This window comes from Triticum dicoccoides, chromosome 4B (genome assembly GCF_002162155.2).
Source record: "Triticum dicoccoides isolate Atlit2015 ecotype Zavitan chromosome 4B, WEW_v2.0, whole genome shotgun sequence".
NCBI lineage: Eukaryota > Viridiplantae > Streptophyta > Magnoliopsida > Poales > Poaceae > Triticum > Triticum dicoccoides.
In genome coordinates this window covers 657,810,506-657,882,594 of record NC_041387.1, presented here as the reverse complement: position 1 = coordinate 657,882,594, position 72,089 = coordinate 657,810,506, and positions in this window count along the sequence as shown.

The window sequence follows — 72,089 nt, the reverse complement described above, 5'->3', positions numbered from 1 at the left end:
GGTTGATGGAGAAACAGATAAATAGAAAGATAAAGATGCTAGCTAGTGTGCGCTAGAGATAGGAGTCGAGTGGATCACAAGGCTGGGTTATGTGTGTGGGTGAGAGAGAGATAGAGAGAGGGTGCATGTGAGTCACATACAAACAAATATCAGAGAGAAATGAGATCCAGAGAGATGGAGTTTTGTGTCTGCAAGAGAGAAAGATATTTCACAACGAGAGTGATAGCTAGAGAGACATATGAGGGAACACAAGATATCTCTAGGGAGAGAGGGTGTGTTTGAGTGACATACAAGAGAACAATGGAGAAATATGAGACCCTGGGAGACAGAGTTTGTGTTTGTGTGTGAGAAAGAGATATTGAAGAGGAAGAGTCATAGGTTCTCATATCTAAGGAGCGAAAGACATCTCTGTATGAGGGGTGTGCGAGTGGCACACATGGGAATAGTTGAGAGAAATGAGACCCCGGGAGACAAAGTTTTGTGTTTGTGTGAGAGAAAGAGATTCCACATGGAGAATCATAGCTAGAGACACATAGCAGGGAGCGAGATATACTTAGAGAGAGATAGAGTGATGAAGGTCGATGGAGAGAGTACCGTCAGTGTGTTACGAAGATAAAAGATCATTGTCGACATACAGGTAGGACGAGAGATGCCTGAGAGACTATGAACGCGTATAGGTCCAGAGAGATAGTCCTATATAAGCATGAGTGATAGCTATATGAGACGAATATCTGGATTAAAGGAGATTCAAATATTTAAACTGGAGATCACGACATCGATAATATCATAACGCAAATTGGTGTATCAAACTTGCATATTCATTTGAATTTGGGCACACGTGTAATGTTATATAGTTTATCAATATTGGTGATCCATAGATTCTTCAATTACAAACAATGCATGGTTTATATGCAATTAGTGTCTAAACGGGATTACACTATATGTTGCGTGTGTGGAACACATTATACATGTTTGAGAAGTTAAAAAAAAACCGCATGAAACACACATTAATTGGAGACAGTTAGCGAGGAATGCATACATTGGATTTCAACATAAAGTAGTTTCAAATATTTAAAAATCCAAATTGATGGATACAATCTTATGAATCTGAGATCATGCCATTTGTAAACCATATTTATGTATAAATGGTGTTGTGCTTTTGAAAGTATATATGTAAAAAAATGATGTATATAGAATGTAATTCCAATTGAAAATGGATCCCGCCCGAAAAAAATAGTAGAATACAAACGGGATTCGAATTGAGTTGGCACGGTAAACATGCACTGTGCAAAATTTGAACGAAGCGGGGAAAGTCGCAGTAACCGCCCGAAACCAAAATCTGCGAGATGGAAATCACTACTGCCTATCCCTGCCGCGCAAAGCCTATCTGCTGGATTTCTATAGGTTTCGATAGGGGTAGGTTTGTAATTTCACCCAAACATGACGTAACCGCCTCTCACCCAGATTCATACACGGTGGGCGCCAAAACACAGTGTGCCCTCAGCCGAAATCGACTTCCTCCCCGATTCATATTCATACATGGTGGGCGCCAAAAACAAACTCTCGTCGGCAAATATTCAGTGTATGCGAGATTACCGTCCTATCCCCAACCTAATAATGTTGCTGTGATGTGCGTAGTAGAAATTTGAAATGGGGGCTAAGTTTGTAAATTTCCTCGCATTTGAGACAAGCGCGCCCTGACTACATGGTTCCCCCTTCCTCTCTACCTCCCTTTTCCCCATTCGTACTCCGTGGGCGCCAAAACACCCTCTCCAACCCACCCTCCTCCGTCCGCTGCCGTCCGCCACCCCATCCACCGCCGTCCTCCTCCACCATGCCGGAGCTTATACCCCGACGCGCCATCCATTACAAGAGATCGACCTCTCTCATCCACACCTTCAGACTGGGATCCTTGCATCCCATCCTCTCGCTTCATCCCTGCCGTCATCCACCTTGCCGGCGCCGCTCCTACGACCGTCTCGTGCACCGTGCCCCGCCGCCACCGTCTACCCTCCTAGATCTACTTCCATGCCACCGACAGCCATCGCTACCACAACACCGTCAAATTCTCACCAGATGCGTACACGGCGCCGCACCAGAGGCGGTACTCTTTCATATTTGCTCAACTTATTTATCGCAGCAAGAAAATAGATCACCACTGCTTTACACTGGTTTCTTGTCTTGGTTGCGAAGTTGCCTTTGTCCGGTTTGCATCTCCAGATCCGCCATGGCATGCTCTACACTATACTCCCAATGCTTATGGTTTTCCCCTTTTATATTCCACACTAGTTAAATCATAGTAGACTAAATTTCAAAATTGGGTCAGTCGATTTTTCCGAGCTCGCCGGTGCGATCCAAGGGGCTCGGGTGGTTGTGGAGCCTCGCTGAACAAAGAAAACTCGACGCGGGTGGGGGGTGGGGTGGGGGAGGAACACAGGCGGTGGGGGCCGGTGGTCCGGCCGGCGGCCCATGCGGTGTTCTGTATGGGAAGAATCACAGACGAGGAAGAAGAAGGGTTAGGAGACGTAGGATCTTCATCCAACCGCCTGAAATGGTCGAGAGACAGCTGGGAGTTGCATTCTTAATGCGCTCTGGTTCATCATGTGTGGGCACTGCGCAACCAACATTTTATTATCCAAAATTTGCTTGCTCTTCTTTACCATGTTCGATAGTGCTGGCCTGTATGCGATCGATAGGCTTTCAATTACTAGCGGCAATACAACACCGTATTTTCAAGCCAGTTCCACTTACCCGATTTATATATCGTGGTTATGGTGTACCCTTGTTATGTACACTATGATCTGCCTAGTTGCTGTGTGCTCTTGTTATCATGGTTTGGCAATAAACTATCTATACAGTATATTATGAACCTATCATCTGCCAGCTATCCTTACTTCTGGAGCCTATTTTTTGTGTACTTGTGCCAGATTATATAAATGCACGCACGATATTACAGCACACATGAGCTCTCTCATTAGAATCCAGTGATAGCACATAAGTGTTTACAGGGCCGCCCCTATATTAGAATATCATCTGCATTACAAAGATAATCTCACAACTATTTATGTTTTCATGGTTCTCAGATATTATACGCAATTACAGTGAATATCAGAATCCACGCATCAGAAGAATATTGTGGAACACTGCAATGACTTACAAAATTGGCACCAAGGCATTGAGTGCCATTTTGGAAGCAATGAAACTCGTACGCTCCCCACCTGTTGATTCTTGTTCAGAATATCATTCTAATGACTATTCTAACCTCGAGGAGTCAAAGGCAGATGGCCTGTCCTGTTCACCCGTCAAGGTGTCTGTTCTAATTTGGCAAGGTTTTATTGATTGCGCGTATCTTGCATATGTTGTCTTGCATTTCTTCTACTTTGTTGCACCACCATCTGCTTAGTTTACTCATCATATAACTCGAGATGCTATGCCCATCCATTATCAATACATATTCCATCTGTCGTCATACCATGTTTTTCCACTCAAATGTTGTTCTTGTGCATCAGACATCAAAAAGGAAGAGGGTGATTGACAAACCTGAAGGAGCACCAGCAAAGTACTTGAAAAACGTGGTGGTGCCGGAGAAATCAGACAGCGCCCCACTTATATTGGCTATACAACCAGTGACACAAAACATAGGACCGACTCCAGCAGACTGTACCCATACTTCACTGGACACACCACTAGCCCCACCACACAGGACCTGCACTCCAGCAAAAGGTATACCGATTTCATTTGCCATACCACCAGCCGTACCACAGAAAAATCCCACTCCAGCAAAAAGTACAACAAGTCCACCGGCCGAAGACCTATCCCAACTGCAGAGACGGCCAATTCCTGCAGATTGGAACCCCATTCCATTTATTCCCAGTTTAAAAGATAATGCTTTCAATGTTGTTAGGGACTACGTGCATATATTCCCATCATGGAAAGATTATAGTGAAGACAAACACCATTTTCACATCTTCCTGTCCAACCTACGTGTAAGTGCTATTATTCATGGTTATTATTTTCCTGTTTTCTGCTGATCGAACACATCAATGATTTACATTACATTGTTGTAACTAGGTGGGGGTCAATCTGGATAGTCATGACGAGCAAAGCTTGCTTGTCCTTTTCAAGGAAGCATTGCAGTAGTATCGGTGTTACCTGAGGAAATCACATTTTGATGGCAAGTCTATAAACGAATTTCCGGTGAAGTCTCCAGTGCTAAATTTAGAAGACATTGAATGGAAAAACCTTGTTATGCACTGGTCTCGTTCCCAGGATGAGGTACTGTCTATGAAATCACATGACAATTTGAACTTCTACTTTTCCGCATGTGCCTGATGGATCTTTTTTGCAGGAAATCAGCTCGAAGAAGAATTCCGGTTTGAAAAGAACGACAGGATATCGCAAATATGTTGCCCGCTGCTTTGCTCTTCTTAGTACCTGTTGTCTTGTATCACTGTACTTGCATACATACCTGGTTCATTATGTGACAGCAGTATGCATGATAGCTTACTTATCAATTGTTCGCTCCAAATTATCTGATCTGTATGAATGGTTACATTAGTGTAGAATATATCCAATGCCAACGATTTTTTTAGCTCTGCATTGTTCTCGTAAGTACATGCTGTCTTTTATCAGTGTACTTATATTGACAGGTAGTTGTTCATGTACCATCACTCTGCAGCTTATTTTCCTTTGCCCTCCATTTTCTACACATCAGATCTATATTTACTCTTACCATAAGGTTGGTACTGAAGAAGTTTAACTGTGCATTGCTCTTGGCTGTGCCTTTTGCCTGTATCGTTGCACATACATTTATAGTTACGTGGTTATGTAGCATCACTCTTCATCTTATCTTAAATATTCTCCATTTTTTCGTATATTATCACATCTATATTTACTCTTAACAAAATGTAGAATAAAGGCAATGCTCATGAAGAACATTCTGTGGTAAACTTCTTGAATTGCCCCCCCCCATCAGCATGGACAAGGGCTTTATAGAGCCTGTCTTCACCAGTAATGTAAGTTTGTCCTTCTCAAGCCTTCAAACTTTGTTGTGTATATTTGGTTAGGCATGAATGCAACAGCTGTTTATTTTTGGTGTTTGCATCAAATTGCATGTTTAAAGTTTATTATGTAGTTCATAAACAAAAGTTTGTCCTTCTCAATTTAAGTTTTCAGTTGTACAACCAAGTTCCTTCTTCATACCATGTAAATTAAACTATACAGAGCAAGTGATCTTCTTTTGCACTGCATGTATGCTTCTGTTCTTCATCCGTAATCCAGTGGTGTGGTGAACCTACCCACCACAGCACAATGTCATATTCTGCAATGTCTTAACTATGAACAATGTCATATCATTCTACTATTATTTAAACCGCCTCTTTATTTGCCAATCTGAAATGGGATAAATTGACAGCACACTAACCATTGATACTTATGAGTTCTTGATCTGTAATCCAGTGGTGTCGTGAAGCTGCCAACTCCTTCACAATGTCAATTCCTGCCATGTCTTGACCTGAACAATACCATATTGTGTTAATGCAATTTTAAACTGTGTCACTTTATTCGTTAGTAAGAAATGTGATGAATTGTCAGCAATGATACTTTTATGTGCAAAACCTGTCATCTGTCTGCTTGTTTATCTTTCAGAGTGAGGAAGATATAAGTGTTCAACAAGCACTGTCTCATCATCTTGCTCAGCTGCTTGCGCTGCAGCTCCCCAGCAGGGCTAACCTTTCTTGAACTCTATTGAAGTGCTATCGATTTTGTATATTATTTTGTTGGCGTGTTTATTTGCACTGGTGGCGATCTTTGATGCCCAGTGTATGTAATCTGCTGTCTGCTTGTGCTTTATTATCATAGTGGCGAACTTTGATGCCTAGTGGATGTAATATGCCGTAATTTCTTTATTGTATAGTCTAGGTTTTTTCTTATTCACGATGCTGCAGTTATTTTACTGTATATATATCCTGTCTTCGCAGTAAACTGGCCAAACCGTAAAATTATGATACATAATCGGGCCGTCATGCAATCACGATGTATGATCCGCATCATGGGCCCCGTCAAACTGGCCCACTAGTAGATTCAGGCCTTTAATAGGCCGAGTAACCCTCGGCCCTCTTTTCGCAAGAAAACTCAATGGGCTTTTCCGGCCTGAAACGTGCCGAATAGCTCACGGGCCGACGGCAGCCCGAAATGGACCCCGGCCCATGATTGTGCGAATCAATTCACGGGCTTTTAACAGGCCAAAGTTGTCTCGGTCCTTGTTTGGCCCAACCAGATATCGGCTGCGAGCAGGCCGGATGCAAACCGGGCCGTAGTTAGGCCCAACTATATGACGTGCTTTTAACAGGCCGAAATTAATATAGGGCTGAAATGTTAAATGGGCCCTTAACAGGCCGAAACTAATATCAGGTCGAATTACTAAATGGGCCTTTAGCAAGTGGGCCCAAAAGCATAGCGTCTAGTCAACGGGCTGAATCTGATATGGGCCATAATTGAGCCCAAAGCCTCTTAAAGGGCCGGACCTGATCTGGGCCGTGATTTGGCCCAGAAAGTGGGAGGCTTTTAACGGGCCGGATCTTATATGTGCCATTACTAGGCCCGGAACGTGGCAGGCCATTAATGGACCAGATCAATTATGGGCCGGCATTTGGCCCAAAACATGGCAGCCAGTTAATGGGCCGGCCTAGTAGGGTCCTCAAAATCTTGTGGGCCTACAGCTAGGCCGGCCCATTAATGTCGGCGAAATCTTGTGGGCCTTTAGCTGGGCCGGCCCAATATGATCCGCAAGAATTTTGTGGGCCTTTACCTGGGCCAGCCCATTATGGCACACAAAAATCTTGTGGGCCTTTACCTGAGCCGGCCTATTATGGCCCGCGAAATCTTGTGGGCCTTTAGCTGGGCCAGCCCATTATAGTCCGCAAAATCTCGTGGGCCTTTAACTGGGCCGGCCCATTATGGGCCGCCAAATCTTGTGGGCCTTTAGTTGGGCCGGCCCATTTAAACTTGATTGGCCGTGCCACGTATCGATGTATCATAGGCGCCTTCTGTCCAATGAGTGGATGACATCTGTCCCAACGATGAGCCGACACGTGTTTCCTCCAGCCAATGATGATTTTACACGTGGAAAATCCCCATTGGTCGGGGCTGTTAATGGGTTATCGGATCCAAAACCCGACCTGATAGCTTAACGGCGTTCTGTTACGGTGGATGCCACGTGTATGACTATCTTGATTCTGTGACGCCTGATTTATCGTCATGATTTATCGTCATGGAAGTGGATCTGTGACGAAAGCACTTCTGTGACGCCTGATTTATCGTCATGGAAGTGGACACTTCCGTGATGATAATTTTGGTAATGTCATCGAACACTTCTATGACAGCACAGGTATGACTATCTTGATTCTGTCATAAATTTGTCATGGATGTACATGCATGACAAAAAACGCGACCTACTATGACAAACACGTATAATCATGAAAGTGTATTTTTTTTGTAGTGATTTCACTCGGCGTCTGTCGCCTTATGGTCTATGGTGACTCGGATTTGGTGGTTAATCAAGTGATGAAAGAATGGGATGTCAGGAGCCCAGCCATGACTGGTTATTGCAATGCAGTAAGAAAGCTGGAAAAGAAGTTTGAGGGGTTGGAGCTTCACCATATACCCCGACTGAAAAATCAAGCTGCAGATGAATTGGCAAAGATAGGATCCAAGAGAGAGACCATCCCTAGCAATGTGTTTTTGGAACATATTCACTCGCCTTCAGTTCAGGTGGATCCCTTCACTAAAGAGCCCCCACAGCCTAAGAGTGCCACAGATCCGACTGAAGTCGAAGTCCCAGCCGTGGTCGACTTGATCATGGAGGTTTTGGTCATCACTCCCGACTGGATAGTACCATACATTGCATACATTCTTAGGAAATAACTTCTAGAGGATGAAGAAGAGGCTCGACAGATCGTCCGACGATCCAAAGCCTTTACAGTGATAAGAAGACAGTTGTTCAGAAAAAGTGTAACTGGAGTCAGCAGAAATGCATCACACCAGGAGAAGGCCGAATGATCCTCAATGATATTCACTTGGGGACCTGTGGTCACAATGCGTCCTCTCGGACCATCGTGGCCAAAGCATACCGAGCCAGGTTTTACTGGCCTCATGCCAACGAGATGGCGAAAGAAATAGTAGACAAATGTGAAGGTTGTCAGTTTTGCTCCAACATGTCCCATAAGCCTACATCATCTCTGAAGACTATTCCACTCGCCTGGCCTTTCGCTGTCTGGGGATTGTACATGGTTGGACCTCAGAGGACTGGCAGGAGTGGGTTTAACCATGTGCTGGTAGCAGTCGACAAATTTACAAAATGGATCGAAGCCAAGCCCATTAAAAACCTTGAAGCGAGTACGACTGTGAGTTTCATCAGAGAATTAATATTCAGATATGGTGTCCCGCACAGTTTCATCCCGGATAATGGGTCGAACTTTGATTCTGATGAGTTCAGAGCCTTTTGTGCTTCCCAAGGCATGAGGGTCGATTACACTTCAGTCGCCCATCCTCAGTCGAATGGGCAGGCTAAAAGAGCAAATGGATTGATTCTCAAAGGACTAAGACCCCGATTGATGTGTGACCTCAAGCATGCAGCAGGTGCCTAGGTCGATGAACTTCCATCAGTACTTTGGGGATTAAGGACGACTCCTAATCAGTCGACTAGAAGAACTCCATTCTTCTTAGTCTATGGAGATGAAGCCGTACTCCCGAGTGATCTGCTCCATAATGCGGCCCGAGTCGAGCTATTCTTGGAAGCAGAAGCAGAACAGGCTCGGCAAGATGCTGTCGATCTCCTGGAAGAAGAAAGAGAGATGGCCTTGATCTGGTCGACCATTTATCAACAAGACCTGCGTTGATTCCATGCCAGAAACATAAGGGGTCGGGCATTTCAGGAAGGAGACTTGGTTCTTCGAGTGGACCAGCAGAAACCACACAAGCTCGCTCCTGCTTGGGAGGGCCCCTTCATCATCACCAAAGTGCTCCACAATGGAGCATACCGTCTTTTCAACATCGAGAACAATAAAGATGAGCCACACGCCTGGAATGGAGAACTACTTCGCCCCTTTTACTCTTAAGCATTCAGACTCTTGAGATGTAATAAGAAATACCTTTTAGTTTGATTATCAAAGACATGATTTTACAGTCTTGCGAATTCTTGTTGTTCATTTTTATTTTTGCATCATCTAAAATCTCCCAGTGGGTGCCTTAGCTGCGAATCCGTTTCGCCTAAGTTCAAAAGAAAAATCCTACCAAGTGGTGAGCCAGCCTCTCACTCGGGGGCTTAGCTGCGAATCCGTTTCGCCTAAGTGTTAAAAAATCACACCGAGTGGTGATCCAGCCTCTCACTCGGGGGCTTAGCTGCGAATCCGTTTCACCTAAGTGTTAAAAAATCCTACCGAGTGGTGAGCCGGCCTCTCACTCGGAGGCTTAGCTGCAGGTCAGTACTCGCCTAAGTGTTAAAAAATCTTACCGAGTGGTGAGCCAGCCTCTCACTCGGAGGCTTAGATGTAGTCCAGTACTCACCTAAGTATAAAAATTCCTACCGAGTGGCGAGCAATCCTCTCACTGAGGGGCTTAGCTGCAGTCCAGTACTCGCCTAAGTATAAAAATTCCTACCGAGTGGCGAGCAATCCTCTCACTCGGGGGGCTTAGCTGCAGTCCAGTACTCGCCTAAGTATAAAAAATTCTACCGAGTGGACAACAATCCTCTCACTCGGAGGCTTAGCTGCAGCCCATTACTCGCCTAAATTTGAGAAACCCAGCCGAGTGGTATGGGTCGACCACGCCCCTCCCCCCGGGGCTGCACTGTCGAGGCGAACTGACGCCAGGGCGAGCTGTTGGGGAACGTTGCAGAAAATTAAAAATTTTCCTACGGTTTCACCAAGATTCATCTATGAGTTCATCTAAGCAACGAGTCAAGGGAGTGAGTTTGCATCTACATACCACTTGTAGATCGAGTGCGAAAGCGTTCAAGGGGATGGTGATGATGGAGTCGTACTCGCCGTGATTCAGATCACCGATGACCAATTGCTGAATGGACAGCACCTCCGCGTTCAACACACGTACGGTACGGACGACGTCTCCTCCGTCTTGATCCATCAAGGAGGAAGGAGAGGTTGAGGAAGACAGATCCAACGGCAGCACGACGGCGTGGTGTTGTTGGTGCAGTAGTACTCCGACAGGGCTTCGCCAAGCACGCACGGAGGAGGAGAGGTGTTGGGGAGGGGAGGGGCTGCGCCTTGGCTTGGGTGTTCAGCCCTCCCTTCACCCCTCTATTTATAGGGGAAGGGGCAAGGGGGGCCGGCCCCTCTAGATGGGATCTAGAGGGAGGGCGGCGGCCAGGGAGGGGGAACTTGCACCCCAAGCAAGGGGGGCGCCCCCTCTAGGGTTACCCCCCCAACCCTAGGCGCATGGGCCCAAGGGGGGGGGGCGCCCAGCCCTCCAGGGGCTGGCTCCTGCCCCGCGCAGCCCATGTGGCCACCCGGGAGGGGTGGCCCCTCCCGGTGGACCCCCAGAACCCTTCCGGTGGCCCCGGTACAATACCGATATGCCCCCGAAACCTTCCGGTGTCCGTATGACAACTTCCCATATATAAATCTTTACCTCCGGACCATTCCGGAACTCCTCGTGACGTCTGGGATCTCATCCGGGACTCCGAACAACATTCGGTAATCACGTACAAGTCTTCCTAATAACCCTAGCGTCACCGAACCTTAAGTGTGTAGACCCTACGGGTTCGGGAGACACGCAGACATGACCGAGACGGCTCTCAGGTCAATAACCAACAGCGGGATCTGGATACCCATGTTGGCTCCCACATGCTCCTCGATGATGTCATCGGATGAACCACGATGTCGAGGATTCAAGCAACCCTGTATACTATTCCCTTTGTCAATCGGTACGTTACAAGCCCGAGACTCGATCGTCGGTATCCCAATACCTCGTTCAGTCTCGTTACCGGCAAGTCACTTTACTCATACCGTAATGCATGATCCCGTGATCAAACACTTGGTCACTTTGAGCTCATTATGATGATGCATTACCAAGTGGGCCCAGAGATACCTCTCCGTCATACGGAGTGACAAATCCCAGTCTCGATCTGTGTCAACCCAACAGACACTTTCGGAGATACCTGTAGTGCACCTTTATAGTTACCCAGTTATGTTGTGACGTTTGGTACACCCAAAGCACTCCTACGGTATCCGGGAGTTACACGATCTCATGGTCTAAGGAAGAGATACTTGACATTGAAAAAGCTCTAGCAAAACGAACTACACGATCTTGTGCTATGCTTAGGATTGGGTATTGTCCATCACATCATTCTCCTAATTATGTGATCCCGTTGTCAATGACATCTAATGTCCATAGTCAGGAAACCATGACTATCTGTTGACCAACGAGCTAGTCAACTAGAGGCTCACTAGGGACATGTTATGGTCTATGTATTCACACGTGTATTATGATTTCCGGATAATACAATTATAGCATGAATAAAAGACAATTATCATGAACAAGGAAATATAATAATAATGCTTTTATTATTGCCTCTAGGGCATATTTCCAATAGTCTCCCACTTGCACTAGAGTCAATAATCTAGTTACATTGTGATGAATCGAACACCCATAGAGTTCTGGTGTTGATCATGTTTTGCTCGGGAGAGAGGTTTAGTCAACGGATCTGCGACATTCAAATCCGTATGTACTTTGCAAATATCTATGTCTCCATCTTGAACATTTTCACGGATGGAGTTGAAACGATGCTTGATGTGCCTGGTCTTCTTGTGAAACCTGGGCTCCTTGGCAAGGGCAATAGCTCCAGTGTTGTCACAGAAGAGTTTTATCGGCCCCGATGCATTGGGTATGACTCCTAGGTCGGTGATGAACTCCTTCACCCAAATTGCTTCATGCGCTGCCTTTGAGGCTGCCATGTATTCCGCTTCACATGTAGATCCCGCCACGACGCTCTGCTTGCAGCTGCACCAGCTTACTGCTCCACCATTCAACATATACACGTATCCGGTTTGTGACTTAGAGTCATCCAGATCTGTGTCAAAGCTAGCGTCGATGTAACCCTTTACGACAAGCTCTTCGTCACCTCCATAAACGAGAAACATGTCCTTCGTCCTTTTCAGGTACTTTAGGATATTCTTAACCGCTGTCCAGTGTTCCTTGCCGGGATTACTTTGGTACCTACCTACCAAACTTACGGCAAGGTTTACATCAGGTCTGGTACACAACATGGCATACATAATAGATCCTATGGCTGAGGCATAGGGGATGACGCTCATCTCTTCTTTATCTTTTGCCGTGGTCGGGCATTGAGCCGAGCTCAATCTCACACCTTGCAATACAGGCAAGAACCCCTTCTTGGACTGATCCATTTTGAACTTCTTCAAAATCTTATCAAGGTATGTGCTTTGTGAAAGACCTATGAGGCGTCTCGATCTATCTCTATAGATCTTGATGCCTAATATATAAGCAGCTTCTCCAAGGTCCTTCATTGAAAAACACTTATTCAAGTAGGCCTTAATGCTGTCCAAGAATTCTATATCATTTCCCATCAAAAGTATGTCATCTACATATAATATGAGAAATGCTACAGAGCTCCCACTCACTTTCTTGTAAAGGCAGGCTTCTCCATAAGTCTGCATAAACCCAAACGCTTTGATCATTTCATCAAAGCGAATGTTCCAACTCCGAGATGCTTGCACCAGCCCATAAATGGATCGCTGGAGCTTGCATACTTTGTTAGCATTCTTAGGATCGACAAAACCCTCCGGCTGCATCATATACAGTTCTTCCTTAAGATGCCCGTTAAGGAATGCCGTTTTGACGTCCATCTGCCATATCTCATAATCATAGTATGCGGCAATTGCTAACATGATTCAGACGGACTTAAGCTTCGCTACGGGAGAGAAAGTCTCATCGTAGTCAATCCCTTGAACTTGCCGATAACCCTTAGCGACAAGTCGAGCTTTATAGATGGTGACATTACCATCCACGTCCGTCTTCTTCTTAAAGATCCATTTGTTTTCTATCGCTCGCCGATCATCGGGCAAGTCAGTCAAAGTCCATACTTTGTTTTCATACATGGATTCTATCTCGGATTTCATGGCTTCTAGCCATTTGTTGGAATCTGGGCCCGCCATCGCTTCTTCATAGTTCGAAGGTTCACCGTTGTCTAACAACATGATTTCTAGGACAGGGTTGCCGTACCACTCTGGTGCGGAACGTGTCCTTGTGGACCTACGAAGTTCAGTAGCAACTTGATCCAAAGTACCTTGATCATCATCATTATTTTCCTCTTCAGTTGGTGTAGGCATCACAGGAACATTTTCCTGAGGTGCATTACTTTCCCATTCAAGAGGTAGTACTTCATCAAGTTCTACTTTCCTCCCACTTACTTATTTCGAGAGAAACTCTTTTTCCAGAAAGGATCCGTTCTTGGCAACAAAGATCTTGCCCTCGGATCTTAAGTAGAAGGTATACCCAATGGTTTCTTTAGGGTATCCTATGAAGACGCATTTTTCCGACTTGGGTTCGAGCTTTTCAGGTTGAAGTTTCTTGACATAAGCATCGCATCCCCAAACTTTTAGAAACGACAGGTTAGGTTTCTTCCCCAACCATAATTCATACGGTGTCATCTCAACGGATTTAGACGGTGCCCTATTTAAAGTGAATGTAGCTGTCTCTAGAGCGTATCCCCAAAATGATAGCGGTAAATCGGTAAGAGACATCATAGATCGCACCATATCCAATAGAGTGATATTACGACGTTCGGACACACCGTTTCTCTGAGGTGTTCCAGGCGGCGTGAGTTGTGAAACGATTCCACATTTTCTTAAGTGTGTACCAAATTCGTGACCTAAATATTCTCCTCCACGATCCGATTGTAAGAATTTTATCTTTCGGTCACGTTGATTCTCTACCTCATTCTGAAATTCCTTGAACTTTTCAAAGTTCTCAGACTTGTGTTTCATCAAGTAGACATACCCATATCTACTCAAGTCATCTGTGAGAGTGAGAACATAACGATATCCTCCGCGAGCCTCAACACTCATTGGACCGCACACATCGGTATGTATGATTTCCAACAAGTTGGTTGCTCGCTCCATTGTTCCGGAGAACGGAGTCTTGGTCATTTTGCCCATGAGGCATGGTTCACATGTGTCAAATGATTCATAATCGAGAGACTCTAAAAGTCCATCAGCATGGAGCTTCTTCATGCGCTTGACACCAATGTGACCAAGGCGGCAGTGCCACAAGTATGTGGGACTATCGTTATCAACTTTACATCTTTTGGTATTCACGCTATGAATATGTGTAACACTACATTCGAGATTCATTAAGAATAAACCATTGACCATTGGGGCATGACCATAAAACATATCTCTCATATAAATAGAACAACCATTATTCTCGGATTTAAATGAGTAGCCATCTCGTATTAAACGAGATCCAGATACAATGTTCATGCTCAAACTTGGCACCAAATAACAATTATTAAGGTTCAAAACTATTCCCATAGGTAAATGTAGAGGTAGCGTGCCGACGGCGATCACATCGACCCTGGAACCATTCCCGACGCGCATCGTCACCTCGTCCTTCGCCAGTCTCCGCTTATTCCGCAGCTCCTGCTGTGAGTTACAAATATGAGCAATGGCACTGGTATCAAATACCCAGGAGTTACTACGAGTACTGGTAAGGTACACATCAATTACATGTATATCAAATATACCTTTGGTGTTGCCGGCCTTCTTATCCGCTAAGTATTTGGGGCAGTTCCGCTTCCAGTGACCCTTCCCCTTGCAATAAAAGCATTCAGTCTCAGGCTTGGGTCCATTCTTTGACTTCTTCCCGGCAACTGGCTTACCGGGCGCGGCAACATCTCTGCCATCCTTCTTGAAGTTCTTCTTACCCTTGCCCTTCTTGAACTTAGTGGTCTTATTGACCATCAACACTTGATGTTCTTTCTTGATTTCAACCTCTGCTGACTTCAGCATTGAAAATACTTCAGGAATGGTCTTCACCATCCCCTGCATATTGTAGTTCATCACAAAGCTCTTGTAGCTTGGTGGGAGCGACTGAAGGATTCTGTCAATGACCGCCTCATCCGGGAGGTTAATGTCCAGCTGGGACAGGCGGTTGTGCAACCCAGACATTTTGAGTATGTGCTCACTAACAGAACTATTTTCCTCCATCTTACAACTATAGAACTTGTCGGAGACTTCATATCTCTCGACCCGGGCATGAGCTTGGAAAACTAGTTTCAGCTCCTCGAACATCTCGTATGCTCCGTGTTGCTCAAAACGCTTTTGGAGCCCCGGTTCTAAGCTGTAAAGCATGCCGCACTGAACGAGGGAGTAACCATCAGCACGAGACTGCCAAGCATTCATAATGTCTTGGTTCTCTGGGACGGGAGCATGACCTAGCGGTCCTTCTAGGACATATTGTTTCCTGGCAGCTATGAGGATGATCCTCAGGTTCCGGACCCAGTCCGTATAGTTGCTGCCATCATCTTTCAGCTTGGTTTTCTCTAGGAACGCGTTGAAGTTCATGTTGACATGAGCGTTGGCCATTTGATCTACAAGACATATTATGCAAAAGGTTTTAGACTAAGTTCATGATAATTAAGTTCATCTAATCAAATTATTTTACTGAACTCCCACTCAGATTAGACATCCCTCTAGTCATCTAAGTGTTACACGATCCGAGTCGACTAGGCCGTGTCCGATCATCACATGAGACGAACTAGTCATCGTCGGTGAACATTCTCATGTTGATCGTATCTTCCATACGACTCGTGTTCGACCTTTCAGTCTCCGTGTTCTGAGGCCATGTCTGTACATGCCAGGCTCGTCAAGTTAACCCTAAGTGTTTTGCATGTGTAAAACTGTCTTACACCCGTTGTATGTGAACCTAAGGATCTATCACACCCGATCATCACGTGGTGCTTCGAAATGACGAACTTTAGGAACGGTGCACAGTTAGGGGAGAACACTTCTTGAAATTTTTGTAAGGGATCATCTTATTTACTACCGTCGTTCTAAGTAAACAAGATGCATAAACATAATAAACATCACATGCAATTATATAATAGTGACATGATATGGCCAATATCATATAGCTCCTTCGATCTCCATCTTCGGGGCTCCATGATCATCTTCGTCACCGGCATGACACCATGATCTCCATCATCATGATCTCCATCATCGTGTCTTCATGAAGTTGTCATGCCAACGACTACTTCTACTTCTATGGCTAACGCGTTTAGCAACAAAGTAAAGTAATTTACATGGCGTTCTTCAATGACACGCAGGTCATACAAAAATAAAGACAACTCCTATGGCTCCTGCGGGTTTTCATACTCATCGACATGCAAGTCCTGATTCCTATTACAAGAACATGATCTCATACATCACAATATATCATTCATCATTCATCACAACTTCTGGCCATATCACATCACATGACAATTGCTGCAAAAACAAGTTAGACGTCCTCTAATTGTTGTTGCATCTTTTACGTGGCTGCAATTGGGTTCTAGCAAGAACATTTTCTTACCTACGAATAACCACAACGTGATTTTGTCAACTTCTATTTACCCTTCATAAGGACCCTTTTCGCCGAATCCGCTCCAACTAAAGTGGGAGAGACAGACACCCGCCAGCCACCTTATGCAACTAGTGCATGTTAGTCGGTGGAACCGGTCTCACGTAAGCGTACATGTAAGGTTGGTCCGGGCCGTTTCATCCCACAATACCGCTGAAGTAAGATAAGACTAGTAGCGGCAAGCAAGTTGACAAGATCTACGCCCACAACAAAATTGTGTTCTACTTGTGCAATAGAGAACTACGCATAGACCTAGCTCATGATGCCACTGTTGGGGAACGTTGCAGAAAATTAAAATTTTTCCTACGGTTTCACCAAGATCCATCTATGAGTTCATCTAAGCAACGAGTCAAGGGAGTGAGTTTGCATCTACATACCACTTGTAGATCGAGTGCGGAAGCGTTCAAGGGGATGGTGATGATGGAGTCGTACTCGTCGTGATTCAGATCACCGATGACCAAGTGCTGAACGAACAACACCTCCGCGTTCAACACACCTACGGTACGGACGACGTCTCCTCCGTCTTAATCCAGCAAGGAGGAAGGAGAGGTTGAGGAAGACAACTCCAACGGCAGCATGACGGCGTGGTGTTGTTGGTGCAGCAGTACTCCGACAGGGCTTCGCCAAGCACGTACGGAGGAGGAGAGGTGTTGGGGAGGGGAGGGGCTGCGCCTTGGCTTGGGTGTTCAGCCCTCCCTTCACCCCTCTATTTATAGGGGAAGGGGCAAGGGGGGCCGGCCCCTCTAGATGGGATCTAGAGGGGGGGCGGCGGCCAGGGAGGGGGAACTTGCCCCCCAAGCAAGGGGGGCGCCCCCTCTAGGGTTCCCCCCCCCAACCCTAGGCGCATGGGCCCAAGGGGGGGGCGCCCAGCCCTCCAGGGGCTGGCGCCTGCCCCACGCAGCCCATGTGGCTCCCCGGGAGGGTGGCCCCACCCGGTGGACCCCCAGAACCCTTCCGGTGGCCCCGGTACAATACCGATATGCCCCCGAAACCTTCCAGTGTCCGTATGACAACTTCCCATATATAAATCTTTACCTCCGGACCATTCCGGAACTCCTCGTGACGTCCAAGATCTCATCCGGGACTCCGAACAACATTCGGTAATCACATACAAGTCTTCCTAATAACCCTAGCGTCACCGAACCTTAAGTGTGTAGACCCTACGGGTTCGGGAGACACGCAGACATGACCGAGACGGCTCTCAGGTCAATAACCAACAGCGGGATCTGGATACCCATGTTGGCTCCCACATGCTCCTCGATGATGTCATCGGATGAACCACGATGTCGAGGATTCAAGCAACCCCGTATACTATTCCCTTTGTCAATCGGTACGTTACAAGCCCGAGACTCGATCGTTGGTATCCTAATACCTCGTTCAGTCTCGTTACCGGCAAGTCACTTTACTCGTACCGTAATGCATGATCCCGTGATCAAACACTTGGTCACTTTGAGCTCATTATGATGATGCATTACCGAGTGGGCCCAAAGATACCTCTCCGTCATACGGAGTGACAAATCCCAGTCTCGATCCGTGTCAACCCAATAGACACTTTCGGAGATACCTGTAATGCACCTTTATAGTCACCCAGTTACGTTGTGACGTTTGGTACACCCAAAGCACTCCTACGGTATCCGGGAGTTACATGATCTCATGGTCTAAGGAAGAGATACTTGACATTGAAAAAGCTCTGGCAAAACGAACTACACGATCTTGTGCTATGGTTAGGATTGGGTCTTGTCCATCACATCATGCTCCTAATGATGTGATCTCGTTGTCAATGACATCTAATGTCCATAGTCAGGAAACCATGACTATCTGTTGACCAACGAGCTAGTCAACAAGAGGCTCACTAGGGACATGTTATGGTCTATGTATTCACACGTGTATTACGATTTCCGGATAATACAATTATAGCATGAATAAAAGACAATTATCATGAACAAGGAAATATAATAATAATGCTTTTATTATTGCCTCTAGGGCATATTTCCAATACGAGCTACTTTCAGGGATGTCAAGACCATTGCTGAATGCCTCGCTGATGAGCTGATCAATGCCGCCAAAGGTTCATCCAACAGCTAGAGCCAAGACGTACTGCTTCCAGGAATGTCAAGACCATTGCCGAGTGCCTAGCTGATAAGCTGATCAATACCGTTCAAGGCTTGTCCAATAGGTCGACTGTGGCTTCTTCCCCGGAAGTTGCGTCGAGAGTACAAACACTAATCCGAGTGAAGAGCCAGTCCCTCTCGAAGACAAACACAACATATTCAAAGATAAGCCAAGTTCAGATAAATCCAAAGGTTTCTAACCGGGAATTAAAAGTACTCGGGCGTCAGGCCCGAAGGAGTTTCAACGATTACAAATTCACTCAGCATTCCGAGGCAAATAAGGGTGAAGCATAACGTTTTTTCAGTCACTCGGCGGGAGAAGGGCTGGCTGGATCGCAGAAGCTATCAAGGTCAATGCTATCCGCAATGCGAGTGGCAGCCTCAAGGAAGGTGTCCATGAAGGATTGGAAAGTGTGCTTCTTAGTATTCACAACCTTGAGAGCCACCAGCTTGTCTTCCCTGGCATCCTTGTAGTGCACTCGAACCAGTGACATGGTGACGTCCGTGCCACAGCAAGCGGATGACTTCTTCCACTCCTGCACTCGACCAGGAATCTGATTGAGTCGAGTCATCAACGACTCGAGGTCTTGATAAAGTTCCGCTTGAGGCCAGAGTTCGGTGTCCATTCGGGTCATCGCAGCCTTCAGTCAAGCCAGATAGGCAACGACGCGTCCAAGCATGATTCCAACCGCAACAAGTTCATCACAACGTCATCCTTCACAAGACAATTGATGGGGTCGAGATCTGTCTCGACCCACCTAGTTTCAGCTTCAAAATCCCGGCAAAGTTCTTTCCCATCACGAAAAATAGTGAGTCGACAATATTACAACATACTCCAATCGACGAAAATTAACCAGTCGAGCGGTTGTACCTTCAAGCTACAGAACTAGTATCGCGGCAAGTTGTCCCAGACAGGACTCTAACTTGTCTGTCTTGGCTCTAAGGCCTCCAACTTCAGTGGTCAGGTTCTCCTTGTCCTTCTTCAGTTGCTCGACTTCCCGATTGGCTTCCGAGATGGCGGTCTTCAACTTCGCGTTCTCCTCTTCCAACTTGACGACTAAAGCCAGCTTCTTGTCCGCAAGTGTTGTCTTCTCACGTGCTTCCTTCTGAGCAGCAGCAAGATCCTGGTCCTTCTTCTCCAAAGCTTCCTTCATTCTCTCTAAAGAAACAACACTCTTCAGACGAGCCTAAAGTTGACGGTTTTCACTATGCACATCTGCTTGTGTGAAGTCACTCGGTTCAAAGAGACTGAAAGAAAAAGCAGTGAAAGATGCGAGCTACTAAGTGGGCAAGAGTTGATTGGTTACCTCCCATGATGGCCGTCTCTTCTTGAGCAGTCTTGAGGTTCTTCTTTGCAAGTTCAAGATCAAGTTCAACGCTGATATGCTTCTTCTTTAACTCAGAAAGTCAAGCTCCAAGATCACAAGACCTCTGCAGTCAGCGAGAGAGATATGTCAGTCAACATAAATAAGAGACAATGACAGTGAAAAGTTACTCTAAGACTACTGCCGAATCAAATATTCAATAGTAGTCTCGGGGACTACACCCAGCGGATGCACTTAGCGTGCCCCCACTGGTTTAGATCAACACTCTGCAGGGTCTGCCCAGCGCGAGTCAAAAAAAAGAGAGAGAAGATTCTAAGACCTCATTCGACTGCCAGCAGTTTGACCGTGGTCTCGTGGACTACACCCGGTGGGTGCACTCGGCGTGCCCCCACTGGTCTGGACAGATTACTAAGACTTAGCACGAGTTGAATGAAGTGGAGGATTTCCTAAACTCTAAACATAGGCACAACCCAGTGGGTGATCGGATATAAAACAACATTCAAAAAGTTCAGTCGGAGTTCGCTGACCTGAGCATTGGTCTGCAGGGCGGTGCTGGCGTTATAAGCCACCTTACTGGCCTCGTGCATCACCTTCACCTACTCCATGACAAGGTTCACCTGGCGAAGAGCCTCCCTGGCAGCGCTTGGCGAATCGTCTGGGGTCTGATAACAGCAAAGAGTGATGGCTCCAAGGGAGACGAAGCAGCTACTGGGTCAGACGAGTGGAGTTGCACTGGAGCGGCAGTAACTGGAGCAGTCCACCCCGACGGATAATCAGTCGTCAGTGGGCTGGCAAATGTGACGTTGGTCTGAACCGGATCTCCGGAACGCTCGACCACCACCTCAAGCGCCGGCGTCGACTAAGGGACTTGAACTTCAAGTTTTCTCCTGCTCGAGCCTCCACCTCTGCTCCTCCTCTCCTATAGAGGCACTTCCTCTTCTTCATCATCAGGAAGCACGACGACCTCTCGTGGAACTGCAGAGAGGGAGAAACATTGGAAATTCAGTAGACCGACAATCCAATCGACTAAATGAACTCTGGTCGAACGGAATTACCAACTCGAGAAGTGGCCGCATCGTCGGTCTCCTCGTCTCCTGGGGCCTTGTCGATGTCCATGTCAGTGGCAACAAAGGTGGGGCTAGAAAGATACATGATCCAGTTGGTCAGAACAAAAACTTCAGTCGCCTACATAAATGCAAGCAAGATACTCAGCCCGAAGCAACAGGGACGTCCATCTTGATCCGCGGCAAAGTCTTCCGAGTCTTTGGAGGAGCAACCTTGGGCTGCTTGGCGACCTTCTCTGTCGGCTCCGGAGTCGACGTCCGAGTGCACTTCTGTGTGTGGGTACTTGGAGCCACGTTCTTTCCGTGCCCGCCCGCCGGGTCATGGTGTTGCTTAGATTGGTGTTCAGAGCGTGGCGGCGAGTCGACTTCTTCCTCATCATCTGACTCCTCGCTCTCCTCCTCCTCGTCTTCATCCAAAGATTCCCATTCACCACCCTCCTCCGCGCTGGCCTCTCCCTCCTGGTCCTGCTCCAGAGTTTGTTCACCGTTGGGCATCGAATACATGTTAGTGAAAACCTACAAGACAAAAAGTCAGGTAAAAGTTAGTCGAGATCAAGCTCAGTTAGAATATGTACGCAAAGACAGTCGGAATAAGGAGCATGCCTTGTCGGGCTGATTGCCGTCACTAAAGGGGATGACTCACCTAGCTCCTCTGGGGTTGTCCTGGTTGCTTGTGATGCCCTTCAACCACGCGGCCACGGTCTTGGGTGGCACTTCCTCTGGATGAACCCGAGTGGTGTCGTTGGACCCGGAGTACAGCCACATGGGATGGTCACGGGCCTAAAGAGGCTGGATGCATCGACGAGGAATACTTCCAGCAGGTTGAGGCCAGTGACACCCTCGTTAATCAGTTGGACCACTTTCTCAACCAACATCTTCGTATCCACGTTCTCAGCAGCAGTCACCTTCAATGGAGAAGGGGTCTGGACATGGTCGAAAGTGAAGTGGGGAAGGCCAGTCGACTGACTTGGAGTTGGAACATCCTGGCAGTAGAACCAGGTTGACTACGAACCCCTAACCGATTCAGGGAGAGTCATAGCAGGGAAAGAACTCATATGCCTCTTTTGGATACCCAAACACCCACACATTTGGATGACATGGGTCTTCGAGTCACTCGTTTTCGCTTTCTTCACCGACTGGGAACGGATGGTGAAGATATGTTTGAAAAGGCCCCAATGCGGTCAAAACCCCCAAAAGTTTTCACACATCGACACGAACGCGGCAAGGTACGTGATGGTATTGGGAGAAAAATGGTGGAGTTGGCACCGAAGAAGTTCAGGAAGCCCCGGAAGAAGGGGTGCAGAGGGAGCGAAAAACCCCGATCGACATGGGTGGCGAGCAGTACACACTCACCCGGTCGAGGCTACGGCTCCGTCTCCCCCTCAGGAAGCCTTGCTGCATCCTTGGCGATCAGCCGGGACTCCGCCAGTTCGTGCAGATCTTCTTGCCAGATCGAAGACCAGATCCAATCGCCCTGGATCCAGCCTGGCGGCAGCCCCGCGCGCGATGATGACCCGCGGTTCTGCTTCTTGCCTTTCGCCGCCCCCGTCTCCTTCTTTGCGTGCTCCAGTGCCGCCGTCTTGTCCTTCACCATGGCAGCGGAGCGACAACATCGAGAGCGGAAGAACTGGATGCGGTGGAGAAGAAGAGGAAGAAGAAAGAGAAGCTGGCGTGCACAGTGCAGACGCCTCAGCCCCGTCACCTTATAAAGAGCTGCTTCTGAGTGGCTGACGCGTGGGACTAGGCGATCCTGTCAAATCCTGCAACAGTCGCGCGCAACGTACGTGGCGAAAAAGGTGGCGCAGAAATCGAGGCACTACTGTTTATCTGCCTCGCTTACTTCGGCGTGGCCCGATTCGCGCGCTTCCCCGAAGTTTGGTATCCCGCAAAATACGGGATACCCTGCGATCAATCGCGCCAAAGATTCTGCACCCCAAGATGTCACTCGGCAAACGATGCTACAAGTTCAGTCGAGAACTTTCTGAATGGATCCAGGCGACTGAATCAACACTGAAGTACCAACATGAGTCTTCCTTCCTGCGAAAAACACTTGCGAGGTGCATAGTTCAGAACAAGTTCAACTTCAACCTACCTTTCACTCGTACCTTAATCCATTCGGTGGCTACTGATGAGGATACATACCTTGGATAGGGTCATAGGCCTGACCTATACATCCTACCCAAGGTCACTACCCTAGAAGATAAGAAGTCCAACAGGCAACGAAGAACCCCCAGTCAAAGGCGTCGAGTGCAATCCACTCTACTAATCATATCACTTGGATACCCCTCCTACTTGTTGTCACTCGACCATACAAGGAATCGCTCGACCGACCGAAGATCAGGAGTCACACATCATTGCAACGATCAGGCGTTCACTCCTTAGTCTTTAAGGTCATTAATAGCACTTAAGTCTAGCATTATCAGTAACGCCCCTACTTTATGTACATTAAGCCCCTTGTAATGGAGGATGGCTGGGGTCCTGGCGCACTCTATATAAGCCACCCCTCCTCTGGGACAAGGGTTCGCACCCCCTGTAACATCACATGCATATAATCCAGTCGACCGCCTCCGGGCACCGAGACGTAGGGCTATTACTTCCTCCGAGAAGGGCATGAACTCGTAAATCTCGTGTGTACACCTTCACCATAGCTGAGATATTGCCTCTCCATACCTACCCCCGCTTTCTACTGTCAGCCTTAGAACCACGACAGCGACCGCGCCCCTGTAGCGATGCGGTCGCGGGAACATGACGACCGGTGGGGGAGGGAAGGTAGGTGGGCCAGCTCGAGTGGGGGGGGGGTGGCGAGGCCCCGGGGGGTCAAGGGCCTTCCTCTTTTTATTTACTTTGCATTAGTTTTTACCTTTTGGTTACTTTCTTTGAGCCACTAAAAGAGTTTTGTTTAAAACAAAACTTGGCACAAAATACAAGGCAATAACCTGGGTTGGTACAAAAAGTTTCAAAGCAATTGGGAGTGTTCAACTAATTTTAGAAATTGAAAAGGTCAAATAATTGGGTGTTGGTCCACTGAATTAAATCCCAGGGGCATTTTAGGAATTCAAATGAGGTTGGTTCCAACATGACAATGATCAGGGGAATTTATGGAATATTGTGAACATTTTAGCTTTGATGTTTGACAAGTTTGAATTTGAATTTCAATAGTGATTTGGTCAAGTGAGGAAAAGCAACAGTAATGTGATGATGTGGCATCATTAGTAGAGAGTTACTGTAGCTTAATTATCCAGGCGTTACAATTCTCCTCCACTACAAGAAATCTCGTCCCGAGATTTAAGGGGTGGAGTAAGGGGGAAAGACTCGGGAAGGACGGTGCTCAGCAGAAGATAGGTACCTGGGGGCTATCTCACTGAACATGGCATAGAGACATCTCTCGAGTTGAAATTCAAGAAGTCATCAAGAGCAAGGAAAGGAGGTGCAATAAGAAGATTTAAGCGGGTAGGCAATCGCTCGTTGCCTGAAACAGAGGGTGAAAAGGGTACAGAGCTACGAGAATAAGTATTGCGTCTGATACCAGAACAAATCACAAGGAAGGTGGCTCATGAATTATATACGAAGCCAAGCGCGAGGGATAACTTTGAAAACGGGGATGCTTAAAAGAGTCAGGTTTCGATCATGTGGAACTGTGGGTTATGGGCCCACCATGTGGGTTAAAAGCAGGAATGGTGCTTGATACGTTTCCATCGTATCTATAATTTTTGATTGTTCCATGCCAATATTATTCAACTTTCATATACTTTTGGCAACTTTTTATACTATTTTTGGGACTAACATATTGATCCAGTGCCCAGTGCCAGTTCCTGTTTGTTGCATGTTTTATGTTTCGCATAAACCCAATATCAAACAGAGTCCAAACGGGATAAAAATAGACGGAGAATTATTTTGGAATATTTGTGATTTTTGGGAGGAAGAATCAACGCGAGACGGTGCCCGAGGTGGCCATTAGGGTGGCCCACACCACCACTCCAGGTGGGTGCGCCCCCACCCTCGTGGGCCCCTCGTAAGGCGATTGATGCTCTACTTTGGCCGCAAGAAAGCTAATTTTTGGAAAAATATCTGGGCGAAGGTTTCAATCCAATCGGAGTTATGGATCTCCAGATATAAAAGAAATGGTGCTAGGGTAGAATCTGAGAACGTAGAAACAGAGAGAGACAGAGAGATAGATCCAATCTCCAAGGGGCTCTCGCCCCTCCCACACCATGGGAGCCAAGTACTAGAGGGGAAACCCTTCTCCCATCTATGGAGGAGGTCAAGGAAGAAGAAGAAGAAGGGGGGCTCTCTCCCCCTTGCTTCCGGTGGTGCCGGAACGCTGCCAGGGGCCATCATCATCACCGCAATCTACACCAACACCGCCATCATCTTCACCAACATCTCCATCACCTTCCCCCATCTATATTCAGCGGTCCACTCTCCCGCAACCCGCTGTATCCGCTACTTGAACATGGTGCTTTATGCTTCATATTATTATCCAATGATGTGTTGCCATCCTATGATGTCTGAGTAGATTTTCATTGTCCTACCAGTTATTGATGAATTGCTATGATTGGTTTGAATTGCATGTTTTATTATTGGTGTTGTCCTATTGTGCCCTCCGTGTCGCGCAAGCATGAGGGATTCCCGCTGTAGGGTTTGCAATATGTCCATGATTAGCTTATGGTGAGTGGCATGAGTGACAGAAGCACAGACCCGAGTAAGTAGGTTGTTTGCGTATGCGATAAAAGGGACTTGATACTTTAATGCTATGGTTGGGTTTTAGCTTAATGATCTTTAGTAGTTGCGGATGCTTGCTAGAGTTCCAATCATAAGTGCATATGATCCAAGAAGAGAAAGTATGTTAGCTTATGCCTCTCCCTAAAATAGAATTGCAATAGTGATTACCGGTCTAGTAAAGTAGTCAATTACTTAGGGACAATTTCACAACTCCTATCACCACTTTTCCACACTCGCTATATTTACTTTATTGCTTCTTTATCTAAACAGCCCCTAGCTTTTATTTACGTGCTCTTTATTATGTTGCAAACCTATCAAACAACACCTACAAAGTACTTCTAGTTTCATACTTGTTCTAGGTAAAGCGAACGTCAAGCGTGCGTAGAGTTGTATCGGTGGTCGATAGAACTTGAGGGAATATTTGTTCTACCTTTAGCTCCTCGTTGGTTTCGACACTCTTACTTATCGAAAGAGGCTACAATTGATCCCGTATACTTGCGTGTTATCAACACCTTTTTCTAGCGTCGTTGCCGAGGAGTCATAGTGTGGGGTGAATATTCTCGTGTGTGCTTGTTTGCTTTATCACTAAGTAATTTTTATTTGTTGTTCTTAGTTGTTTTCTATTTTTAGTTATGGGTAGCAAACGAAAAATACCAAAAAAATTAGTTGTACCTACTGAACCAATGGTTGAAGAACCACTCAAAATCTATCACACTCCTGAAGCTTTTTACTTGGATCATCTTCGATCCCTATGTGCTCGTGCTGAAACCCCAACTAGCTTAGTTGAGGGAAAATATTTAGATGAGCATGCTTGTTATGTGCGACATCGTATATCTGAAAAAGGGAAACTTTTGCTGGATCAAATTCATTGTTTGCAATGCTATGCTTGGAATTTATGTGAAATATATGATGTTACTTGTTGTTCTGAAAACTCTAAGAAACACCTTCCCTAACAATGTGAGTTTAGTGATAATGGAATAGTATCTTTGTATGCAAAGGGTGTTTATAATTACTATGATGTTCAACAAATTGAAGAATTTGTTGCTTTTAAGGCTGCTTATGAAATTGCTTCTTTGATTGAAAAGTATGATGCTACTCTCTACAAATCTGAAAATTTTGCCATACTTGAATATTGTTATGATAATTATGCTTCTAATGCCTATGTTAAACCATATATTGAGGACTTATCCGCTGTCCAAGAAGAGACTAATATTTTGCAGGAGTCTATGGAAGAAGAAGTTGATAAAACTGTGAGCTCATTGGATGAAAAAGATGATGAGGAGAGCAAAGAAGAAAAGGAGGAAGAGCGGATTAGCTACCCGTTGTCGGTGTCAAAACCGGCAGATCTCGGGTAGGGGGTCCCGAACTGTGCGTCTAAGGCCGATGGTAACAGGAGGCTGGGGACACGATGTTTACCCAGGTTCGGGCCCTCTCGATGGAGGTAATACCCTACTTCCTGCTTGATTGATCTTGATGATATGAGTATTACAAGAGTTGATCTAACACGAGATCGGAGAAGCTAAACCCTAGAAGCAAGCCTATGGTATGATTTTTGTTGTTTCCTATGGACTAAACCCTTCGATTTATATAGACACCGGAGGGGGCTAGGGTTACATAGAGTCGGTTACAAACAAGGAGATCTATAATCTGGATCGCCAAGCTTGCCTTCCACGCCAAGGAGAGTCCCATCCGGGCACGGGACAAAGTCTTCAATCTTGTATCTTCATAGTCCAACAGTCCGGCCAAAGTATATAGTCCAGCTATTCGGATACCCCCTTATCCAGGACTCCCTCAGTAGCCCCCAAACCAGGCTTCAATGAGGATGAGTCCGGCGCGCAGATTGTCTTCGGCATTGCAATGCGGGTTCTTCTCCAAATCCGGCACGCCCGTCACAACGAACAGTGTCCGGCCTCCTAGTAAGGTTGTACTCTTCGGCTTCTGTGCTTCAATAATGGCCACCTCCACGTGTCTAGCGAAGATGAGGGGCCGGGGTATTTTTACATTTGCCACCCTAATCCCATAGGCAAGCCGTCCATTTAAGGAGACGGGGATCCTCAGATCCAAATCACGCCACCTTCTCCCAAGCAAACATTCTGCAGAGCGCGCCCAAAAGAGGCCATCCTATCATGATCGGTCGCCGCAGCCTTGCTCATCGCTCCCCTAGCTCAAAACCAGGGGACTGGGAGAAGTGTTACATCCCTCACAGCCGCCTAATAGAGCTGCAGACCAAAGGGTTCCTCCCGCCCGCATACATGGTCCCCGTCCGATCCAGACTAGCCACCTATAATGGCGGGGAGCAAGCGGAGAGATTCCCCAACCCCTCTCGGGGGAAGCGGGTATGCCTCGTCCCATATCTGCTAAGAGGCGTCAGGTTCCCAATCCACCCATTCCTCCACGGGCTCCTGGAGTTCTACGGTCTCCAACAGCATAATCTTACCCCCGCCTCCATACTGCACATCACGGGTTATGTTGCCCTCTATGAGCTGTTCCTGGGTTGCGAAGCTCATTTTGAGTTATGGAAGAGGCTATTCTGCCTCGTCCGCCGCAACCAGGAGAGATCTGTATATCAAGTGGGCGGAGCCGAAATATGGCGCATCGCCCAGACCGGATACCTGCCCAGTACTCCAAAGAAGGTGTCCGAAGACTGGCCCTCGGAGTGGTTTTATGTCGATGACGTTCCCCTTCTGGACCCAGTCCGGTGGGCCTTCCTGAGTTTACCAACACTCCGCTGAAGAAACGCCAAAGCTGGCTCCCTCGGAGCCCCCAGGAGGAAGATAACATAGAAGTCCTCTATCTGATGAGCCGGATAAAAACCCTAGCCAAATCAGGATTGACAATAATCGAAGTTATGTCAATATGCGTAATAAGGGGAGTGCAACCACTTCAATATAGGGGAAAACCATGTGGCACTTCAATGGAGAAGACGATGCCTCCCGCTGCGGTCGCAAAGGTCCGGACTCCACTACATCTTTGGCGAGGATACTTCCGATTTGTACAAAGGAGAAGAAGAGGAGTTCCTCCGCATTAAACTGCGGGATGGATTTTCCATGTATAACCCCTGAAGCTGGGTAAGCTTCCATCTTTTACCCAACTCTGTCCATTCTTATCTTCCTTGTCACAATTATTTACCTTACCGTTTCAAAACAGGAACTAAGGAAGGCCGTGAAAGAGTTCAACATCCCCTCTCCGCAGCCAGAGGATCCCGGCCGGGCTCTTGATCCCGGACTTGAAGAAGATCCAGACATATCCGTGGAATTTGCCAACGGGACTTCTACCAGGCAAGAAGTGGTGGCTCTTTAGTGGCCATCATCGCGGATTATCCCGGACTGCTTCCTGTGTCGCATGTAAGTAGTGTCGGGGTCCCAACTTTCTGAAATAATTCCTTCGTTTTGCCATACCTTATGCTCACATGCCGTATCTTTATAGAAACGGCAGTCGGGACACCGTGCGGAACCCGCGGGGGCCTCTCAGCAAGAGGCGCCTAGGCAAGGTAGGCTTAAAAGGAAGGCGGTTAGGACCGGGACGCAGGCGCAGATGTATTCATTAAACTTGCCCCATGGTTTATTTGGTCTTTTTGTCGAGGCGTGACGTCTTTAATTATGTCCTGATAGGAAACGCCGGACTATGTCCGAGGACCCTACCGGCCACGCCTCCAGCAGCCGGATTCCTGTACCGGATTCACGGGCGGAGGCTGATGTGGGGACAGTGCCGAACTGTCCTCCTGCAGAGGATACGGATATGATTTCCGCCACAAATTCTGAAGTGGAGAGCGCCATGAATCACCGGCGCCGACGGGCCATACTCCGCGATGGTATTTTTTCCAAAGAGGCATTTAATGCCTTCAATTCCGGACACACATATATCCGCGCTGCTCAAGATGGACTTGCCAGAGCAATGGACCAGTATGTGAAGGATATACGGGTAAGAAAATTTAATAAGTATGTGTAGTAGTAGCCCTTGAGACTTGAAACAGTTGGCACAACTGATTTAATGATCATTAAATGCATAGGTTCTTGTAGAGAAGAATGCCCAGTTGTCTCGAGAGCTGGAGGAATGTCAGGCCCAAATGAAGGCCAATGTAGCCGAACAAGAGGAATCCAAAAAGGCTTCTTCTGGTAATAATTTCCTTCTACCAATTTGTTTGTTCAGCATGGTTTATAAATCCGACGAAAGATTCGGCAGACAATCCCGGAGGAAATCCGAAGACTGTGGGAGATAATGAGCTGCATCTGCAAAGTCAGCTGAAGGCGGGCGAACGCGTGCTGACGCAGTCTATTTAGGAGAAGAATAAGCTGCAAGATGCTAATATCCAACTAAGCGTCGAATTAAAAGATGTTCGTATTCAGCTCGCGGACTCCGTGAAGGAGAACCGAAGGCTTCGACGCGGCATTTATAGTAAGTGCTTGAATGAACTGTAGTATAGTTCAGTGAGGAAGCATATTGACAGAGTTATGTCTGCAGGTATGTTGACGGGCCGTCCTGAAGAGGAGATGCCCGGTTCCGCAGGCAATTTGCTGCAAGAGCTTTCACAACTGCACGATCGAGCTCGGCAGGTGATGCAGGGTATTGCTCAGGCCTTTTGGCCGTCCGCTTCCCTGCCAGGAGGCATGAGCGAACTTGTAGAGATGCTCAAAGGAGCACGGTGGCGCTTCCGATTATGGAAGATATCAGCTTGCCAGCAAGGTGCGAGAGAAGCTTGGGCCATGGTGAAGACACGATATGCCAAAGCTAACCCGAACCATATGGACGAAGTCGGACCGGTGGGGTCAGATGGACAAGAGATAGCCGTTAGTCTGGTATATGACCAAGTAGTGTTAGCTGCAAAGTATTCCCAACAAGATTGTAAGCTAGATAGCCTGTTGGATGGTATAGAGGAAGAGTACAGCCAGTCTAAATGACTATGTAATTTGAATGGGCTCATGTACTCCCTAGCCGGATTGAAAATCATTTGTCATGGCGGACCTTTTCGCTTCAGCCCCTAGATCCGACAGTCTGGGGTGTATCCGAATACCCACACCGTTATGAAAAATCGGGGTATGCGTGGAAACCAGGCCTAGGGGTCATAAGTTCTTGAACAGACAAGTACCCAACTAGTTATGTTATATTACATGGATAGTAAGAAACATCTTCCAAAGAGAATAGTTCTGTTAGGGGTTCCTTTTTCTGGGTGCGCATGCATCGATGTGCATGTCCGAACTGCAAACAGAAGCGCAGGAAACAAAACATCTGGGTATTTTCGTTGTTATGAACAAGAACATCTTTAGTTCACCTACCGAATATTCCCTTAAGAACGCTAGCTTTCATCTTCACCCAGCCTGAGGTACAAATCCGGCTCAACCGGCACTAACAATCGCAGATGTGCTCCCCTTATGCCCTAGCCGAATTAACGGGAACGTAGGGCATAAATACAAGAGCCAGGCAACCCAGCATGGCCAAAACTTAAGTCATATCGATGCATATAATGGTGAAGAAAAGGCACATATGGAAAAAATGCATATGTGGCTGGTACGGAGCCATTAAAGTAGTTGTATTTAGCTTCCGAATAGGAAGCCCCCAAGTATAGTGTGCATGCATAATGCGGCCGGAGTGCTAAGGGCATCCGTACAGTTTTAAGGCTGTATGTTAAAAAGAAAAAGGGGGGCAAGAAAGGAAGAAAGAGAACATAATTAAAGAGGCGGAGTTAAGGAGATGAACACTGAGTTCAGCGCTAGGCGTAGAATCTCCGGAGTTTGGCCGCGTTCCATGGGTTCAGCTCGAGTCTGTTATCACATGCACTGCACAGACGGTACGCTCCTACGGTGAGAACTTTATCAATGATGAAGGGACCCTCCCACTTGGGTTTGAGCTTGTCCTTCTTCTTCTCGGGGAGGCATAGAACGAGTTCGCCAATGTTATAAGTTTTGGCTCGTACTTCTCTGCTTTGATACCTTCGAGCCTGTTGCTGATAGAATGCGGAACAGGCTTTAGCGACATCACACTCCTCCTCCAAAGCATCTAAGTTGTCCTGCCGATCTAGCTCGGCTTCCTTCTCTTCATACATGCGCACACGAGGTGAGTCATGGATTATATCGCAGGGCAGCACTGCTTCTGCACCGTACACCATAACAAATGGTGTGTATCCGGTGGTACGATTTGGCGTGGTCCGCAGCCCCCAGAGTATCGAGTCGAGTTCCTCGACCCAATGCGTGTCTGATTACTTCAAGGATCGCACTAGTCTGGGTTTAATGCCGCTCATGATAAGACCATTTGCATGTTTGATTTGACCATTTGTTTGGGGGTGATAGACAGAGGCGTAGTCGAGCTTAATGCCCATTTTGCCGCACCAGGTTTTCACCTCATCGGCTGTAAAATTCGAGCCATTGTCAGTGATGATACTGTGGGGGACACCGTAACGGTGTACAACCTCCGATATGAAGTCTATCACTGGTCTGGATTCGGCCGTTTTAACTAGTTTGGCTTCTATCCATTTGGTGAACTTGTCCACCGTGACCAATAAGTATAATTTCTTATGGCTTCCCCCTTTAAGGGGTCCCACCATATCCAGCCCCCAAACCACGAAGGGCCAAGTTATGGGGATTGTTTGGAGAGCGGTAGGGGGCATATGGCTCTGATTGGCGGATAGTTGACAACCAACGCAATGTTGGACAAGGTCCTGTGCGTCCGCCCGGGCTGTCGGCCAGTAAAATCCTGTCCGAAAGGCCTTGCTTACGAGAGCTCGGGCTGCCGCGTGGTGCCCGCCTAGTCCGGAATGGATTTCGGCTAAGAGCTGCCACCCTTCCTCTTCGAAGATGCATCATTGGAGCACTCCGATGGCGCTCTTCTTGTAGATCTCTCCTTCATGGACTTTGTAGGACTTAGAGCGTCGCACAATACAACATGCCTCATTTTGATCCTCGGGGAGCTTTGCCTATTTAGGTAGGACAAGAAGGGCTCGGTCCACGGGGCGATGACAACCATTATTTCGTGGGACGAAGGTGTTATTTCGGTGGCAGAGCCTCCGATTACGTCAGAAGGTTCAGAATCTGGGGTTGTGTTCGGAGCCGGACTAATAGTGCCGGACTCCCCTTCCCATGCCATGGATGGCTTGAACAGCCTTTCTAGGAAGATATTAGGTGGGACGGGATCGCGTTTAGCACCGATGCGGGCAAGGATATCGGCCGCTTGGTTATTTTCTCTGACCACATGGTGGAATTCGAGCCCCTCGAACCGAGCTGACATTTTGAGGACGGCATTGCGATAGGCCGCCATTTTTGGGTCCTTGGCATCAAAGTATCCATTTACCTGAGATATTGCGAGGTTTGAGTCCCCGCGCACTTCGTGGCGTTGGATGCCCATGGAGAATGCCATCCGAAGACCATGCAACGGAGCCTCGTATTCGGCTGCATTGTTGGAGTCTGTGTATAATAGTTGGAGGACATACTGAACCGTGTCTCTGGTGGGGGATGTCAGGATGACACCCGCTCCCAATCTGGCCAGCATTTTAGAGCCGTCGAAAAGCATGATCCAATTTGAGTACATGCCGTACTATTTAGGGAGTTCGACTTCTTCCCATTCGGCGACGAAGTCAGCCAGAACTTGCGACTTAATGTCCCGCCGTGGTTTGTATGTTATGTCGAACGGAAGGAGCTCAATAGCCCATTTAGCAATTCGGCCTGTTGCGTCGCGGTTATTTATTATGTCATTGAGTGGTACTTCGGAGGCCACCGTGATCGAACACTCTTGAAAGTAGTGTCATAGTTTTCGGGATGCCATGAAGACCGCGTACGCTATCTTTTGATAATGTGGGTTCCGAGATTTGCATGGCATGAGGACAGTGGACACGTAATATACCGGCTTTTGGAGCGGGAACTTGTGTCCATCTGCCTCTCGTTCTATGACGAGCATTGCTCTCACAACTTGGTTTGTTGCGGCTATGTATAATATCCTGGGTTCGCCAATGTTTGGCGCGGTCAGGACTAGGTTTGTGGCCAGTAGTGCCTTTATTTCTTCCAGGACGTGGACGCATCCGTCCACTCGAAGTGCTCGGTGCGTCGAAGAAGGTGATACAGAGGTAGTTCCTTTTCTCCTAAGCGGGAGATAAAGCGACTTAAGGCAGCCACACATCCAGTTAGTTTATGGATCTGCTTGAGGTCTGTTGGGACAGCCAACTGTGACAGAGCTCGGATTTTTGCCGGATTTTCTTCAATTCCTCTATTGGAAACGATGAAGCCGAGCAGTTTCCCGGAGGGTACCCCGAAGACACACTTCTCAGGGTTGAGCTTGATGTCGTATGTTCGGAGGTTGTCGAACGTAAGCCTCAAGTCATCTATTAAAGTTTCAACGTGTCTTGTTTTGATGACCATGTCGTCTACATAGGCCTCTACTGTCTTGCCGATTTGTTTTTCCAGGCATGTCTAAATCATGTGTTGATAGGTTGCACCGGCGTTTTTGAGCCCGAAAGGCATAGTGTTAAAGCAGAAGGGGCCATATGGTGTAATGAACGCCATTGCGGCTTGGTCGGACTCCGCCATCTTGAGCTGATGATATCCGGAGTATGCCTTGAGGAAGCACAATGAGTCGTGTCCCGCGGTGGCGTCAATGATTTGGTCAATGCGTGGGAGGGGGAAGGGATCCTTAGGGCAAGCTTTATTGAGGTCCTTGAAATCGACACATAAGTGCCAGGATTTGTCCTTCTTTGGTACCATTACCAAGTTTGCTAGCCAATCCGGATGTTTGATGTCTCTGATGAATCCGGCCTTGGGTAGCTTGGCTAGCTCCTCTCCCATGGCCTGCCGCTTAGGCTCTGAGAAGCGCCTAAGAGTATGCTTGACTGGCTTGTATCCTTTCAGTATATTGAGGCTGTGTTCAGCCAGCCTGTGTAGGATGCTCGACATGTCTGAAGGGTACCAGGCGAAGATATCCCAATCCTCATGCAGGAAGTCTCGTAGTGCGGCGTCTATTGTGGGGTTCAACTGTGTCCCAATGGAAGCTGTCTTTGTAGGGTCCATTGGGTGGACCTGGAATTTGACTATCTCGTCTGCGGGTTTGAAGGAGGTGGATTTAGGTCGCTTGTCGAGTATCACGTCGTCTCTGTCCACTATTGCTCACAGCGTTGTCAGCTCTTCGGCCGCGAGGGCTTCTGATAATGCCTCTAGGGCGAGGACGGCGGTTTTATTTTCGGCGCGGAGTGCAACGTCCAGATCACTGGCTAGAGTGATGATTCCGTTGGGCCCGGGCATTTTGAGCTTCATGTACCCGTAATGGGGTATAGCCTGGAAACTCGTGAATGCGTCCCGCCCCAAAAGGGCGTGGTATCCGCTGCTAAACGGGGCCACTTGGAATGTAATTTCTTCGGACCTGTAATTCTCCGGCGTGCCAAATACCACATCCAGTGTGATTTTTCCTGCGCATCGCGCCTCCCGACTAGGAATGATTCCCCTGAAGGTTGTGCTGCTTTGCTCAATGCGGCTCCTATCAATGTCTATTTTGTTAAGGTTTCCTCGTCGATGAGGTTTAGCCCGCTTCCGCCGTCCATGAGCACTTTAGTGAGCCTGAAGCCGTCCACGATTGGACTGACGACCAAATCGGCTGGTGCTCGGACTGTTCGGAACTGAGGTTCGTCACTGGCATTATAGGTTATAGCTGTGTCGTTCCATGGGTTTATTATTGCCACTTGGCAAACTTCGGCGAGGCTGCGCTGAGCTCGCTTGCGCCTATTATTTGAGGCGAAAGTTTTGAAGACTGTAAATACCGTATTGTTGTTTCCGGCGGGTTGTTGTTCTGCTGTATGGTTTAAGAGGAGATCCTCGCCGCTCTTTTCTTCCTGCCGGAGTATCCAACATGCTCTAAGGCTATGAGTTGGCGTAGTATCTGGTGTGCTATGAATTTTGCACGGTCCACTGATCCATTCTTCCAATACGGTTCCGCGCCTTGTATCAGGCTTTGGTTTTTTGGTGAGTGGATCGGGTAACTTATGAGAGCTTGCCCTTTTGGATCGGACAAAGGGTATAGTGAGAGCCGGATTATCCCAGAATTTCGTTTGGGTTTTCCAGGCGCTTTCCATCGCGCAGTACTTCTGCACTATGGCCGCTAAGTCAGCAAAGTGTACTATGTCACGACGACTTATAGCGTTTAGGATCCCTTTGTCCGTGCAATTTTTGCAGAAGAGTGAGATTGCATCTTCCTCACGGCAGTCCTTAAAACACAAGGAGGAATCTGGCCCAGTAATGATGTACTATCTCTTGTGGCTCTTCTCTGATTTGTTGAATATTGAATAACTCTGGGTGGGTGGGTGGATTTGAATCTGAATCCTGACCCAATCTGAAACCCAGGGGAAAGGAAGTTCCCGAGCTTAACGGCTCGGGCTCGGGGATGCTGCCCAATTCGTTTGACCCGTCGCTAGATCCTAAGTTCGGGGTTTGGGTCGTGTCCTCCCGCGAGCGGGTGTCCGGCTCAGAGAGCTCGGCAATCTGGACACAGTTCATCCTCAAAATAGAGGGAGAATTCGCATGGTGCTTCTCCACTACCGCGATCTCATGGGTGACCGGCGGAGAATAAATATCCCTTTGGTCGGGTTTAATCCAAATCCGATCATAGTCCGTAGCCACGCCCAGGGTGGCGATGCGATCCAAGAGCTCATTGAGGGAAGAGAGCTCCATTGGATCCATCTATTCAGCGAGTTCCGAACTGATGTGGAGGTAGTTTTTGATGACCTGAGAAGTCATTGTCGGAGCGACAACCGATCGGGCGGTCATGACGAAGCCGCCCAGACGGAGAGTTTGGCCTTGGGCCAGCGCTCCTTCAGAGGTGATGTTGTCCCTAACAACAAGGCGGGCCATCAAGCCTTACGGCGACGACACAGAGGAACTCTCAATGAAAGCACCAATGTCAGTGCCAAAACCGGCGGATCTCGGGTAAGGGGTCCCGAACTGTGCATCTAAGGCCGATGGTAACAGGAGGCTGGGGACACGATGTTTACCCAGGTTCGGTCCCTCTCGATGGAGGTAATACCCTACTTCCTACTTGATTGATCTTGATGATATGAGTATTACAAGAGTTGATCTACCACGAGATCAGAGAGGCTAAACCCAATAAGCTAGCCTATGGTATGATTGTTGTTGTTTCCTACGGACTAAACCCTCCGGTTTATATAGATATCGGAGGGGGCTAGGGTTACACAGAGTCGGTTACAGAGAAGGAGATCTATAATCTGGATCACCAAGCTTTCCTTCCAAGCCAAGGAGAGTCCCATCCGGACATGGGACGAAGTCTTCAATCTTGTATCTTCATAGTCCAACAGTCCGGCCAAAGTATATAGTCCGGCTGTCCGGATACCCCCTTATTCAGGACTCCCTCACCCGTGCCCACCTGCTAATGAGAGTAACTCTTCAACTCATAATTTTTTTAATTCCCCTTCGTGCTTACCGAAGGATGAGTGCTATGATGATTGTTATGATCCTGTTGATTCTCTTGAAATATCCCTTTTTGATGATGCTTGCTATGCTTGTGGCCAAGATGCCAATATGAATTATGCTTATGGAGATGAACTTGCTATAGTTCCTTATGTTAAACATGAAATTGTTGCTATTGCACCCACGCATGATAGTCCTATTATCTTTTTGAATTCTCCAAACTACAGTATATCGGAGAAGTTTGCGCTTATTAAGGATTATATTGATGGGTTGCGTTTTACTACTACACAGATGACTTTGATAGATATAGTATGCATGTGCTTGCTGCTCCTACTTGCAATTATTATGAGAGAGGAACTATATCTCCACCTCTCTATGTTTCCAATATGATAAAATTGCATGAAACTGCTTATACTATGCATTGGCCTTTACTATGTGTGCATGATTCATTCCTTTATGACATGCCGATGCATACGAAGAGAGTTATACTTCGTTGTTGCATGATATATGTTACTTTGTGCTCACTACTAAATTACAAATCATTGTTAATTAAAATTGGCTTTGATATACCTTGGGATCCGGGTGGATCCATTACTTGAGCACTATATGCCTAGCTTAATGGCTTTAAAGAAAGCGCTGCCAGGGAGACAACCCAGAAGTTTTAGAGAGTCTTTTATTTCTGTTCAGTGCTTTTATATAGTTTAAAAACAAAAAAATAAAGATGGGAACCCAATAACTTTTCAAAAAGGAAAGTGAAAGTGAGAAAGACAAGCATTGTTGAAGTGGGAGAGCTCCTTGAACTTTGTTCATGCTCACGGAAACTTTGTGAATCTTAATTACAAAAACTTCTCATAAAAAATAGTTATCCCCTTGTACAATTCCATTGTATTATAAAAATAATGTGCCAAGGTTTTCCTTTAGGATGTTTACAATGCTTTTGGTTTGTGCGATGCAGGACAGAAACTTTGGCTGTAGTGCGCGATTTTACATTTTTAGTTGGAACGTCAAACGGTTCTGATTCTTTTTGCACTGTCTTTATGTAAAAAAAAATTATTTTTCATAATTTTGGTAGAATTGTTGGGCAACCAGAAGTATGGTGAATGTTCATATTGCTACAGACTGTTCTGTTTTTGACAGATTCTGTTTTTGATGCATAGTTTGCTTGTTTTGATGAATCTATCAATTTCTATTAGTGGATTAAGCCATGAAAAAGTTATACTACAGTAGACGCAATGCAAAAACAAAATATGAATTGTTTTGCAACAGTACTTAGAGTAGTGATTTGCTTTATTATACTAACGGATCTTACTGCGTTTTCTATTGAAGTTTTGTGTGGATGAAGTGTTTTATCGAGGAGGTCTCGATATGAGGAAAAGGAAGAGAGGAAAGAGATCAAGCTTGGGGATGCCCAAGGCACCTGAAGTAAATATTCAAGGAGACTCAAGCGTCTAAGCTTGGGGATGCTCCGGAAGGCATCCCCTCTTTCTTCAATAAGTATCGGTATGTTTTCGTATTCGTTTCGTTCATGCGATATGTGCAAGTCTTGGAGCGTCTTTTGCATTTAGTTTTCATTTTTATTTTATGCAGGATGCTGGTATGAGATAGTCCTTGGTTGATTTGTAGAATGATCATTTCACTTCACTTAAATCTTTTGAGTATGGCTTTATAGAATGCTTCATGTGCTTCACTTATATCATTTGAAGTTTGGATTGCCTGTTTCTCTTCACATAGTAAACCGCCATTTGTAGAATGCTCTTTTTCTTCACTTATATTTGTTAATGCCTGGGCATATCTTTTGTAGAAATAATTAAACTCTCTTGCTTTACTTATATCTATTTAGAGAGATGACAGGAATTGGTCATTCACATGGTTAGTCATAAAATCCTACATAAACTTGTGGATCACTGAATATGATATGTTTGATTCCTTGCAATAGTTTTGCGATATAGAGGTGATAATATGTGGGAGGTACTAGTATATGGTTGTGTTTAGTAAGGATGTTGGTGTTAAGGTTTGTGATTCCCAAAGCATGCACGTATGGTCTACTAACTATGTAACCAAATTGGCACGCATTGTGTTTTGATTGTTTATCTTTGCGTGAAGGTCGGGGGCGTGCGATGGTTAACTCCTACCAACCTCCCCCTAGGAGCATGCATGTAGTACTTTTTTTCAAGGGCTAATAAATTTTTGCAATAAGTATGTGAGTTCTTTATGACTAATGTTGAGTCCATGGATTATACACACTCTCACCCTTCCATCATTGCTAGCCTCTTCGGTACCGTGCATTGCCCTTTCTCACCTCGAGAGTTGGTGCAAACTTCGCCGGTGCATCCAAACCCCGTGATATGATACGCTCTATCACACATAAGCCTCCTTATATCTTCCTCAAAACAGCCACCATACCTACCTATCATGGCATTTCCATAGCCATTCCGAGATATATTGCCATGCAACTTCCATCATCATCATACACATGACTTGAGCATTCATTGTCATATTGCCTTGCATGATCGTAAGATATCTAGCATGATGTTTTCATGGCTTGTCCATTTTTTGATGTCATTGCTATGCTATATCGTTGCACATCCTGGTACACCGCCGGAGGCATTCATATAGAGTCATATCTTTGTTCTAGTATCGAGTTGTAATATTGAGTTGTAAGTAAATAAAAGTGTGATGATCATCATTATAGAGCATTGCCCCATGAAAAAAAATGAAAGGCCAAAGAAGCCTAAATAAAAAAGGGGGCCAAAGAAGCCCATTCAAAAAAGAAGAAGAGAAAAGGGGCAATGTTACTATCCTTTTACCACACTTGTGCTTCAGAGTAGCACCATGTTCTTCATATAGAGAGTCTCCTATGTTATCACTTTCATATACTAGTGGGAATTTTCATTATAGAACTTGGCTTGTATATTCCAACGATGGGCTTCCTCAAAAGCCCTAGGTCTTCATGAGCAAGCAAGTTAGATGCACACCCACTTAGTTTCAGTTTGAGCTTTCATACACGTATAGCTCTTGGTGCATCCGTTGCATGGCAATCCCTACTCCTCGCATTGACATCAATTGAAGGGTATCTCCATAGCCCATTGGTTAGCCGCGTCGATGTGAGACTTTCTCCCTTTTTGTCTTCTCCACACAACCCCCACCATCATATTCTATTCCACCCATAGTGCTATATCCATGGCTCACGCTCATGTATTGCGTGAAGGTTGAAAACGTTTGAGAATACTAAAGTATGAAACAGTTGCTTGGCTGACACCGGGATAGGCATGAGGGGTACCTTGTGTTAAGAAAAGGGAGCATACAAGACATATGATTTTGTAGGGATAACTTTCTGAAGCATTGATATGTTGAAAGACATGATTCTTTGTTGCGATGCCCCAAGTATTATCGTTTTGATGTCAAATGATAGCCTATTGCTTTGAATCACTCGTGTCTTAATATTCATGCCATGATTAGATTACATGATCAAGATTATGCTAGGTAGCATTCCACATCAAAAATTATCTATTTTATCATTTACCTACTCAAGGACGAGCAGGAATTAAGCTTGGGGATGCTGATACGTCTCCGTCGTATCTATAATTTTTTATTGTTCCATGCCAATATTATTCAACTTTCATATACTTTTGACAACTTTTTATACTATTTTTTGGGACTAACATATTGATCCAGTGCCTAGTGCCAGTTCCTGTTTGTTGCATGTTTTATGTTTCGTAGAAACCCAATATCAAACGAAGTCCAAACGGGATAAAAACGGACGGAGAATTATTTTGGAATATTTGTGATTTTTTGGAGGAAGAATCAAAGCGAGACGGTGCCTGAGGTGGCCACGAGGGTGGCCCACGCCACCACTCCAGGTGGGCGCGCCCCCCACCCTCGTGGGCCCCTCGTAAGGTGGTTGATGCTCTACTTTGGCCGCAAGAAAGCTCATTTTTGGAAAAATATCTGGGCGAGGGTTTCAATCCAATCGGAGTTATGGATCTCCAGATATAAAAGAAACGGTGCCAGGGCCGAATCTAAGAACGCAGAAACAGAGAGAGACAGAGAGATAGATCCAATCTCGGAGGGGATCTCGCCCCTCCCACGCCATGGGAGCCAAGGACCAGAGGGGAAACCGCCTTCTGCCATCTAGGGAGGAGGTCAAGTAAGAAGAAGAAGAAGGGGGGCTCTCTCCCCCTTGCTTCCGGTGGCGCCAGAATGCTGCCGGGGGCCATCATCATCACCACGATCTACACCAACACCGCCATCATCTTCACCAACATCTCCATCACCTTTCCCCATCTATATTTAGCGGTCCACTCTCCTGCAACCTGCTGTACCCTCTACTTGAACATGGTGCTTTATGCTTCATATTACTATCCAATGATGTGTTGCCATCCTATGATGTCTGAGTAGATTTTCAGTGTCCTACCGGTGATTGATGAATTGCTATGATTGGTTTGAATTGCATGTTTTATTATTGGTGATGTCCTATTGTTCCCTTCGTGTCGCGCAAGCGTGAGGGATTCCCGCTGTAGAGTTTGTAATATGTTCATGATTTGCTTATGGTGGGTGGCGTGAGTGACAGAAGCACAGACCCGAGTAAGCAGGTTGTTTGCGTATGGGATAAAGGGGACTTGATACTTTAATGCCATGGTTGGGTTTTACCTTAATGATCTTTAGTAGTTGAGGATGCTTGCTAGAGTTCCAATCATAAGTGCATAAGATCCAAGAAGAGAAAGTATGTTAGCTTATGCCTCTCCCTCAAATAGAATTGCAATAGTGATTATCGGTCTAGTAAAGTAGTCAATTGCTTAGGGACAATTTCACAACTCCTATCACCACTTTTCCACACTCGCTATATTTACTTTATTTCTTATTTGTTTAAACAGCCCCTAGCTTTTATTTACGTGCTCTTTATTATCTTGCAAACCTATCAAACAACACCTACAAAGTGCTTCTAGTTTCATACTTGTTCTAGGTAAAGTGAACGTCAAGCGTGCGTAGAGTTGTATTGGTGGTCGATAGAACTTGATGGAATATTTATTCTAGCTTTAGCTCCTCATTGGGTTCGACACTCCTACTTATCGAAAGAGGCTACAATTGATCCCGTATACTTGCGGGTTATCAGTGCTAACATTTGCACGGTCATGATAGCAAGGTAGGTAAGAGGACAACCTATCAGTTATGTTGGAAACAACGTTGGTACCAAGGGCGAGGGACGAAGAGAACCATTTTTCTTCTCGCAAGGCGAGGCAGACCAATAGGCAAAGTTCTCGTCCACCGGTGTCTACCGGAATGTCATCAACAATAGTAACAAAACCTTACCGATAGAGTTTGTACACCGAGGTGTTTACATAAGATATGTTAGGTTACAAGAAATGTTAAACAAAACAATGGAAGGGAAAGTGTATACTCGAATTAGTTATCGGTATTCTTGAGTGTCTAACAACTCATAACCCGTGAAAAAATTGGAATCGGCGAGAAATAATAGTTGATAAAGAACTCATAAGAAGTTATGTAGTTCTGTGATATTCTCGAGATACCATAGGGTAATACTCGGAGGTAGATCAAAGTAGAGGTTGGACAGGTGAAATGATCTGAAGAAGACAAGTACTTTAACTTGTCCGAGAAATGGGATCAAAGAAGAACAATATGGTCGAAACCACAGTTGCAAAGGACCAAATATAGATAACAGATGAACTTATCACATGGGGAATATTATCATAACAAGAAGCTTATATAATAAGTTCCACATCAGGTCCATGGGCACGAACACAAAGGTTCAAGGTCGACTCCCACTTCTCTAATGCACAACTTTCCATTCACTTCTCGCATTCGAAGAAGTTGTTGCGTTGAAATTTTACCTGGCGAAAAGCCAATAGAGTATAACCCGCATAACTTTTGAGTTCACCCGGATTTAGGGAAGGCATAGATTCAACCCATCGAGGCATCTTAGTAACAAATTCCACAAACTTTAGGAGTAAATAACTCAAGCTCGAAAGCGGAGCATGGTTGACAAAAGCAGGGGATACAATTTACCAAAGGCATTGTGTATCCAAGGAAAAGCTGACAAGGTTACTGAATAAGAAGGACAATGTCGGATAGAACCCAACAAAGGACCTGGTGGTCCACGAGGGATCTGATGTGAGCAACCGTACTCAACCAGAAGAAGAAATGATGCAAGGAGATCGGGTTATAGAAACAACTGACTAATTCAAAGCTCAACGCAACGAAATTATGATTTCCAATTCAAGGGATCAGAAGTAGAGGCTTTGATCAAAGACAAGTAAGTTGGATAGACATAGATCGACAATCAATCAAGGTTTGATTTGTCGAACACCAACTCATGTCCGGAGTGACTTCTGAGCCAAGGGAAGAATTCTAATTAGGACCGATGATCGCGAGCATTCACAAACTTATCGAATCAAATGCTCGAAATTACGATGACAAAGGATGCTAATGAGTACTGCTAGACATATGGAACTAACCATAATGCAAGCAGATAAGGGGGAACAAGAGTAATAGGCTATTGAGCATTTTCATAAGATCAAATAGTTTTTTAGGGCACATTGTAATAACAAGAGCAACTGGGGATGAAGGTATGAACGACAATGTAGGTAGTTACACATAAGGATTTATCGGTGGTAGGGATCGCAACAGCGAAGGGCACAAGGGTCTCTAGAAACCTTAGGAGAGTATCTTCAGAATCTTTTGGTGCAACAAGCGATCATCAGTAGTGAGGGGCTCTCCGGGAGAAAGTATTTACGAGAACCTAGTGTCCGTGTACAAAAGTAGGGGCTCTCCTTTTGACCCCTTTACTTGTGCACGGGTAGTTAGAGCCATGCGCCACGACCGCACATAGCAGGGCAAAGGAGGGGAGCCAGAGAGAAGCTGAAGCAGCACAAGACAATCAGCGCAACACCAAAGACTGAGACCACAGAGAGCAGATGGATGAAGCAGGTTTCCCCGGCAAGATCCTTGCCTGGGCAGCCTCAGCAGCACCGGCAAGCCCCTTGCCGGGGCGGCTCGCCCACACCAGCAGAGTGAGCCACCCTTGAACCCACGATCTCCAACACCATCAACCACGTTGGGCCAGGGCTCCGGAGGCACCTCCATGGTGGCATGCAGATCTTTGTGAAGACAAAGAATATTCAAGATCAGATGAGGATTGGGACGCAACGATCCACGGCAAGATCCTTGCCGAGGAAACCCTCAAGACCCCCGACAGGATCCTTGCCGGGGACAACAGTGGGCCGCGGCAAGGCCCGTGCCGGACCACCCACAAGACCCTTGCCAAGGGCGTTAGCGGGGCCACTGCCAGGCCCACACAAACCAAGTCTCCATCGCCATTCATATGCAGCTGCCAGCCCAACCAGCTGGGCAGGCATCTGCGTGGCAACATGCAGCTTCCAGGCCAACTCAGCGCATGCCTGCATGGCGGCATGCAGATCTTCGTGGAAGCTCCACCACCACGCCACCTCAGCTGCTTGCCTGCCTACATGGCGCCGCACGCATCGCTGGCCAGGGCGCGTGTTGAAGCAAGGGGGAGCGGCGACGGATGGGACGGGCCTCGCTCCCGTCCCCAATAAAGCAAGGGGACACCTAAGCTACACATTAAATGCGTCTTGACATGTAATACAAGCGATAAGCTCATAGCACTGTAGGACTTTCCACCTCCTGGGTGCCATTGTGGTAGCCCCTTTTGAATATAAAAGGAGGCCCATGGCGTACTGGAGAGGGATTCGGCTCTTTTGAACCACGCGGCCACCATAGCTAGTCCAGGAGCTCAAGAACACTCAATACATCCACCAAAGCAGGACTAGGGTTTTACGCACCTCGCGGCCCGAACCTGGGTAAACGATCCTTGTGCTGATTGCTAATCCTGCTCTTCTCACAATCCCACGCCCCACAACCGCAGAAGGGATCCTCATGATCCCATAGGTGTCGTTTCCCACCAACATCTTTGGCGCGCCAGGTAGGGGGCGCAATTGTGAGAATCTGGTCTAGTAGTTGGCCTAGCAGTTCTTCATCGCCATGGCTCCTAAGAAGAAGACGACCACGGCGATCGGTTTGTCCGGGACAGGACTGCCAGTACCGGTGCGGGCCAGTAGTGGGCCAGTCGCGGAGAGAACCCGTGGCGCGGCCCGTGAACATCCACTTCACCCTGGCAGTCCAGGCCTGGTGAGCAGCATCGTTCGTACGCCACACGACGAGCCACACGTCGCTAGCTCCAGAGACGGAGTCGGGCCCCCCGCAAACGGCGCGGGGCCCGCCAGGGGCGTCGTCGTGCCGCCGGACGGCGGCGTGGCAACCTCCAAGACACCAACACCGGTGCCCATGCTGCGCTCTTCTCAGGTCATGCGTGATGAGCAGCACCGCCCTGCTGGTGACCCTCGGCGCTGCCCTGGGAAGAGTCCCATGCGCGCTTCACATGATGAGGAGGGCCAGCATGCGCGCCGAGGTGCTGGCGGAGGTGGCGAACGGCTGCGGGGCCCTGATGGGGCTCCTTCTAACGCAGTTAGATGTCGAAGAGCATCGCGGTCCATACTGCTTTCGCTGCCGCCCACGCTAGCAGAAGCCCTAGCACGATCGCAGCTGCTCTTTGACTTTCCTCCCGCTGCGGAGAAGCTTGACGAATGGAGGGCCACCGTCCGGAGCCTCGTCGGCATCACTAACAATGATGAGTTGCGGCTGGCAGGACCCATAGGCCGTCGCTCCGTTGAGCCACCCCATGCCAGTGGAGGTCGGGCCGGAGGCGATGCGGCCGCGATGCACTCCTCTCCTCCATTCCGGCCACCGCAGGCGTCGGTCCATTGTGACGACGCTCGTGATGATATCTCCATAGCGTCGTCTGACCCGCGAACCCACCGCGACCAATGTCAAGTTCGTCGGGAGCGAGCTCATGAAGACGCTCGAACCACCATCGAGCGCCGGCATGACACGCGCCACCAGTCGGACAGGCGGGCAGGGCCCACTACGGACCACCCAGCGTCAGGAGGCTACGGTGGCCTACCCTACGAGGTGGGTTGTCTGGCCTTCACCCGTGAGCTGCGGCAGTTCCAGTGGACCTCCCACCACACGTTCAAGCCCGACATTGGCGAGAAGTACAACGGCAAGACCCACCCGTCAGAGTTCCCCAATATCTACACCATCGTGATGCAAGCTCCTGGGGCCCGCGATGATAAGGTGCTGACCAATTACTTCCTGTTGGTACTCAAGCCCAATGTTATGTCATGGTTGATGCACTTGCCGGTGGACTCCATTTCTTCTTGGGCGGATCTGTGTCATGAGTTTGTTGGCGCCTTTACTGGAGGCCACCAAGCTCATGGTCAGGTGAGCGACTTGCACATCATCCCCTAGAAAGAAGGAGAAAACCTGCGTAAGTACAAACAAAGGTTCAGCCGAGTGCAGTACAACATTCCTGACGTTCATCCTGCCGCCGTGATCAGTGCGTTCCATCAGAATGTGCGCAATTGCAAGATGCATGAGGAGCTGGCAATGAACAAGGTCAAGGATGTGGCCGAGCTTTACATTCTGGCCGATCAGTGCGCTCGCGCTGAAGAGGGGAGGAAGTACCCCGACGAAGACACTGGCGCGGAAACCGACTCCACGGATGATACTGCCACCCCGGCGAAGAATGGCCGGCGCCGTAACAGGAAGCGCAACGGCAAGACTGTGCTTGCCGTCGAGGGGTCCGACGATACCGGCACCACCAAGAAATCCAAGGCGAGTGACCCCGGCAAGGAGGTTGCCGGGTGTGTCGCTTGCCGGGCCTTGGCGGCTGCCGATAAGCCAGGGGGCTCCAACAAGCAGTATTGCAAGATCCACCGCACCAAGGGCCATGACCTCCAGAGCTGCCGGCAAGTGGAGCTGCTCGCTGAGAAGCAGAAAGCCGAGTATGAGTGACAGGACAAGGAGAAGGGCCAAGAGGGTGCCGAAGGATCCGGCAAGAAGCGAGGTGGCCAAGGGGGCCGCCGCGGCAAAGATAATCAGCAGGAGAGGCCTGCCCGGGGCCACGACAAGAAGTAGGAAGACGATGATCATGACGAGGACGATGAGTCCGGCGACCACGAGTTCCAGAAAGCTACAGAAGCCATGTGCATTGATGGTGGGCCTCACTGCATACATCCCACCGCCAGCTCAAGCAGTGGGTGCATGAGATCACGACGGTGGAGCCGTCGTTCGACGCACGGAAGCCGCTGAAGTGGTCCGGCACGCCTATCATCTTCGACACCGAGGACCATCCTGACCGCACTACTGCGGCCGGTGCTTGCCATTGTTGGTTTCACTAACAATCCGCAACCTCAAGGTGACGAAGATGTTGGTCGACGGTGGGGCCGGTCTGAACTCGATCTCGCCTATTGTGATCAAAAGGCTACAGATCCTTGATGGAGACCTCGAGGAGACGGGCGCGTTCCAAGGGGTCAACTTGGGGACGAGCCAGGTGAAGGGAAAGGTCACACTGCCCGTGATGTTTGGAGGCGAGCTGAACTACAGGACGGAGAGGATTGTCTATGATGTAGCCGAGATCCCCTGCCCTACAACGGAATCCTCGGCCGCCCGACACTAGCCAAATTCGTGGTGGCTTCATATTACGCCTACAACACACTGAAGATGCCACGGCCGATGAACATCATCACCGTCCCCTCTGACAAGAAAGACGCGTTGATTTGCGCCGACCAACTCTACTGGGAAGCAGTTGCAGCAGCTGCCGCCAAGGCACCTCACTACAAAAAAGACACATCCGTGACATTTTGGGCCAAACGAAATTTCTTCTGTCATACTTATGACACTTCTATGATGATAATTGTGACAAAACCCGGTATCATCATAGATGTGGTGGGCTCCTACTTCTATGACAAAAAATCATGACAGAAAATGGGCTTTTCGTCCTGGGCGGGCCGGAGACGCAGCTGCATGACATTCTTTGGGCCGTCCATGACCGACAAAACCGTGGTAGAAGCGAGGGCGAGGAAAATTTCGGGGAGTTCCCGGTTACGGTGGGTGGTCGGGGGTCGAGCGATGCGTGTTTCTCTTGCACACGTATGCACGTGTGTGCGAGGCGGTTGCTCTAACTGAACCCGAGCGAGGCGTTGGGCTCTAACTGAACCCCGAGCGATTGCACTGCAGGCTACGCATTACTGAACCCAAGCGATCGATCGATGGCTATTAACTGAACCCGATCGAGCGATTCCTTCGCTACTACTGCTAACTGAAGCCGATCGATGCTGCCTCTGGGATGAATAGTGAGTGTTGCAGGGGGGGGGGTGGCTGAACAGTGAGCGGTGGCGTTGCCTCTGGATGAACAGGACCCCGTTCGATCGAGCCGGTTGCGGCTGGATGAACAGGACCCCGTGGTGTGGAGGGCTGGATGAATAGGACGACCCCGTGGAGGGTTGGATGAATAGTAGATGGTGGAGGGGTGCCCGTGGAGGGGTGGTTGAACAGTAGCCGGTGAAGTAGCGCACGGTGGAGGCTGGATGAACAGGAGCCGTGGAGGCTGGAGGAGGTCGACGGTAGCCCATGGAGGCTGGAGGAGGTCGTCGGTGGAGATGAATAGTATCCCGTGGAGTCCCTTTTGCGGTACGCCACACCCCTCCCAATGAACAGGACCCCCGTTTCGACCTAGCGCTCCAACACAAGTCCGTTTCGTCCGTTTTGTGATACGCCACACCCCTCCCGATCAACAGGACCCCCGTTTCGACCGTAGGAGATCTGTTTCCTCTGTTTTGCAGTATGCCAGACCCCTCTCGATGAACATGACCCCGTTTCGAACGTGGCCAGTCGAACACAAGGCCGTTTCCTCCGTTTTGCGGTACGCCAGGCCTCATTTCCATCGCCTGTTCCATCCAAGCCGGTTGGCTCCCACGCGTTTCGTTGCCTCCCGATGAACATGACGCATTTCGTTGCCTCCCCATGAACACGACGCATTCCGTTGCCTCCCCATGAACACGACGACGACACGGTTTCTCCATTCCGACCCAGTCATGTACACGAGCCCTGGCCGTACGTATGCGTGAGTAGGCATTCAAGACCCCGCCCGTATGTACGTACGTGGTCGTATTTTCTTTCTTGCACCCTGGCTGTTGTACGTACGTGTACATGCTACTTGCGCGCCTCTACTACGACACGTGCGCGCCTCTACTGCGACACGTGCGCGCCTCTACATCCACCAGTATGTACGTATACATTCGCGACCAGAATGACAACGCTACGTACGCTTCGACCAGGTGGGTCCCGACGTCAGGCACTTCCTTGCCTGCGAAGATGTAGCTGGTGGGTCCCAGTAGTCAGGGGCGCAAATCATTTTTTTTGCCCGGACGCACTTCCTTGCGTGCGAAGATGTAGCTGTTGGGTCCCAGCAGTCAGGGGGAAACGTATTTTTCGCAAAATACGGTGGCCCGTCCGGTGGGTCCCCGCTGTCAGGTGGAGGAATAATTATTTTGTGCGTAATAAGGAGGCACTTCCTTGCTGCGGCCGTGGACCCAGCTGTCAGCCTCTCCACGTATAGTCCACGTCCGATGGAAGCCGCTCCTTGACCACGTTGACCACTCCGCGCCGAGAGCACCAGGGCGATGGACGACGGCGAGGCCTAGGAAGGGGACGACGCGGAGCCAGGGAAGACGCAGCAGTGGATGCCCACAAGTAGAGGAGTACAAGGGTTCACTGGTCCGCTGCGGTGTGAGGCTGCCGTCGCCGCAGAATAACAGGGGGTGTGGGTGAGTAGAGGGATGGCCTGGCCAGCAGTGGGAGTAGTAGGGGGCGCTGAGGCCTCCACCGCATTGTAGCCGGCCACGGGAGGCAGGAGCACGAGGCACGACCGGTGCTGGTTTGGGCGGATGGAGCAAGAAGACCAGAGGTTGAAGAAGCACTACGGCCGTTGGATGGACATCGTACGGTCACTAGAGCTAGAATCGTGCATATTGACTAAGTTGACAAAGCCCTCTGTCTCCGTCAACTTAGTAGGCCCACAAGTTAGCCTGCCACTATACTGGGTCCCAGCTAACAGGGGGAGTATTCATTTTTTTGTGCATAATAAGGCGGCACTTCCTTGCGTGTGAAGATATAGCCGGTGGGTCCGAGCTGTCAGCGGGGGTAATGTTTTTTCGCGAAATATAGAGGCCCTTTCGGTAATAAGGAGGCATTTCTTTGCGTGCAGCCATGGACCCAGCTATCGGCCTCTCCACGTACAGTCCACTTCAGATGCATGTCGATCGTTGACCACGTTGACCAGGCCGCGCTGAGAGCACCAGGGCGATGGACGATGGCGAGGCCTAGGAAGGGAACGACATGGAGGCAGGGAAGACTCGGCAGTTGTTTCCCACACGGAGGGGAGTATGACTGTATGAGGGTTTACTGGTTCGTCTGTCGTCGCCGGAGAATAATAGCAGGTGTGGGTGAGTAGAGGGATGGCTAGGCCAGCGATGGGAGTACGGTGGGGTGGTGAGGCCTGCGCGGCAGCACAGCCGGCCGCGGGGAGGAGGGAGCAGGCAGTCCCGCTAGCGCTTGTTTGAGCGGCTGGAGCAGGAAGATCAGAGATTGAAGAAGCACGACAGCCGTTGGATGGACATCGTACGGTCATTGGAGCTAGAATCGTTCATATTGACTAAGTTGACAAAGCCCTCCGTCCCCACAACTTACTAGGCCCACAAGTCAGCCTCCCACCATGGTAGGTCCCAGTTAGCAGGGGGAGTATTCATTTTTTTGTGCGTAATAAGGAGGCACTTCCGGTGGGTCTGAGCTGACAGCGGGGGGAACGGTTTTTTCGCGAAATACGATGGTTTGTTCGATGGGTCCCAGCAGTCAGGGGGAAACATTTTTTTCACAAAACACGGTGGCCCATCCGGTCGGTCCCAGCAGTCAGGGGGGAAATGTTTTTTTGCAAAATACTGGTGGCCTGTCCAGTGCGTCCCTACTGTCAGGTGGAGGAATAATTATTTTGCGCGTAATAAGGAGGCACTTCCTTGCGGCCGCCGTGGACCCAGCTATCATGCTCTGCATGTACAATACTCTTCTGATGGAAGTCGGTCGTTGACCACATTGACCACGCCGCGCCGAGAGCACCAGGGCGGTGGACGACGGTGAGGCCTAGGAAGGGGACGGCGCGGAGCCGGGGAAGACGCGGCAGTGGATGCCCACGCGGAGAGGAGTACGAGGGTTCACTGGTTCGGCTGCGGTGTGAGGTTGTCGTCGCCGCAGAATAACAGGGGGAGTGGGTGAGTGGAGGGATGGCCTGGCCAACAGTGGGAGTAGTATGGGGGCGGTGAGGCCACCGCGGCAGCACAGCCGACCACGGAAGGCAGGAGCATGCGACACGACCGGCGCTGCTTTGGGCGGTTGGGGCAAGAAGACTAGAGGTTGAAGAGCACTACGGCCGTTGGATGGACATTGTTGACCATGCCGCGCCGAGAGCACCAGGGCGGCGGACGACGGCGAGGCCTACGAAGGGAACGACACGGAGCCGGGGAAGACACGGCAGTGGCTGCCCACACGGTGGAGAATACGAGGGTTGACTGGTTCAGCTGCCGTCGCCGGAAAATAACAGGAGGTGTGGGTGGGTAGAGGGATAGACAGGCCAGGGATGCGAGTATGATGGGGCCATGAGGCCTGCCCGGCAGCATAGCTGACCACGGGGGACGAGAGCTGACGGTTCCGACGGCACTGGTTTGGGCGGCTGGGGTAGGAAGATCAGAGACTGAAGAAGCACGATTGCTGTTAGATTGACATCTCACGGTCTGACGTTGGTAGAGTCGTTTGTTGACTAAGTTTCTTTTTTGAGAAACCTTGTGTACGCATGAACTTAGTAGGCCCATAAGTCAGCCTCCAAATCTGTGGCAGACAACATAAAGCCCATTTGGTATTTTTTATAATTTGTAGCCCATTTGCTAATTCTTAAGTAAATTATTACAGCCCATTTTCTGCCCAGCACCACGGTCAAAAAGTTCAACCTTATTTTGCATATTTTGGTGGAGTCTGAACTGTTGTAATCCCGAAATGATAAACATTTTTTTAAGAACTTATTGATTTGGCAAAAAAATCATTTTGTTTTTGTAAGCAAATAAGACGTGGGACAATTGAGTTGGTTTAAGGGAAAACCAGTGGTAAAAAATCAGCGCTGGTTGGGAAAAAACAACAAAAATAAGGATGTAATATGAAAAGGGCATTTTATGTGTTTTCAATATAATGATACGTGTATATGAACTACTAAAACTATAGGTAGAGATTAGAAAACAGATGTAGGACATGCGTTTCAAGAGGAAAATAGAACTGGGCTGTGTGTTTGATTCAGTAAAAAAACTACATGCGGATGTTGTAAGACAAAATATAACTAACGCTGGCGGGCCAGAGCCCAATAGATACATGCTGGACCTTTGTGCCCCGTTATCGTCATGGGCTGGGCCTATTAAAAACAAAAACAACCCTGAGCAGTCTACAGCCCAGTTGAAACTTGCTCGACCTGAAAAAACAATATACATGCTCAATAACCGAGAGAATTCTGTAAGTACAGACTGTTAACTGGGATGCTGCAGGGATATTGTTTTTTCATTGTGATAATAAGTGCATGCACATGTTTCGAAAAAAATGGAGAACTGGGAATTCGAACGGCAGGTGCTTATGCTACCCATCAAATAAAAATCACGTGCCTGAAAATTCATTTCGAAACAAATGATTCAGCATTATATCCACGTCGACCCTCCGCATGATGGTTGTAAGCAAATGCAAGTTCATACCAAAAGATCGTTAACAACAATACCAACTTGCGGATGACAAGGTAGTACAACTACCAATACCAAACAAACTTATAATCTTTTTACTCCTGGCCCTAGTGTTCGTCTGGTAGAAAATCTTGCAGAGGACCAACTCCCGCTCCTTCTCTTGCTCCAGGTCCCCGAGGTGGTACTGGTGCATCACCCAGTTGGTCCTCTGCTGATCGACGTTCTTGTTGGTGTGCTGCACCAGAACCTTTTTTGCTGCTCGTTAGCCGGCCGTTGACCATCACCGGCAAGGTATTGCCGGTCTTGTGCCACATCGCGTGCATGCCGCACTCCGACTGTATCTTGCAACACGTCCACGTGCCCCTTTTGAACGCCATGGAATTGCGCCTGGGAGAAATGCTTCCTTAGGCCACTCAGTGTGATACCTGCAGTATTGTGGAATACATGTTTTAGTGTACGTAGTTGGCATTTTCATAACATCTTTGGCATGTTGCAGTCACTTGTTTCACTTTTTATTAATTGTCAAATTGTAATTGCTTCACCAGGTCTGCATCTAAAAAGAAAAATAGAGCTATAAACAAAGGAATATGTTTGTGCAAATAGACGGCCGATCGGTGTCTTACCTGGAAGTTTCTCAGGTTGGGTGTAGCATATGCCGTGCTCGCTGTCGATGGTTGGTATGAACAAATCGATGAGAGACCAAAATCTCGCGCTGTCAGCACTCACTTTGGCCTCAAGGTGCTCGATCAGCTCCTGATCCCTGGGATCAAACTTGACGCCAGCCGGCAGCACCGGCCAATCCTTCTTCGACTTGCATCGGTAATTCCAGTTATATGGTACTCAATGTATGATCAATCGACTGTTTTAAGTGAATGATGAAAGATTTCGACAGATAAGTGGTACTCCAAATCTGAAGTCCAGAATACCCAAACACGCCGCCGAGATTCTTGTGTCACCTCACGCGCAGCGTGTTGTCACGTCAATTCAATGTGTGGACATGATGAATAATTTGACCGACGTATACTAGTACTGCTAATGTACTACTTACTAGTCGTATTTAGTGTCACAATTTATACATAGGTTTAACTAACAAGTACGCACTTGAAGCCTAACTAATATATATATATGGCTTCTGCACAGCATCTCCATCATCATTATCAGTACATCCTATGTAGGTGAGTTAGGATGCACTTGATCCCAGGAAGGTATCTATCCTTCAAACTAGAGGAGTGCTTCAAACTAACAACAGTACATAATATCCAACAAAAGAGGGTCATGCTACAGCAGCAGAATAGATGGCTCAGTCTAGATATCAGCACGAATCAAGTTGTGCATATTTGCTGTTGGCATGAACCACATCGCAGCATGTCGGGTTTGCAAAAGCCATCCATCGCATGGAAGCTTGATGCCTTTAACACACTGAAGATTATCTAGCAACAAGCTGTGTCGACGAATCTCTGGATATGGTGATTCATGAAACCCATGGTATGATGTGTAAACACAGTCCCCCCCCCCTCGCGAATGGAAGTTGCATAGCACGGTAATCATTGCCGGTGATATGATCGATGATTGGTTCGATGATCGGATAATTGAGCCCGAGGAACAAGGAGTGGTTGCCGAGGCTGTAAACCCGCCTCCAGTTGAATACGCCTGGCCCAACGGAGCTGGGATATTTCTCGAACACGAAGCAGCCATAGCCATCAATATCAAGAACGCCCCATGCATTGTACTGCATGTGGTTTGATGTAATGGTTTGGTCAATTTGGTACGTGCGAATGAGCATCAAATGACCGCCGTCAGCTGAACGAGCGATAAACCACCACCCATCGGCTGGTACGATTCCAGGTCCTGGAATCATGAAGGCCAGCGCATTTGCGTCTGCTGCAACAATTCAAATTGGATTCCAAAAGGACAAAAATAAACAATCATGTTCAGAGTATGTGTGGAATTAAGATTATTATAACAGTGACACATATCATAGAAATAGAATTGCAATACCGTGGTCATAATCATACCCCAAGTTAAAAAAATAAGCCAATGGCTTTCATATTCTAGCAATATGTCATGGTTCAAACATCATGTAACAATGAGAGGAAAACAACTATGACAGAGCCTACTCATATTCTACCATAGCACTTACTACTACTGTTTTCATATCAACTCTAAGCAATAACATGCGTTGTTATAAAAATCTTGTAAACGAGAGTAACATATAGCAATCATGATGTTATGCTCATAATATGTTTTCTAACAATCATTAGATGCCAATTGTTCTCATATCAACTCTAACAATAACATGTGTGGTCATAAAAATCTAGGAAATGAGAGGAACATATAGCAATGATGTGGTTATAGACATACTATGTATTCTAAATTTGTAACAATAAATAGGCAGTCGTATTCATAAGGTAAAGATGAGATGAGATAGAATAATTACACGATGATAGATTCCACCAGTATAGGCAGCCAATCTGTGCGTCGACCACATAAACGATGCCATCATGCACTATAGCATCAGACAGAAATGTTGCCTCAACAGGATTGATGATGAGCCATAACTATGTATGGCAACCGGATTCCAGATAGACCAATCCCATGTTGAACAAGGCAATGATCTTGTAATCCATGTAGTCTTCTGATGGTGTGGGCACTTTGCAGATTACAACTTTCAGCAAACAGAGGTCGAGCCAAAAGCTTGACGCAACTTGTGCATAGTAGGCAGCAGTGTCTAGCAGGTCACAAGGCTCGATGGCGGCGGTATCCAACGATGGAAGGGTGATCTCTTGCTGGGTGTAGATATCCATGAGACGCCACAGACTACCAGATTGGTGGATGAGGACGATCCAGTTGGGCCTTCATGCCCGCCCAGTAGTGGTCGCGCATGAAGGACAGGTGGACGGGTAGCGGTAGCATGTCGAGGGGCACCACGTCAACCTCCGTAGGATCGTCAAGTCAGTGTCTAGGCCACATGCGAGGATCGGGCATCAGCAAGCAGGGTGTCTTGAAAAGAGTTGGCCGGTTGCAGACGAGTAGACGGTACAAAGACACCGAGCATGCGGCCAGATGGACGGTGCTGAGTAGGTCCATACTATTACAGATCTGCTCCAAGAGAACATCGGGGAGGGAATTCCAATCGCGGCTCTGCGTCTCAGTCTGTTCTGCCATTGGGGTTTTCGGTGCCTGCCAGGCAGCGGGGAAGTGGATTCGGGCAGGCGAGCGAAGAAGCTTCTCCTCGTGTGGCCGAGCAGTGAGCGGGGGGATATGGTACGCGCGAGCTACCAAGGAAGATGGCGCAGGCAGGCCAGCAGTGAGCGGGGGTAAATGGTGTGCGGCCGATGATGGGGAAGAGAGGAGGAAGAAGAAGAGAGGAGGAAGAAGAGTGGAAGACGGGGATGAAAGTGCATTACATCTCAATTCTACTAGTACTACTACCAGGATACACCGTCCTTCGGAGTGTAAATAGTTACACCGATGACATGTGGGTCTACCACAAGAGGGCCCATATGCCAATTAATGGAGGACAGAGGTGCGTAGGCGTATTTGCGGAAGCGTGCTCTACTGGCAAACATGGTGGCAGTACTGGGTAAGGCTGATTTAGTAACACCAACACGCTGGTTCAGCTTATTAATTACGTGTCCCATCTGCTGCAGCGTGTATTGTCACCTCACTGCGAAGACTAGTTGAATAATTCTCTCTGACCGAGATGGGGAATAATGGATCACAAGGACTTCCTTTCTACAGTATCCCTATGCCTCTACGCTCACTTCACTCATTTTGCTCCGTACCTAGTCACTTGTTGAAATCTGTAGAAAGACAAATACTCCGTATTTGGGAACAGAGGGAGGCTTTTACTCCGTATTTGGGAACAGAGGGAGTATCGCCATATGGAGGGAACAGAGTAAGCATGAAATATGAACATGTCAATGGGAGGGAGTAAGCCCCATGCATGCATGCATGCATGCAACATGCAACACTCACACGTACACATGGACGCAAGCAACACTCACGCACCCATGCGGCACACAGGACACGACGCAACACACACGCTCATGCTCAAGTGCTCAACCTACTCCCTACGTCCGTGAAAGACTATACATTTAGAGATTTACACATTGACCAGGGCATAATTAACGCCCAAAAGTAGCAGACTTATGTGTGCATGCGACCATTGAGAGAAGAAGATTAAATGAAGGCCGTTGCATGTTGTAATTAAGGATAGACATGTAGCCTATACCTACAGCACAAGTTGGTGCATTAGTAAATCAATATCGATTTAGATTAAAGGCTAAATGCATTGGAAGTGTAGATGTACATCATGTACTACACTCTTTGTTTTATAGCTGATGTATAATCTTTGTTGGAAGATCGGGGGAGTACACGTGCATGCACTCACATACACAGCCAAGGCGGTTCGCGCGCAAGGGTTGGACTCGTGTCGCGCCTGCGTAAAGTTTTGTTTAACTGATTTCTTTGCTCTGCCAACTGACAGGCGGGACCCAAAAACCAAGTGACAATCTAACCAGTCAACGAATTGCCATGTCGACTATGTGGCCGATCGGTAGGGTGCAATACGGTGCTCTATGATGAGCTAGTGATCATATAATCACCGCAAAACTATATATAGTGACCGTAAAGAGCGTATTTTTACATACATTGACCGCAAGTGTATTTTTCTCGTTTCAAATTAAGCCATATTAATCGGTAAGGACGCAGTATGGACTACTAGTACAAGTACTGCTTTGATGTGTCCCGTCAACTCGTCGAACAAGGAGAAGCTTGCTTACTACGCCTCTCCCTCGCCCATGCGCGCGGTGGTTCACAGGACGAGGAGAGGGTTTTCACTACAGCGCGCTCTCCCTCTCCCTCTCCCTCGCCCTCGCCCTCGCCCTCGCGGTGGACATGCAGCAGTTCAATTGGTGTCAGATTGCCAGAATCATATTGTACTATAGTATCATCATTGTTGGACCTTCCAAAGAGGCGAAGAGCCAAGTGCAAGGTTCACATGAGTACGATCTGTTGAACCTCCCGAAGAGGCAAAGAGCCAAGCGCAAGGTTTTATAGGAGTTTTCGTCCTAGTAGGAGTCTACTACAACTATAGCGAACGATGCTACTGTATGATGCCGCCACGTCACGTATATCCAAAGCTGTGCCACCTTTTCTTCTCAAAGAGCATGTTGGAGCCCGTGCAACAACCACACAAGTTGCACATACACATAACACATTTCCTAGTAATAAATTCTAAAGGCCAAATGCCAGTATGCCACACAAGTTCATCTCCAATTCATGTGATAAATCTGTGCATGACTAGTCTACATATATTCACAGCGCTACCGTTCACAATTACTGTACTCCACTTACACGTTATAGATGGGCTACATGTCCTCCTCCAGGTTCCAGTCCCAGGTGTTCTTCATGGATGGCATGATCCATGGCGGTGGGCAACGGGAATCATTGTCTTAGCTTTCTAGTCCGGTTCCACACGATGGAGACGCATCCAAGCTGAAGCGGCATAAATCAGTGATAGCGTGTCCCAGCATGTCGTTCATCCAGCGGTGCGCACTGAAGACACAACCATGCTTCATGAACGACAGGCCATCCGTGTCATGCACGAAAGGTGGAATCCGCTTCACAATGGGGTAGTTGTCCCCGATGAAAAGCGAGTACTCTCCAAGAGTGTTCCTCGGCACCCACATAACATCACGGGGGTCGAACTCGGCGCCGTTCATCTGGTACACGTGGCATCTCAGATCTGGACACATGATGACGTACCTAGTCAATGTCCATGCATAATAATGTTGTGCTCAAATATGGCGGTCAGTAATACTGTGCAGCAAATAGTACTACTCCGGTATAGAGGAAGTAAATAACCGGCTTATTATATATAGCCGCTCTTGGCTACATGGATGAGATAGTAAAACATGGAAAAACAAAAATGGTGGCAGCTAGTGGGTTCAAGTCTTCAAGGGCCTAGCTAGCTATAAGCGTCCTCCAAGGTAAAAAGTACTCCTACTAGTACTACTAAGTATACTACTAGTACAACAATGAAAGAGAAGGCGAGAGGGTTAAAAAATGGAAAACGTGGGTAGATAGTGACGGTTCGATCGTGGTAGATTGTGTGACCATGTTGCACATCAGTGATACCATGGGTAATGACTGCTAAGATAGTTGATCCCAATATGCCAAAGTCAGCTACAAGGTTCCAGGTTAGACCGAATCGCAGATGCAAATGTACATCCAGGATCGGCGATCTTATTTTGATTGGGGGATGACTGGTCCCTGTAAAATAATGGAGTACCATTAGGGATGCAAATGATGGTTTGTGCATTCCGTTTGTAATCTCCCGTACCGTAGGATGGCAACCAGATGAAACAAGTCCCTTGGCTTGTAACCGCGAAGATGCGGCCTAAATGGCGCACGGTGTCTTCGAACGTGTAGGGGTACAAATCTGCCGCCGTCAACATGCGCCAGCCTCTGCCGTTACTACCTCTTGCATTGATGGCAATCATTATGTCGAACACCGCGATGAGATAGTAATCATCGTAGCCACGTCGCTTTGTCGGCGGGTCCGCAATTGCTATCTTCTTCAATCTCATGTAGGCATCATCATATGTATTCATGCCCAGCCAGTCCGGAAGGCCGATCCCAATGGTGGAGAAGGGTCTACCGGAACGACCGCACTACTGTGGATGTTGTGCAAAATGATGGTGGTATCCGGACAGAGGTATGCAAGCCAATATTTGTTGGCACCGACCCAGACCTATATATAAGACAGTGGGTAGCGGAGAAATTATGGGATGGAAATGGAATAACTAAGTACTACATGATCAAACTCCATTACTGACTTGCTCATCGGACAAAATTTGACTACCTCTCAACGTCAGCAACTCTAGCGGAGTCAATGTGCAACCATGGCCAGGGAGCGGTGGACTGTTCAAAGGATTGTCCCATAGAAGAACCTTCTCCTCAAGGACGCAAGGAAGACCAACAAGCATGGCCTTTTCCCAAGCCTGTTTAAGCAGCGTCTTGAAAAAGTTGGTGCAGGAAGCACCGAGTCATGCAGCGGGAGCGGCGTGCGATTTCTCCCAGAGGATCGTCGTCCAAGGTCTCCCAGACCCGACAAGGAGGAGAACCGCCTGGCGAATCCATGGGAGCAGCGACAAACTGCCTTCTCTTCGGGGGGAGGGGAACTGGCGAGGAGGAGATAAGAGCGTAGTAACCGCAGGGCCTTGTCCCTTCCAACTGTAGATCGTTCCTTGGTGAAGGGGTGAGGCTATTATTTACTACTAGTACTAGTATTATGCAACGTTATGGGATTGCATTATACTGTAAATAATAGCACTAGTGAGAAATTTTTGGCACCAGGTAGTAGTTTTTGGCGTGGATTAAGAAATTTTGGGTATGTTTTTGCCATTTTTTGTACACGCCAACTAGTGTCAAAAAATGTCTTACATTATGTGACGGAGGAGTACATACTCGTACTGTAGCAGTACTAGTACTACTTTTTCTCAACTAGTAGTGCGATGTACTGTACTTCTAGTCTAGTCTATTATAGCGCACCAGTTTTGAACTCTTGAATCTTAGGGCCAAGGAGCTACAGTTGGAAGTGGAGGGTACTACTATTCTCTAGAACCATCGCTCTACTATCAATGCAGGGAAAGTACACCTTCGTAGTGGCCTAGTGGGTACTCTCGGTGTTCTATTCAGCCGCTCCTCTCACGTAGCTGGCCTACTCAGTCGCTCCTCTCACGCACACACTAGCAGCCTGTTTAACAGCGACGGTTACTGCGGGGGCAGAACATTTGAGTTATTTGGTACAGCGAGACTAGGCTTTTCTCTTCCATTTGTGGAGGCGTAATGGATCTCGTCAAACTTTGTTAGTAGTTCCTTCTTTATGAATGAGATGAAGCAAAGCTTTTGCCTCCGTTTCAAAAAAACATCAAGAGGAATTTCTTTTATAGTAGAGCCGATAATGGAGTGAAGTCCATGCATGCAACGCCACAAGCTACAGAGTAGTAGTAGAGCACATTACATACATAGCCATATTGCACAGTTCCCAATGCCCCGCCCAGCTTTTCTGGCTCCTCGGGCTTAATTGGGAGGTGCTAGTTTAAATATGATACTAGTTGATGAGGAAGCTGCAAGCGAGGTGCGGCTAGGGCGAGCACGGGAGCCACGGGATGCTAGGAAGGAAAACCCATTCACGTGGCTAGGCTATCCAGTGCACCCAGATTGTGGGGCTGCACGTCCGTTTGACTTCAAAACTCAAACTAGCCGTGTAAAATATTGGCTCGCAGCAAAGTGTAGTAGTACTATTTTTTTAAAAAGGTCGCCGTGTGTTCGGCCGGGATCAAACCCACAAAATGAGGTATGCACTCCCGTGACCACTAGTAGTACTCGTTGGAGTACAACGCAACCTAGAATCGCCTTTTGTCGCTAGTAGTACGTACATTGTTCCTTACAAGAAACCCCTAATAATGTAAGAAACCACTAAAATGCCAAGAAACTACTACCACTTGCATACGTGGCAGACTTAAGATAAGACTACCTTATCAACCATTGTACATGCTCTTACCATCCAGCCCTACCAAGAAATGACTACTCTACAAAGTGTCGTTATAGGCACGTTTCAACCCACGGCCCTGTTTGGATCCATTTGTTGTCAATCTAACCCATTCACGGGGAAACCCTTGTTGAGCGTGTTCGCAAGAGAGAGAGAGACAGTGTGTGTGTGTGTGTGTGTGTGTGTGTGTGTGTGATATGTTAGAGACTGAGGCAATGATAACAGATTCTTTGTGTCTATGTGTGTGGAGGATAGAGAGAGACATGTACATGGGGCTTTGTGTTGTGTAATGTGGAGACACATATACATAATTAGAGAGTGAGTGTGTGAGATACACATGCGGACATGTGGAGAGATGAGGATCCAGATAAATGGGTGTTTGTGCGTGTTTGTGTGTGTTTGTGCACGCGTTTGTGTGTGAGAGGGAGTGTATGTATGTGGAGTAGAGAGACCACTGATGATGTAAACCTAGTATAAGGGAAGGGGTAATGGTGTGACATGTGTAGTAGTGGGATAGCACGGGTGCGGGCAGGGGGAGCAGACTATTTGGAAGAGACATTGAGTGTGTGTTTGTGGGAGAGGGGTGTGAGAGCGAGAGAGAGAGAGAGCTAGCGACGGAGAGAGAGAGAGAAAGAGAGAGAGAGAGAGAGAGAGAGGAAGAGAGGGGGCGAGAGGGGTCGTTTGTGTCCATAAATGGCGTATAGATAGGGAGACAATGTTGATGTTGTTCGAAATTGGCCTATGTATGGAGATGCAAGGGAAGCGAGTCATTGTGTGTGTGATAGGGACTTCATGAGAGATCTAGAATAGATGGTGTAGAGAATAATGTGTGAAATCGAGAACGATGATACATTAGGGATCTATGGTATGAGTCACGACATATATGTATATAGAGAAGGAGCTGGGGCGGGTCCGCATGTGGGAGAGATAAAAAGAGGAGAGTGGTGCACAAGGAGACAAAGTGTGCTTGTTTGCAGCGGGGGTGGTGTGTGAGGTGAGTGCGCAAGAACCACATAACTAGGGAGATAGACGTTTGGGGGCGACATTTTTTGTGTATGGGAAATATACACTCTACATAGTGTGTGTGCTTGGGTAAGAGAGATAGCGGGAGACCTAGAGAGTGAGGGAAGAGATGTGTGCATGCCCGAGAGACAAAGTGATAGAGACCTATGTTGGGGTCCGGACTTTACAAGAGAGAGGGGTGTTAATGTGCTCGTGTGTTGGTATTTGGGGGAGAGAACGACTTCTCTATGTGTGTGTGTGTGTGTGGTGGTGGTGGTGGGGGGGGTTGACTTCACATAAAGAGTGAGGTGTCTATATTTGAGGGACTTTAGCGTAATTGAGATATTGTGCACTCATGGTTGATCCATTTGTTTCACAGTTTGTACTATGAGATAACGACACTTTTGAACATGCGTGATATACCTTGATGTACCAAAGTTACAAACCTAAGATTGGAATTTTGGAATTCAACTCCATCATTAGCTTTTGTAATTCATTTAAACGGAGGTACATTTTTTAAGCCGGGATTTCGTGATTTCAAATTCATATATCAAACCTAGAGATATACACATACGGGCACGTTCAAACTTTATAATCATCCACTTTATTCATACACATACACATTTTTTCTTTTGTCATCATATTAAGGATAAACACATTTGGAATTTCATTTGAATTGGACCGTATGATGGTATTTGCTTGTAGTAGCTCAATGATCCATATTTGAATTGAATTAGCAGTCTAAGTTTCAAGCTGGAGACATTGATTTTCAAAACTTGCACATTTTTTTGTGCGCAAAACGAACAAATTGTCGGCCATGATATCATAGTCGGCCGTATGAGAGCAGGATACTTATAATTTTAGGCGCCAAAAGCTTTCAAACTTCCCGCTCACATCGAAATATCACGCGCCCAAAAGTTTAGCCCTGTGATATTCCTGTTTTACCCCTGCCACATGAACGGAAAAGGGCTGCTTTGGTAACTCCCCTTCCCCTCTTTGCCCCAACATTCTTCCCCAGAGCCCCTCCCCTTCCCCTCCCCGACCCCCCAACCACGGCAAGCCGCCGAATCTAGTCCTCCGCTGCAACGGTGGACCTCACACCCCGCCGGATCTATCTTCCGCAGCTTGGAACCCCCAACTGCCAACTCACCACTTCACCGGAGCCGCTTCAGCGACTGGCTTGTCCACCGCTCCAGATCTCCTTGACCGCCATCATGGTCCACCGCACTGGATCTGCTTAACCGGCACCCTCGTCCACCACAGTGTAGGCCCTTCACTGACTCCCTCATCCGCCCCTTCACTGGCCCTTCAAACAAGCCCTCGTCCACCGCAACAGATCCGCCTCACCGAAAGCACTGTACAACGCGCCCGTCGAAGCCTTCGTCCACTGCACCAGACCCGCTCCACAGATGCCATATTTAACTCCATCGGCCCTGCTTTACTGACGCCGCAGCCTCATCAGGTTATTTCAATTTGTACTCCTTCGGTTTTTCTCTTTATCGTGCAACTGTTCACTTACCATAGATGAGCTTTCTTGTATGTCGACAGACGCCGCAACCGTAGCACCGGAGCCGCTTCAGCGATGACGACAATCGGCCCAAACTCAACCGCAACACGAACACCATCGACGATCCTTAGCTATCAAGTATGACAATGATACGCATACGCCGCTGAGAATCAGGTACTATTATCCAACGGCCGGCGCCTATGTTCACTTTCCTAGCATAAGCACCGCCCCTTTGAATTTCTTCAGGGCATCATTCAGTTTTTCATGAGACGCGTTATTCTGCTTGCACGTGTAGGGCCATACTTCTGGCAGTGAACATGTTACATGTGCTAAATTACATACCAGTGCACATATAGTTAATATGCTTTAGTTTTGTCCTAAGTACTCCCTCCGTTCCAAAATAGATGACCCAACTTTGTACTGAAGTTAGTACAAAGTTGAGTCATCTATTTTAGAACGGAGGGAGTATTACTGTACTTCCTAGATATCACTGCCTACTATTTTACTTCTTGAATGCTATATTTGTGATAATGGTGTTGTTCTGATGCCACCTGTTGGTTCCATCAGACTGCTTAATGTTCTCTATGCTTAATTACACATCAGCAAACTAGCATGTGGTTCCGCTGCTTTTTGTTCGTTTTACCCAACATTTTATGATGCTAGCTATTACATCACTGCTCCGAGCCTCTATTCATTACTTGTTTGTGTGTTCTTGATCTTCCCAAGTTGCATGACTAATTTGATGCTTCTATTAATTATGGAGCTGCCAACCCCATCAAGCAAAATATTTGTTCTTTTAGGGCTGGCACCTCCAACAAGCATAAAAATAGAGGGAAGCAGATATATTGTCGTGTATGCACACACCCTTCTTTCATTAGTTTACATGAACCATTGATGATCAATTCAGACCAGTGCATGCGATTAAAATTAATTTTACCTAAATAGAGGGTGCAGAATAAACTACAACAACTAGATTTGTAACCACGGGATGTTGACGATATCTTCAAAGAACATTGCAACAGCAGCGAGGCTTCACAGCAACATATGGTAAGCCTGTGTGTTTTAGTACATGTGAAATGTAATGCGAGTGGGCTGCTTTCTTGGCTTGTGCCCTCAACCTGTAATCCTACCGAATTACAAATAGTTCAGTTGTCTGCTTTGTTGTATTGCTTGATTCGAATGCTTGTTTGTTGTTACACTATACCTGAGTTGGCCAATATGTCAGCAGTGCCTGCTGTACTATCGTAAAGAAATGCATGCCTATTTCATTTGAGTCCTGAACTTTTCCTCTCAACTTCATCACAAGACTGTCTTCGTAGTTTATATGAGGCCGCACTGTTAAGTGCTTTCTCAGATTATTTCAACTGCTTAGATGCCTTGGCAACTTAAATATAGCGGTGGTACACTCACTTTCAACTAGGTATGTCAACTGGGTCCCGTTTAATCCCGATTAAAGTCCACTAGTGGTATGACAGTTCAAAAGAGTTTTTGTTTTTTCAGGAAAATGAACTAGGGAGGTAGCAAAAACTAACTAGATGGGACTGGCGGATGTCGTTTATTTGCCACTTACATCCCTAGTTTCATCTTACCATTTTAATTTCTTTTCGAATGATGCTGCTTCGAACCATTTAAATATAGTTTGCCATGCTCGGCAATAATTTGTCCGGCATTTACCATGTAAGCTTACTGTCTGGATCATACGATAACTATCTCTTACTTATGTCCAAGGGAAACCTTTCAGGATGCCGTTCACACTAGGACACAATGTACAACCCCAGAATCTATTTGTGGAAGCAGTGTGCCATCCATGTTACCAGATGGTAGCAGTTTAGAGGCAACACCGCCGGAGAGCAGTCTGAGCACAGATATTATAGTGCTTGAGGCTCTACTATAGGCAGAAAGAGATGGTGTGGCTGCCATGAATGAGGTAATCTTTATCCTGAGGCTGGAAATTACGGAATTAGCGGCATGCATTATGCAAGCAACCCAAGAATTTGAGGAAGTAAGAATGTTGCATTTGAAGACGGAGGAGGTCCTGCTGTTTCTGCTATCTGAAGCCCAAGGTAATCCCGGTTCTTCTTTAGATACCAGTTGAAATTGTCATTAGATTATTGTACTTGCATGTTGTGTCATGTCTCTGAATGGATTATGTTGCAAGACCCTCTATGTTGTCCATGTGTTGTAATGATCTGAATTTTTTAGGCGAGGTAATCCTCAGTACTTGTATGATTGACATAAGGTGAACCGTTTTTCGTGTGAGCATATTGTATTGGATGAAATAACTGTTTGACTCAGAGTGTATCCAACCTACTGAATTCGAAGATCACGACATTTCTAAATCATAATCATATATAAAGGTGGAATAAATCTTTGTTGTGGTTTTGAAGAAATAAATAACAAAACATAGAATTATCTATGGATATTCGTAATCGAATACAAATTGGATCTGAATTTAGTTTGCTAGGGCCCAGGGCAAACGTGAATGCTAATTCTCCCAAGTTTTGAATGAAGCGGCTAAACACCCACTATAATTTGGGGGATGCCCGAAGCAAGTATTTGTGAGATGGAAATTACTGTTTACCCCTGACACTTGACATCCTTATCGACCGGATTTACACTGCTGTCGATAGGGGTAGACTAGTAACTTCAATCAGACGTGACACGACGCCTCTGAGCCCATTTAGACACGGTGGGCGCCAAACCTGGGCGGCAAAACACATTTGATTCAAGCTTGTCTGAAAGACATGTGTCTCTTCCTCCATTTCCCCATTCATACACGGTTGGCGGCAAAACAAACTCTCCTCGTCCAAAATCGATGTAGGCAAATATTTTAAATAGGGGCAGATGTGTAACTTCCTTCAGACTTGACACAACCGCCCTACCTGTCAGCCCCGTTCATACACTGTGGGCACCAACCGTGGGTGGCAAAACACCCTCTCATCGCCCTAAATAGTTACCGGAAAAATATTTGGTTGATACGAGATTACCGTCCTATCCCCAACCGACGCGATGTCCGAAATTTTAAACGGGGGATAAGTTCGTAACTTTCCCACATTTCAGAGAAGCGCGTCCTAAATTTTGAGATCCCCCTCCCCCCTCCCCTCCATTTCCCCATTCATACGCTGTGGCGGCACGACAACCTCCGCACTGCGGCCAGCCTCCTCTATACGCCACCCCATCCTCCACCTTGCCGGAGCCGCTACCCCTACCCCGTCATCCACTACAAGAGATGGATGTCTTCATCCATGGCACTGGACCAGGATCCTTTCATCACCTCCTCTCGCTTCATCATCGCCGTCGTCCACCTTGCCGTTGCCGCTCCTACGACTGCCTCGTCCACGGCAACAGGATATATCCCCCGACCCGACCATCTGCCATCTAAAGTCTTCTTCCCCGCTGCCGACAGCCATCGCACCTGCACCACCCTCAACGTGTCAGCATAGGCCTACATAGCATCGCAAGAGAGGTGGTACTCTTCCATATGTGCTTAAGTTATTGATCTCACCCGGAAAATAGATCGTAATTTGTTTACTGTACTTTTCCTGTCTGTACCAAATCGTAGTGGCTAGTTGAAAGCAAACATTGGTTGCAAAGTAGCTTTGTCCGGTTTGCACCTTCAGATCCGCCATGGCACAGGCACTATACTCATAAAGCTTATGGTTTCCCCCCTTTATATTCACTACCATCATCGTAGGTGCTTCGTGTCGTGCTAGCACCGCTCCTCAAGACCTCAACCCAAAGCTTACGTGTTGAAATACGAATCTAATATGATGGTCACATCACTAAAACAGAGAACGATTAATTGATCACCTAATGTTCATATATTCATTTCGAAAAGCATGTGCGCCACCCACTGGCCCAACTAGTTCCACTTTCCTGATTTTTCTCTTGATGCTTAGGGTTTTCCCCTTTTATCTACTCTACTATGATCTGGGTAGGTGCTTTCTATCATACTAGCATTACTCCGCCCTTCAAGCTAAACAATACAACACTCAGAATTCGAAAGCTTAGTTGCTCAAATATGATTGTGATATGATACTAATATTAGTTAACCGACACATTTTATTGGTTAGCTAAAGGTCCCACTTGAGTTTCCAAATGCATATCGCGACATATAGAGAGACAGCATAATTACATTTCTTTGTCACTTGTTGACCGTACTTTCTTGTCCATACCAAATCTTAGTTTTTATTTCAAAGCAAACATCGGTTGGTAACTACCCTTTGCGCGGTTTGCAGCTTCAGATCTGCCATCCCACTGCCACGGTCAACACTGGACTCATCATGTTTATGGTTTCCCCATTTTATGATGACCACAATCAACCTACGTGGTTCATGTCGTAATAGCACTGGTCCACCCATCGAGCTAAACAAGCTTAGTTGTACAAATTCATATCTGATATTATTGTTGATATTAGTAAAATTGAGAGATGTTTAATTGGTTAGCTAAATGTTCCTACTTTAGTTTCGAAATGCATGTGACACACATATAGAGAGACCGAAAAGAATAGTATTTCTCTGTGCGCTCTGGTTCATCATGGGTGGCCAACCAACATTGTATTGAAAGACTTGTAATATCTTCAATCTACTTGCTCTTATGCTCTTCTTTAAGATGATACTCTTCTCTTGCGGTCGACCGGTCAGGTCGAGTTGTTCTCCCTTAGTATATTTTGAATCTGTCAGGTCTGGTCGACTTCTTCTTCTTTACTATATGTTGAAGCTGTCATCTGCAAAGTGTCATCACTTCTGGAGCTCTCATATTTTGAGTAGTAGGTCACATTATATTAATGCACACAACAAATTACAGCATGCATGGCATCTCTTAAAAGCATTGCAGAGATAGCACAAAGGGGTTTATAGGGAGGCAGTATTGGATTATAATCATTTCTGCATTACAAAGAAAATCTCACTTGTTTTTATGTTTTCATGCATGTCAGATATTGAACATTATCAAAATGAATATGAGAATAGGCGTACAAGAGGAATAATGCAGAACAATTCACTAGCTAACAAACTTGGCATGGTGGAGGATGGCCTATCTTATTGACCCATCAAGGTGCTTGCTCTGACTTTGCAAAGTTGTATTGGTCGCACATATTTTGCATCTAACCTCTTGCCTTACTTCTACTTTGTTACACCATCTGCTTAGTTTAAGCATCATATATGAGTATATGCCATACCTATCCATTTTCTGTACCTATTCCATGTGTCGTCACACTATGTTTTTCCAGTCAAATGTTGTTCCTTCGTAATAGATGTCCAAAAGGAAGAGGGTGAGTGCAGATCCTCAAGGAGTACAAACTAGGTATTTGGAAAAGGTAGTGATACATGTTAAATCAGATAGATTAGCGGCCATAGAAAACACAGGCCCAACTTTACCACACTTTACCCCTACTCCAGTGGCCAAACCCCTATTAGAACTGCTGGGAGCCCAACGTCAGGTGCTGTCTATGATATCAATTCAAAATTTGAACTTCTAAATTTCTGCTTGTGCCTTACCTTCTCTCTTGTATGAAAACTAATTTCAAATGAATCTCCTTGCTGAAAGGAGCATACGGTCTCAAAACTATATTGGGCTCTGCATTGCTCTTGTCAGTACCTCTCTCCCTTTTGCCTTGTAACGATGTACTTAATTGATTGCTATTTGATTATGTATCATCAGTCTGCACCTGAGCTTCATTATCCTCTGTTTCTTCCAATATTATTTGATCTATATTTACTTTTTGCAAAATGTAGAATAATGGCAACGCTTATAAAGAATTTTCTTTCGGGAATTTATTGAATTATCCTTCTATGAACATGGAGAAGGGCTTTGTCCAGCCCGTGTTAACATGTAATGTAAGTTCATCCTTCTCAAGCCTTCAAACTTTGTTCTAGTATAGATTTGGATAGGCATCATTTCATCCACTGTTGTTTGCTTTGCTGTTTACATCTGATTGGATGTTTGCAACAACTACCAGTTTCAAACTGTAGTTGTAAAAACATGTTCCTTATGCAGAACAAATCCATTTATTTGCTTATATAATTGTGAAACCTGTTACGTGTCTCCTTGTTTCTCTTTCAGAGTTGTATCTCTCACGCCAGGCAGAACTTTAGGGAAGATAGTGAGCCAAACCATCTTGAGGACAGTGAGATGACCCCAAGGTCCTGTCTTGATGAAGACAGTGAGTTGAAGCTACTCACCAGCAGGTGTGAGACAACCTCTATGCAGTCGCTGCCTCAATCAGTTCGACTTCTTCAGTCTCAACTTCAAGCGAAAGGCTTGCTTCAGCTCGGCTCCGACTTGAAGTCAAAGATGCAATGAAGATGTCAGAGGACTGCCGTGCGCACCATCATGCCATAAATCTAGTATTGATGCATCTATCGTTGACACAACTGAGGTGTACTCAGCTTCTTCGGCTGTTTGGGGGGCCTGACCTGGCCAGGCCTAGTGCCTTCTGAAGTGCTCTCAGTTTTTTATATTCTTTTGTCGGCATGTTTATTTGCACTGATGGCGAACTTTGATTCCCAGTGCATGTAATATGTGTGATAGCCGTGATAGACTAGCGTAACTTGCTTGGTTATTTATTTCCTTGTTGTCTTGTTTATTTATTTGCTTGTAGTCATTGCAGTTCTTTTTCCGTGGTTTGCTAGTGGCTGCAATAACCTATTTTTTAAAACTAGGCCACGCTAACCATGGGCTAATATTTACTGTAGTGACACTGGGCCTCCTATGGGCCGTAGAAACAGTGGGGCTTCTACGGGCCATAGAAACAGTGGGCCTTCTACGGGCCATAGAAAAAATGGGCCTTCTACGGGCCGTAGAAACAATGGACCTTCTACGGGCCATATCATCAATGGGCCTTATACGGGTCGTATGATCGATTGGCCAAACATGGGCCAATAATAGGCCGCATTATGGTCGTAAACGGGCTAGAGTTGGAATCGTCCGTTCATGGGCTGACCATAACGGGTCATCATTAATAGGTCGTATTTGATGACGCTATGAAAACGGCCCAACATATTAACGGACCACAAATAGGCCGACTGTGACCACGTGCTGAATTTGGCCCACAAGCAGAAAATGACAGTAATGGGACGTAAGTAAACAAATGCTGGAAATGAGCCCAAGAATAAATGGGCTCTTAGAAGGCCAAAAGATAACATGGGCTGGAAACGGCCCAACGGAATAACGGGCCGTAAATGGGTATAAAGTGCTACACTGTTCATTATGGGCCAGTTTCACCACGGGCCGTTAATGGGTGTAAAGTGATACACTGTTCATTACGGGCCAGTTTCACCGCGGGCCATTAATGGGCCAAGTGTTACAAAGGGCCTCATACAGGCCAAAAGACGTCATGGGCTATACATGGGCCAGAAGTGAAAACGGGCTGGAATCATATTGGATGGCCCAGATGGCGCTACTGGGCCTAATTCAGATAGGGCGTAATGGGCCTTGGGTTAGCGGGCTATAAATGGGCTATATGCAAACAAGCCGTTAACAGGCTTTCCATGGGCCAGCCCGCCACCTTTTGACCAAGTCAAACAAGCCGGCCTTTTCACAGGAATGGGCCTCTGTTGGGCTGTGCCATGTGTCGACGTATCATAGGCGCCTTCTGTCCAATGAGTGGATGACATTTGTCCCAACGATGAGCCGACACGTGTTTCCTCCAGCCAATGATGATTTTACACATGGAAAATCCCCATTGGTCGGGGCTGTTAACGGGTTATCAGATCCAAAACCCGACCTGATAGCTTAACGGTGTTCCGTTACGGCAGATGCCACGTGTCGGTCACCCTTGATGAAAGCACTTCTGTGACGCGCGATTTATTGTCATGGAAGTGGACACTTCCGTGATGATAATTTTGGTAATGTCATGGAACACTTCTACGACAGCACATGTATGACTATCTTGATTCTGTCATAAAATCGTCATGGATGTACATGCATGACAAAAAACGCGACCTACTATGACAAACACGTATCATCACGGAAGTGTATTTTTCTTGTAGTGCCTGCTCCTGCCAACGGAGCCCCGGGAGGGAAAAAGACCGGCGAGACCCCTTGCACCCACT